The 57,889-nt window shown below is 40.9% G+C and overlaps 3 protein-coding genes across 3 annotated transcripts in view; 1 reads left to right on the top strand and 2 right to left on the bottom strand.

The window, feature by feature from the left end:
* The first annotated feature begins 1,610 nt into the window (after positions 1-1,610).
* Positions 1,611-31,113, top strand: elmo3 (engulfment and cell motility 3). Its single transcript, XM_085780056.1, has 21 exons — positions 1,611-1,857; positions 8,000-8,108; positions 14,360-14,400; positions 14,510-14,582; positions 16,325-16,375; positions 16,513-16,682; positions 17,507-17,606; positions 17,707-17,858; positions 18,103-18,181; positions 19,063-19,113; positions 19,205-19,327; positions 19,977-20,099; positions 20,204-20,308; positions 20,416-20,524; positions 20,660-20,796; positions 26,306-26,469; positions 27,531-27,643; positions 28,059-28,163; positions 29,233-29,312; positions 29,597-29,677; positions 30,758-31,113. The coding sequence occupies exons 2-21, from the start codon at positions 8,031-8,033 to the stop codon at positions 30,968-30,970; spliced, it is 2,148 nt and encodes a 715-aa protein (XP_085636182.1). The 5' UTR covers positions 1,611-1,857; positions 8,000-8,030; the 3' UTR covers positions 30,971-31,113.
* A 2,992-nt stretch (positions 31,114-34,105) lies between these two features.
* Positions 34,106-46,771, bottom strand: fbxl9 (F-box and leucine rich repeat protein 9). The gene is made up of 11 exons (XM_085780064.1): positions 46,525-46,771; positions 46,307-46,408; positions 45,321-45,455; positions 43,448-43,627; positions 41,789-42,094; positions 40,217-40,433; positions 39,601-39,758; positions 38,588-38,803; positions 37,118-37,330; positions 35,400-35,617; positions 34,106-34,474 (listed from the first exon to the last, which is right to left on the bottom strand). The coding sequence occupies exons 1-11, from the start codon at positions 46,576-46,578 to the stop codon at positions 34,306-34,308; spliced, it is 1,968 nt and encodes a 655-aa protein (XP_085636190.1). The 5' UTR covers positions 46,579-46,771; the 3' UTR covers positions 34,106-34,305.
* A 4,257-nt stretch (positions 46,772-51,028) lies between these two features.
* The window catches only part of LOC146986293 (uncharacterized), a 35,661-nt gene continuing 28,800 nt past the window's right edge, over positions 51,029-57,889 (bottom strand). The window contains exons 28-40 of the mRNA XM_085780055.1: positions 57,297-57,505; positions 57,144-57,194; positions 56,947-57,033; positions 56,297-56,361; positions 56,070-56,192; positions 55,664-55,805; positions 55,031-55,190; positions 54,017-54,114; positions 53,821-53,904; positions 53,578-53,696; positions 52,583-52,729; positions 52,277-52,475; positions 51,029-51,414 (exon numbers count right to left, since the gene is read on the bottom strand). Of these exons, the coding sequence (XP_085636181.1) occupies positions 51,118-51,414; positions 52,277-52,475; positions 52,583-52,729; positions 53,578-53,696; positions 53,821-53,904; positions 54,017-54,114; positions 55,031-55,190; positions 55,664-55,805; positions 56,070-56,192; positions 56,297-56,361; positions 56,947-57,033; positions 57,144-57,194; positions 57,297-57,505 (1,781 nt within the window). The 3' untranslated portion in view covers positions 51,029-51,117. The remainder of the gene's footprint in view (positions 51,415-52,276; positions 52,476-52,582; positions 52,730-53,577; positions 53,697-53,820; positions 53,905-54,016; positions 54,115-55,030; positions 55,191-55,663; positions 55,806-56,069; positions 56,193-56,296; positions 56,362-56,946; positions 57,034-57,143; positions 57,195-57,296; positions 57,506-57,889) is intronic.

Raw genomic sequence — 57,889 nt, 5'->3', positions numbered from 1 at the left:
GTGGACATATTAGTCGCTACTACTCTTGCGCGTCTTGATCGGTAAGCCAGTCGTTGTGTTTGGACAGTGTTTGTTTGTGAGCAGCCAGGGAAGTTGGACAGTCCTGGGTTGAATGGATCATGTCTGTGGCGTGCGCTGGTGTGTGAGACTCAATCCTGCAGACTGTTTTTTTTTTTTTTTTTTTAACAAGGCTCACTATTGTTAGGCGGTAGTTGCATCAAATGATTAAAAAAAAATAAACACTTTGGTATTCTTTGGTATTGTCTGCTTCCCATGGTTTTATATTATATTAAAGTCACAAAATCCCTGTGATATGTTAAGAAATAACTTCCATATGTGTTGTTTTTTCATTTTACTAATCAAATTCATTGGCTGCTTCCATGCATTTTTAAAGAAATGGTGCAAATGCATCAATAAAATGTCTCATATTTTGTTTCTCCCATGGACAGAACAGGGGAAAAGAGTGAATAGTAATGTTTGCATGCAGGTCCCCTGCTCCCCCTGAGGTTACAGCAGGTTAGATACTATGATTTTCATAATAGGAGTGTGAAAGTGGTGAAAATTACAGTAAACAGTGTGTAGTGAGAGTAGAAGAGAGAGTAGAGGGGACAGCAGGGGGCGGCTGTAACCATCTGTACCCGACCCGGAACTTTGATTTAATTCATCTCCAACTTCTTGGAAATTTGGAAGAAAAGCTCGCGCAGTTCAGCACGAGCAGCACGAGAATTTCAGGAACTTGTGTCGTTTTTCTTTCAAAGTAAAAGCCCCGTAAACACTCTCAAGGGTCCAAGTGATGGAAGAAGAGGACAGTACAGTAATGAATTCAAAGGGTTGAAGGAAATGTGGATGGTCGGTTATAAATTAAACAAAGAGACAAAACTCTCCATACCCATACTTTTTTTTGTCTACATAAAACCTGCACGCAGTAGACTATATAAGAGTGTAAATGATTATGTATAGAAATGTAAACACACAACGTAGAATGCATATTTATGGTATTTCGAATTTATATCATTGCACTATTTACCTTACCTTTGTATGAACCCTTCACCATTTGTTTAATTGTTTTCTATCCTGGAGAAATAAAAAAGGCAGCCAATCAACTGATTGATGAACCAATTTTAAGCAATTAAATAAACAATACACATAAGTGCTTCACAGAGGAGGGGTTAGTATAAGCTGATAAGGATAAATACAATATTTTCTTAATAAGAGGAGATGCAATAAAAAATGTTAAACCAGAAGCAACAGGTAGAATATAAAAATTGATGGAAAATGACAGAATTATAAAAGAAGGAATACAATAAAAAAAAAAATAGTGCAAAAGTAGAGAATAAATAAAACCAAGAATGAATAATGCAGAAAAAAAAAATCATAGAACAAAAGGGAAAAATATATTTTAAAGAAATTAAAAATAGAAGAAAACGCATCAGCCACAACTTGTTTTATTGTGAAAGTAACAACCGGAAGCTGTTGGTTTTACGGTGGCTACAGTCTATGTGGCTGCCTTGACTCGAACCCTCGACTGCACCGCTCCAACCAACCCGGAACTTTTAAATCAACTAAATCACTCCTGAAAACTTTGTTGCAAAGGAGTTTGCTCCTGCTTTCCCGACGGGTTCAGCAGATGTTTTTTTTTTTATTTTACTTGCCTCAACTAACTTCCGGGAACTGAACCCGTTGTTTTACTTCTTTCTTCTGACTGTGTGTGGTTGAAAAAACAACAAGAGAAAAAGCAAAAGCTAAAAGACGAGACGACAGCTGCCTGCAAATGTTTCTCGCTCTGACTGTGGCAGCGGCGGCGGCGGCGGCGGCTCCTACAGGACAGTAGCTCTCGACTTGTCTTTTCACAACCAGGTAGGACACTGACTCACACACACACACACAGTCAGAGGAAGAAAGAGAAGGAGAAGGGGAAAAAACTAACAAAAAACACCTCTGTTTCTGTTTCTGACTCTAACGTCTGTTTCATAAACCTGTTGCCACCAACCGACATATCATTTTTTAAAACTTAACGGCTAACGGTCAACGTTCTATTTTGCTACATTTGAAAAGTTTGAATGTATTTACTAACGTTCGCTTCAAAGCACATGGCTTTGTACCGCAGCTGCACCAGTGTCCAGCTGCTGCTGCTCGCATAACAGAGGAGTGACACTGTAATAAATAGGTCACTGTGTGTTTATTTATAGTATATTTTTTTATATACATATATATCTGTATATATGCATGTATTTTAACCTTTTCTTTTCTTAAATATGACATAAGATTGTGTTAAATCACAGTGCAAAAAAAAAAAAAAAAAAGGAGGAGGGGGGGATGAAGAGGAGTAAGGAGGAGGAGGAGGAGGAGGGGGTTACCCTGTCAGGTTAGGAATTTGAGGCAGCTGAGAGCCCCCCCCCCCCTTCACACCCACACACACACACACACACACACACACACTCCTACGTCCACACAAGGGAGGTTGTGGTTGGGGAGTCTGTCAGTCCAGGGGGTCTGAGACTGAGACACATTCACACACACACAAGTCTAACAAAAGGTCTGGCTGTGCTTGTAGTTTTAAGCTTAAATAATGAAGCAAAGTGGTCAGAGGAAGAGAAACACAGTCTGACACATTACCCACTCTGAGCGTGGTGGACATTTTCGTTTTAGATGAAAGTTAAAGGTTTCAAAATGACCTCATCAGTGTGGTCTGACAGGCCTGTGACGGGAAACAGTCACAGACCAAGTTTAATTTAAGGTTTTCTGTATTGTAGCTGTCACAACTTCCTGTATCGAATCATAATTCCTCTTTAAACCATAAATCATTAACTAGATTATTGCCAATTAATCAACTACTCACCCATTGATTGACTGCTTGTTTTTGGACTCTACAATAACCTTTTATTGACCTGTGTTAGTTTATAATTGCAGCGAGGGTTTATGATCCTTACAGGAATGACAGCTTTTTAACAGCAACATCTGAACTTCTGTTTTAAGGCAGAAGCAGGCACGTACAGACCAGACTGTGTGGTTTCAGCTTCCACAGACAGGTACACACTCTTGACTGACACACAAACACACACACAGACACACACACTCTTCAGTGGTTAATCTCCATAGAGACTGAGATGGAAACCTCCCCTCTCTCTTCTGCTGAGTTAAGAAAAGGAAACGTCAAACTGCTTTCACATTTTTACCAATCAGCAGCTTTTCTGTTGAGACTCATGAGCTGAACTAACAGGGATAATTTGACAGCAGTACAGTATATTAGAAGAATGGGAATCCGAAAGTTGCATAACCAGACATTCAATTTGATTAAATGTCAAATATATTTTGATGAATGATGATTTAATGAGGCAGATTACATAACTCACCCAAGCTTGTTTTTTGTTTTGGAAACGAGTCGAGGCTCAGAGCACAAAGCCGAAGTTTGTTGTTGGTTTTGGTTGTAATGACGGGAGAAGAGTAGACTGAGCTCTATCCTGCATTACATGAGGCCTGGAGCGTGTACGGACAGGTCGTGATGAATGTGGGCTAATAGTGCTTTGTTGTCATCGTGGGTAAACCCAGGAGTCCCTGGTGGAAGTCCTCTGGATGATTTATGAGCTCCAGGACTTCTTCATATGGAGTTTGGTATTGGCAACAGCGGATAATATGTAAATTTTGGTTTTATGATATAAGAGGACAAATAATCTACTTCTATTTAAACATTTAGTTTAAGTTTTGGCCTCCTACTGTTCATGAAAATGATTTTCTAAAGTCAGACTCGTCTTCCTGCTTGGTTGCATTCATGATAGTTTCTCATCATCGCATGTATATAAAGGTCATCAGAGAATAAATAAATGGCCATGTCACGAAAGGCTGATTGTGAAACCACATCACTCTACATGTATTGCATTGTCTTTAATGTGCAGCCAACCATGCAGTCACTTCTGTGAGTGGTACCTTTAGTTACACTCTAACAATGCTGATATTATTATTCACCACCTTTAGTTTGGCTGTTTGCATCCATCTGTTAGCTCATCTGTGTGTGCAGGGATCCCGAACCCAATGAACCGGCTGTCGCGTTCAGACCGAAAAAAAGAAAAGGTTCTGAACCTGAAAAGTTGGTTCTTCCCAGCGAACCGTGGCATCATCAGTGAGCGTGTCTTATTCTAGCCCGTGAAGGGTCGAGCAAGAAGGGGGAGGAGGAGGAGAAGACAGCGATTACAACCTGGAAATTTTTTTTTGCATTGGTCTGATGAAGAAACAAAATATTTGGTGGAGATTTGAGCAAATACAGAATTTCAAGAAACGCTAGAAAGCAGAACAAGAAAGAACAAGTTGTATGAATTTCCCTTTAGGCCAGGGCAGCACAGTGGCACCTAGAGCGCAAACAGAACATTTAGGGGCATAAATCGACTTGCAAAACAAATATTCACATTTCCTCTTTCATTCATCATGACCCTTACACACCGTGGCCCACCACCTGTAATGACAAGAGTCCAGATTCTTTGAGTATTAAAATAAAAGAACAAATAAACAGCCAGTTTACTAGTTGCACATGTGCAATTAGATGAAACATCTACTTGCACTGTCCCAAATTTGAGGGGCAAAATGCCTGGAGCCCTGCTTTAGGGCTTGATAAAGTAAAATAACTCTTATCTTTGAACTCTGGGAAGAGATGGTCAAGGCTGGGTTCACTCCAACACCAGACCAGATAATAAATAATCTTAAAAAACTGAAGAAGGATTACAGAGAGAGCAAAAAAGCAAACATTTTGGGTAACACAGACTAACGTCCTCCCACTTTGGTTCCACTTAAACTGGTGTGAACGCTGCTGGTTCACCAGAAAGCACCAAGGTTTGAGACTCCAGAACCAGAACCGAGTCCGTCTGAAAGCACCGATAATAGAGACAAGCGACAAACATCCTTAGACGCTCACACGCTTTCTCACCTCTCACAGAGAGGCCTCACACCGGGGGGTTTGAACCTAAACCCCCTCTGGCTGTGACACGATGACAGTGCTACTGCTAACCACCACCACTGCCACCGCGCCACAGCGTGACAACTTCAACTGGCTAATTGGCCCTTAAGCACACACACACAGCAGCACAGCCGAGCATGATGGGAACATCGTTAGGGTGAAAATGCACGTCACTGATTCACAAAGCTTTGAAGTATTTGTATCATGTATGATGCTGTAGTAGTAGTAGTAGTAGTAGTACCGGTAGTAGTTTTTTATATTAATTCGTCCATTCAACAGAACATAATACTGTACATACATACAATTTAGATTTACTATGTCAAGTTGTGCTGAAAAGGCGTCGGCTCAAGCCGAACCCAGCTTATTTTGCCTTCCCTATTTAAAAGAAAGAAAGTTACATAACAGAGCAAGATAACGAGAAAAAAAACTGAACTGAGGGGCGGTGCGTGGCGCAGTGGGTAGAGCGGCCGCCCCATGTAGAGGCTACAGTCCTCGCCGCAGGCGTCCCCGGTTCGAATCCCGCGTTGGGCAGACCTTTCCTGTGTGTCATTCCCCCTCTCTCTGCCTCCCCATTTCCTGTCTATCTCTACTGTCATCACTATCAAATAAAGGCAAAAAGCCGAAAAATATACTTAAAAAAAAAAAAAAAAACTGAACTGAGAGTAAGAAATAAGATTATCTAAACAAGAGTCTTACAATTTATCAAGCTTATATACCTTATACCATATACATACATACACGTGTGTTAATATCCATAATATACACACACATACATAGCAATGGACTGGACTATCCATCGCAGTACCAAGCTAATTACACAGGTCAATACATTCATTACTCATTAATAGTCAATGCATTTAGTTTGGACTTGTCATAACTTATATAAATTATTACATCATTATCTTCAGTTTTTACTAATACTTGACTTACTTTATTATAATGTTTCATAATCATTGAATACCTTAGTTTTAAACATCTTTTTAATGCTGTGCCTCAGTGTAGGAGGCTGATTGAGAGGTTTTTCAGGATTTCATTTATTCTCCAACTCACCAGCCTCTTAGACAACAGTTTAGACCAACCAAACAACTGAGCGGAAACAAACTGCAGCATCTAGATATTATAATAGTAAGAAGAAGAAGCCACAATTTGACCACAGAACCCACCCTCCCCTCCCCTCCCCCTCCTCCTTTTTTCAATCTCTGTCAATAATTCGACGCTCAACTAATATCTTTCATTTTCAGTTCATCAGTCTACGGCTCAGACAGACACTCGACTTAAAACCCACCACCACCCGCAGCCAGCCCAAGTCTGCTGCTCGTGAATTTGCTGAGTCATAATCTGCCCCCGAGAAACAAACCTACATTCCCCTCAAATCCCTTTAAGATTAATGTGGCTGCAAACCACCCGCTGTTTGTTGTTTGTTTGGAGGGAAGTTGACCTTTGGCACCGGCGCCAATTTAGCAGAATGTATTCAGCACCTCAGGGCCTTTTTTTTTTTTTTCTTGTTTTGTTTTTTTTTGTCTTTTTATCTTCACCGTCTCGTCTCGTCCATGTAGTTTATCCAAAGTAACAGTTGTTTGTTGTGTTTACATGTTTTTGTTTTGTTGTTGTGCGTCTGCTTTAATTCCTTTGCTACAAAATAAAGTGTCTGTGACCTCAGGAAGGCGGCGGCCTCGGGGCTAAAATTGAGGTGAGAAGAGTGTGTGAAGGCGTGTGGGTTGTTTTGACAGGAGTACCGCTTTGAAACCTGCCATAAACTGTGTGTGAGCCCAGTGAAACTATGCGAGCGAAGATCAGGCCGAGAGGATGGGGTGGAGGGGGGGTGGGTGGGGAGGGGGGGTTATTAATCACGCTGAACACAAGCAGGCACAAGCTCAACTGCTTCTTTTTTCTTTTCTCTTTTTTTCCCTCTCTCTTTCTCTCGCTCTCTCTTTCATCGCAAGCTCGTGAGTGTACAGAAGAATTCAGATCCAACTGTATTGTTTCCATGTGCTGAGACTGAGCGAGGATGAGGAAGGGATGGGAGGAGGAGGAGGAGGGGGGGGGGGCGGGGGGTGAGGGTGGTGGTGGTGGTGAGGAGGGGGTTGGACGCACAACAACAGCTTCTTCTGTATCCTCTGGGAATGCTGTGTGAAGGCTGCAGACGAAGTGTGTATGTGGAGCCGAGAGACAGAGACAGAGAGAGAGAGAGGGGGGAGTGTGAACAATCCACAGAGTGCGTGTGCAGACAGTTCACTCTTCAGCTTTACTCAATAATGCACCATAAAACGCACACAGTGAAAGAGGAACACAATGTCCTACAACTTCATATTGAAAATGATAGTTGCTCCGGCTGCGTTCATGAGAAACTGTTCCTGGGTTGGGTCGGGGTTTTTTTTTTTTGGTTTTTTTAAAACTTTTATCATGTTATGAAATTGCTTATTGATGAGTATTCAGTTTGGCACAGCAGCAGCACAGTTCATGTTTTCCCAAGGACTGATCCACACAGGCATTTGTTTTATTCTGTCATGTTTAGAGTTCAGATTGACATCCCAGCCTTTTATTTTGGTAAACCCATCAAATACGGAGTTCAAGTTAGATTTCCTCACATATCTCTGTGGAAACAGCACAAAAAACCTGTTTCATTTGAGCAGTTAAATGGTTTTATTCTACTTTCCTGAAGGCAACATGAAATATTTTCCTATTTTCTTTTCTCTTTTTGTCCTTTTATAACTTTTATCATGTTATGAAATCACTTAATGATTAATAGTACATGTTTCCCAAGGACAGATCCACACAGGCATTTGTTTTATTCCTATATGTCATGTTTAGAGTTCAGATTTACATCCCAGCCTGAGAAATTCAGTCTTGTATTTTGGTAAACCCATCAAATCTGTATTTCACTTATCTCTGTGGAAACAGCACAGAAAACTTGTTTAATTTGGGTAGAGAACTGGTTTTATTCCACTTTCCTGAAGGCAACATGACATATTTTCCTATTATTCATGTTCCAGGTATTGTAGGTATTTATGATTCACTCTTCACTGACTGTTTCATCTCTTTTATCATCCACAGTTAGAGAGTGGTGGAGTCCAGAGGTGCCAAGATGCCACAGCAGAAGGACATCGTGAAGATCGCCATCCAGATGCCTGGGGCCTACCCCCAGCTCATACAACTGGACCAGGTAACACACACACACACACACACACACACACACACACAGATATCACTGTTTCACATCCCAAAAAAACCCACTTAAACATGGATGAGTACGGTTCGTTAAAGTGGTTGGTAATAATTTATTTCAGCTTTATTTGGAGGAGCGCCGAGACACTAAAGTTTACAGGGTTTGGTTGAGACCTGACTTAATTATAGAGAGAAACCCGACAGTTCGGCACTGAGAGCTGCACTTGGCAACAAGGAAGCGAGGAAAAACAAACTCCCCCTAACAGGAAGAAACCTCCAGCAAGAACCAGGCTCAGGGTGGGAGGGGCCGTCTGCCTCCACCGATTGGGTTTGAGAAAAGTGAAAGAGGAGGTGGGGGAGGAGAGAGAGAGAGACCATGAGCAGCTCCTGCAGAGTCTTAGTTGTGAGAGTGGAAAAAATAGTGAAACTGAAAATTGGTATAACCCCACTAGTAGATGCATATTGATAAGTAGTAGAAATAATATATTTTCTTAACAATATAACAATATATTGATTGAATTTGTATATAAATTGATTGAAAAGTGTATTAGCAGCACTTAAAGCCGTGATATACTTGTTGCTAACAACGCGAGCGCATCATGGCTGGTTGATGCGTCGGCCGCGGTCTATTGCGCATCGCGACGCGAGGTGCCGTGAGGTGTGCGCGAGTTGTAATATTGACATGACTGCTAGAGGCACTAGTCTAGTGAATGAACACGTTGACGAGATTGGACCAGAACAGACGGACTCACTCACTGTGGACACCGCCAGTATTGTGCGTTTGGCTGTGTAGTGCTGCAACAAGAATATGCACAGACCGGCACAGACACAACACGTTGTATACGCAGCAATCAATCCACTTGTTTAGTCAATTATAGCAATAACAGATGATAAATGAACATTATTAAACCAAAGCAGTAAAATAAAGTCAACAAAATAAATAAAATTAAAGACAGAATTAACATTTTAACCCATATAACATTTCCTTTTCAGTCAGTGATGCATGCTTCGTTGACCAGAGATGAGTTCAGATATAATCCTATTAATAACAATACTACTACTTTGACTAACCATGGCTACTTCTGCTATAGTTAGATAGAGTTATAAGCATAAAACTGTAAAAAGAGTAAAGCAATAGAACAGTAGCCTCCAAAACCAAACAATAATATGCATTGATAAAATAAACCTACAATTATTGGAAAGCCTTTCTACAAAAGTGAGTTTGAAGAAGTTATTAACTACTATTAATAATAATAATGACACTTGCAGATCTAGCTGCAGAAGTACGAGCAGAAGTACAAACTAATAATAATAAAAACTAGTATATTAATGTGTCAGTCATAAATACAGACAGAGTGTGTGTTCTCAGACTGCAGCCGGCTGCTGAACGCTATGACACTGAACCACCATGGGAATGTCTTGCCCTCAGCTCAGCCTTTTTTCAGGCAGCGCTTCCTCTTCCTGAGCCTCGTTCTCTTCAGACCACAGAGACGAGACGATCTTCTCCACACCAAAAGAGATCGGTCAAATATCCGTGCTTCTGTTCCCTGTGAGTTTAACCGATGTTTTTGGCTCAGGTGTTCTGCGGTGTGAGAAATCGATCTGCAGCAGTGTCACAGGGCCGATTCACACATAAACAAACACACACACACACACACAGACACAGGGTTTCAACCGTTTACAGCAGGATATAAAGCGTTTTTATGTACATACCACATCCCTTAGTTAGTGTCACGTTGCTTCTAGACTAATGCTGCATGATGTGGGTATAAATAGATCTGAGAATCAGACAGTGTTATCTTATCTCCTCTGTGTCTTAGTTTATCTTTGATCGGTGATCAGATATGCAGCTGCTCAAACTGTAAAGTGACCCTTCATTTGATTGCCAGCCTTTGATACAACTTACACTCATTGATTAAGGTGCACAATGATTATTTTGTAGGAGGAGCTTGATTAAATTTAAGGAAAAAAAAGGAAATCCTTGTCCTGAGAACCAGTGAAACTGTAATAAGCACTCCTCTTCAATCTACACAGACCAACTGACTGTTGAAAGTGACAGATTATATTTAGTCTAAAAAACCTAAACAACAAGAAGATAATATTTATGGCCAAAAAAACAAAAACGTTTTCTGCGTGGCTGTGGTGTGTGTCACTATCGCCACTTCCTTTCTGGCCTTGTTTGATACAGCTGCTGCAGCACCACATATTTACAATAGCTGAACAGTGCCAAGTCTGGGAACATGATAGAAGAACTGTTACACTAACAGGTCACTTGTTTGCATCCTGACGGCCTCACTATATAAATACAGTCATTTAAATATTTTGCTTACTGTGTTACATAATTCAAAAAACGATTAAATCTCAACAAGTTATTATTAAATATTCCATAAAGTGACTTGACTCTTCCCTCTTGCTATCAGAGTTATCCAGTTTGCAAGAGCATTTAGCTTAACGAGGCTCCACATGTCAGGGTACGAAATTAAGAAAATGTTTTGGGGGCAATTTTGGCCCCCACAGTCCAAAAAGTGGGGGCATTTTCAAAATACTTGGGGGCCATTTCATATATAACAAACTATAAGCTATATAAACGCCTATCATAGTCTATAAACGATATAAATAATGGGTTATATAAAGTTATGGTTGGTCAATATTAGATATTAGATATTACCAGTAATATGAGAATATCACTGGTAGGTAGGGCTGGGCGATGTGGGGGGGCTGTTGTGAACTCAACAGTCGTTCTGGGGTGAGCAGCCAGGGCCGTTGTATAGGGGAGAAAGGTGATGATAATTCTAGTTTTTATTTTTTATTTTATTTTAACCTTTATTTAACCAGGCAAGCAAATTAAGAACAAAATTCTTATTTTCAAGTGCAGCCTGAGTGGCCCATGCAGCGCCCAGTAGGGCCCACAAAAAACCCCAGTAGTCTAATCTTTGTATAACTGAATTATTCTGCATAAGACCCTGACTAATACTCATAGTAATGCTGCATTAGCATCAAAACAAAGTAGGCTAAATAAAAAAATGATAATACATACGTAGTCTAAGCAAAAAAGTGGAAACGTGAGGGGGCAGGGGCCCACTTTAGTATTCTTTCAGGGGGCCCAGAATTCCTAGTAACGGCCCTGTGAGCAGCAGAGCGGCCGCACCGTGACCACGGTCCACTCCAACTGCCTGGTGTCCCCATTGCGCACCATGCGTCTTTTCAGTCACTCGTCCGAGTTCTCCTTACTTTTTCTTTTGAGACAACATTCATTCTCTCTCTTTCTTTTATTTTTTATTTTACCGGCGGTGTCAGCTGATGTGCCCGTCTGCAGCAACCCAAACAAATACACGTGTTGACTGGCTCTATTCCAGCCACATGATTGGTTCGGCACGGCGCAACTCTCAATATCATTGGCTATTTGTATTGTTTGCCAAAACATGGATGAATGAAACCTATCGACCATGTCTCATATTTCTATTGAGGAAAAGTTATTTCACAATTTCTACCGTTTTATCACCCAGCCCTAAGTGGGCTATTGTCCCCCTCCTACCTGGGAAACAGGAGGGAGACACAGCTCTAACTACACAACACCGACAAGGACTGAGAGCCGCATGTTGCAGTGACGTTATAAGATTATTATTTTTTTTAAACCCTGCAAATAATAAGCCGACGAAAAGGTGCAACTTGCCACTTAACTTTTTGTCGATGTAGGCTATTATTTATTGGGGCTTTCGGGGGGATTCACTGTGGGCCACCGCCAGTCTGATCAGGTCCATCGCAGCACAGCAGCTGCAGCACTGCCCCGCTGTCACATGACTCTCACGTATCAGCGCAATCTCGTTTACATCAGGAGAATAATGAGGCGCGACGGTAAATTAATGAAAATAAATTTATGATAATGTATAGATATAAATATATTTGTTTTGAAAATTTGGGGGCAATTTTGGCCCCAGGATCATGATTTTTGGGGGCATTCTTGGTAAAATTTGGGGCCAAATGGCCCATGGTCCCCGCTAATTTCCGACGCTGCCACATGTTACCGTCCTGGCTGCCTAATTAGTTGGGTAAGATAGTGAAATGACAATGTGTGAAAGTAAAATTATATATTTTTGCTAGTAGAACAACAAAAATAAATACATATGATGCATGACAATACAAACAGAAGGAGACATGATGCCAGACAACAACCCACACAAGACGACAACAACAATATGAGGAAAAAGAGAACAGAACACAAAATTAAGACGTATTAATTAAGAACAAGAGGAAGAAGAAGAAGAATAGCAAGAGAGAGGATGAGGGTGGGGTTAGGAGAAGAAAATGAATAAATCAAATAAGTAAATAAATAAATGAATAGAGAGAAAGAAAAACCCTCATAAAATTAAAATGATATATAATACAACAAATAAAAATAAGATAAATTATTCACAATCATGAGTTTTTTTTTCAGTTATATCTCATATTATTGACTCAGCTATGTGTGTGTGTGTTTTTTTTTATGTATTTATTTCTACTCAACACTGGGGTTTCCCAAACCCATCCTTTGGTTTTGTGTTGTCAGCTTTAACCAAACTTGATGGTGGGGGAGTTTTCCATGTGTTTCCCAGACACTTTGGGGAAGTTGTACTTCTTTACGCAAGATGCAAAGGGTGTGTGTTCATTCACAGGGACATACTGCTCATTTTGAAGCTCAACTACCTCTAGAAATATATTTTCCTGACTTGTGTGTTGTAAACAACTGAACATCTGGACGTGAAACCGATGCCTCCGGCCCCGTCGTTCTCTTCCTTTAAGATATTTTTATTGTAGATTACCAACTAATCCTCCTGCCCCCAGTGGAATACCCCTCAGAAACTCCTCGCTGGCCGCGCTGTCTTCATTAAACACATCTGATCAGTCGACCTTCTCGGCCGCCACTAATAACAGACCGTTTACTGGGTCTACCACACAACCCGAAGACATTTTGATTGGTTGACCGCCGGGCTGGCCACTAATGGCAGGATAGCAGAGAGTCAGACATGGAAGTAGTCTGGCTTTTATTTACGTACAAAGAGTGGATCTGGATCTGGGCGCTGAGGAGGGGAACATTGTTCGGAAAGTGTTTGGGAGATCTTGGATTTCCTCTCCCTCGGCAAACAAGGGGTTTTGCAGCCAGCGAGAATAGCTGTGGTGCCGTGATCCTATAACAGCGTGTTATTACTGAAGCATGTGTTCAGCTTCTCTGACAGAGCAAATACTCCGATGGTGGAGGCTGTGAAGTCCTGCTGTTACGACCCACATGCAGCAGCAGCAGCAGGTGTGTGTTTTTATGATGCGTAAATGCAGTGTTTGCCCTACAATTGCCAAAAAAATGAATATGCAAAAAATAAGCGACATATCCATTCATTCAGAAATCAATACCAGTAATCATGTCCGTTTGAGAACCTGTTCTGCAATGTGAGTCAACCTGCTTCGTTGCCTTGTAACAATACGAGTACCACTGCTGAAAGGTTTGTAGCAAGCGCCGGCAAGAAAAAGAAAAAATATCACAGACAGGCAACAGACAACTTCGCTCACAACTCAAAGCAACACGCTTGTTTTTTCGTGCACGTCTGACCTGCTTCTCCTTCCGGTGTTCGGTCTCTGGCTCTGTCTCTCTCTCCTACTGTTTCACATGGAGCTCTGCCCGCTTGAAAGGTGAAAAAGCCTGTATGTGGAAAGACGTCGCCTCCGAGATGTAGAGTGTGTGATATAGAAGAGAAACACACATTTCAGGGCCGCTGACTTGTATCATCAGAACAGACATGGCCTGGGATTTTTTCAGCCTCCTTTCATATTTAAGAGAGTGTGTGTGTAATATAGAGGGTATGCACGTGACGTCACGGTACTCGGAAGTCGCTGTGGAACGTCCACTGCCGAGGGCAACGTGACGTAAACGCATACCCTCTATAAGAGTGATATTGTCAGCTGTCATGCCCACTGTAGGCTGAAAATCACAGGACCTGTCTGTTTAGAAGACAGCAGTGTAAAGCTTGAGCATGTGGGAGCCTCATTTTATATTGAACAGAAAAGGTGGGGGTATCTGCCATTACACTATCCTATCCTAACCCCCCCAATATACAGTATTAAATTGCAGACTGCTTGCTGCGCCACCTGACCGAATCCGACTGCGCCAATATCCCGTCTCTTCAGGGTTTTTTTCGGTCGAGCCTGAAAAGAATTCAAGTGGAAACACTGAAATGTATTCACCTTCACATCATGTTTGTTATTGTTTGTCATTCACAGAAAAAGCCTCTGTTTGCTGTAATAAAGGAAGTGTGTGATGGGTAAGTTGTTCTGCTCTCTTTCTTTCTCTGGTTACGTTGACATCATTCAACTGTATGTGTGTGTGTTTGTGTTGCTTACATCTATGTGTCTTTGTGTGTGTTTGTGTAGCTGGAATCTCCCCGGTCCTGAGAACTACGCCCTGCAGTACGCTGACGGAGTCCAGACGTACATCACCGAATCCGTGAGTCGCTTCTGTTCACATGCATCGGTACAAATATCTTTGTGTGTGTGTGTGTGTGCACCAGGGAATCGGTGTGGTGGACGTCTGAGCACATCTTGAAGACATTGAGCAACAAACCTGAGTCAGATGTTTCTAAGTTTAAGACGAGGAGGATGATGTAAATCTCTGTTGCGAGATGTCAAATCACAGCAGTGACTCTGTACTCTGTCAGCTCCGTCTGCTTTGTGTTTGTATTTCCCTCGCAACCAGAAATACGTCCGTGAAGTCGTTTCAGGACTCGCAGCATCGTAAAAAAAGAGTGAGTGTGAGGCTGGAAAATCAGGAGACACAGGGAGAGAGAAAAAGAGAAAAGCAGTCAGAGCTGCACTCATCCTCTTGGTGTCAGGTGTCGTCTTTTGAAAGGGGTTGACGGTGGAAGCCCTCCCCCTCCTCTGAGGTGAAGGCAGGACTGTAGAAGTCATTACAATGCCACCGGAGGAATCCTCGAGAGAGGGATAGAGAGAGAGAGAGAGAGACGCTTTGATTGTGTTGAGTGTTGCTTTTAGCTCTATTAAAGGTGCAGCAGCCTTTGAAGCTGTGAGAGAGGGCAGATGTTTCTACTTCCCCGATGATCGTGTGAGGCAGCCTAATAAGAGAGAGTGAGTGAGTGAGATCATTTCCCAGCGTTCAGCAGTAATTTGATTCAGAAACATCCATGTGAAACTCCAAAGTCCAAGTCCTGTCCAGGTTCAAGGAGCAGAGATAGTGGAACATCCTGGCAGCAGGTTTGAGGACGAGTCTTTACAGTCGTTCCTCACAGCTGGCTTTCTCATTAAGACAGAAAAAAACCAAAACAGAAACCCTTCCTCGTTGTGAGTCTGCACCAACAGCCTGATGTATTTCCTCAAAGTTGGAAATATTTATACAGTAATACCCATAAATAGGAGTGAGAACCACTAGAGGCCCTGTGATACAACATTATCACGGTATTTAAGGAACAATGCGATATTAACGTGATTTCTTGCTTTCATATCTTGGTTACTTTGAAACTGCAAATTAGATAAAGCTCTGATAAAGTGTGTTCATCTCACTTCAGTCAGTTTTATTTTTGAGAAATGGGATTGCCACATAGATAGATAGAACAACACAGTCATAAAAAGCACTGAAAACTTCCTTTTATTTGCTGCATTATATTTCATATACTATTTGTGATCTAAGGCCTCTCTCCTACACCCAGTACATATCTTTAGTTGTTTTGTTTTTTTCAGTGCTTTGTTTTATACACATATTCCATACTGATTGCACAAATGACCAGTAAAACCCTGGTTTCAGGTCAGTGCTGCAGATGTAGATGTTGTGATCAGACAGGTGATGATTCATTATCGTACAGGAGGTTGAAGCTTCACTTCTCTTTGTCACTTGTTGTGTGTTGTGTAATAATACGTGCATACATGAGGCTCAGTATAGAAACTTATCTGTTTATTTCTTGGTAAATCGATCAGGGAGTTTTTGTTCATCACCTAAATTTGTCACCGCAGTTTCATAACAAACTGTATCTTAGTTTGTTCACACCTTTCTGTCGCTGTGGGTCGCAGCGCTGATTCAGCTTCCTCATGCACCGTCATCACAAACTTTGAACTTAATCGTCAGACCAGAGCATCAAGTGTCACTGTGTATGAGTGAGATTCACTTTTTAACAGCTTTTAAATGCTTTGTCCCCTCTCTCTCTCTCTCTGCGTTGTTTGTTTGTTTCTGTGGTGCAGAATCGCCAGGACATTAAGAACGGCTGCATCCTGAGACTGACCAAGGCACCTGTGAGTCTGCACTGCAGCACATTATTTACAGAATGAGCCACATGTCCAGGCTGTGGAGTCTGTGTCATTACAAGCAGCTGAGTCTTTTAAAGAAGAGCAATGGATGAAATATTTCATCGTCTCTTCGCTTCTTGCAGGGTCGATGTGCAGAGGACCTGTTCAAGGGCATCCAGAGCTCAGACGCAGGCGTGCGCTGCGATTCACTGAAGGAGCTGGCGAGCGTTTCCAAAGACAAGACCTTTGCTCAGGAGTTCATCAACAGAGATGGACACCTCTTATTGGTCAAGATAGTAGAAGACTCTAATGAGTTAGTACTGTGTGTGTGTGTGTGTGTGTGCACAAGGTGTGCGCTTGCATACCTTCCTTATAGGATGGAGGGGGTGCAGATGCTCAGATAGATATTACTGGTGCTGGAGGGTAAAGTGTTTTTTTTCTGCACATGTAGCAGCACATCCCACTGAGTTAGACATAGAAAAAAAAAAGGTGTGTATGATACAGGGCTGCAACTAACAATTATTTTCATTATCGATTAATCTGTCGATTATTTAAACGATTAATCGATTAGTTGTTTGGTCAATGAAATGTAAAAAAATGTTGAAAACTATCAATCAGTGTTTCCCAAACCACAAGATGACATCCTCAAATGTCTTGTTTTGTCTACAAACCAAAGGGATACTCAGTTTATTGTCAAAACGAACAAAGAAACCAGAAATATTCACATTTAAGAAGCTGAAATAAGAGAATTTTGACTTTTTTCTTAAAAACCCATACCCAAATCGATTATTTGACTATCAAAATAGTTGACGATTAATTTAATAATCAATTATTGTGTGATTAATCGATTAATTGTTGCAGCTCTAGTATGATATATAACACCACAAATATGAGACTACACTGAGGGGAAAGACTCAACGTCTCTTTCTATTTGTTCCTTATTATATCTTCCTCAGTTAAAACCTATTTGTTGATGTAATGTGGACCATTCCCAGGGTAATAGATTACACACTAATAAGCTTTACAGTAGCACAGTCAGCCCAATCCTTAGTATAAATGTTGATACTTTAAGCCAGGGCTTGAATTATTGGAATCAGTCCATCTGATTGTGTGTGTGTGTGTGTGTGTGTCATTCAGGAGCAACGTGATCATGACACACACGCTGACAGGCTTCATGGAGCTGATGGATCATGGGATAGTTTCATGGGAGAACCTGTCGTCTGTCTTCATCAAGAAGGTGTTGTATCTGACTTTATGTTTTCTTTATTTCATTTTCCTTTTTTTGTTTTTACTTGACCGTAGCTGTGTCTTTTTTTTCCTTCTTCTTCTTCTTTCAGATTTCCAGTTTTGTCAACGCCAAGCCGACCGATGCGTCGATACAGCAGGTGTCCTTGGACATCCTGGAGAACATGGTGCTGAGCAGCCACAGCCTCTTCCTGCAGGTCAAACAGGAAGTCACCATGGAGCGGCTCATCGCTCACCTCCAGGTGTAAGTAAAGTAGCAGACAGATGTGATGTGAACTCTCTGCGAAATACCATTTCAGACGTGACACGGCAGCGTTCGCACCTCTGTGAGCGGCGAGGTGGCAGACCGATGGGTAGCACCATTGTCTCTGTAACAGGAAGTAGTGAAATATGCTTTTTGTTATCCTTTCTTCCGCCCCTTGTCACACAGCTGTCGAATATTAAAATGCGAGCTTCTCTCACGTCCTTCTCGCTTAATTTTCTCTCAGGACAAACCAACAGATCCAGACCAAAGCCATGGCGCTGCTCATGGCGCTGCTGCAGACGGCAGGAGACTCTGACAGACAGGTGCTGCTGCTGCTCACTCTCTCACTTTGTTCCTCTTCTTCTTGTGGCTGTAACTGGCCAGACTCACACGCATGCATGCAGCCAAATAGGTCTTTCAGTCTGCCTCTGGTAGACGGTGTTGGCCTGCGGCTGTAAATATGAATCCACTATGTGTGTGTGCGTGTGTGTGTGTGTTTCAGTTTCAGTTTTCTTAACTCTTTACTATGAGACGTTTGTGTGCTGGTGGGAAGAAGCCATGACACCCTGAGCTGGGAATGACATGCATGTGACTGGGGGTAAAGGGTGTTTATTTGCACCAGTCGAGGGCGGGGGGTGGGGCATTATTGTAGACAGGAGTCAGAGTCCTGCAGGCATCACTTCTACGAGACAGCTGGAAATGATCCATCCGTCTCATTGTGTGTGGTCATATCAGCTTCTCTGCAGACAGTCGAGGCTTTCTCTCCCTGCGTTCAGTTCCTGCTCCTCTCTTATTGTACGGAAACAGTCGCTTCATTCAGCCCTTCATCTCTTTTCTCTCTGTCTCTCATTGTTACTCTCTCTGCCTCTCTCTTTCTCACACACACACACTCATATACACACACACTTCCTTTTTTTTTTTTTTTTTTTTACAGTAAATCAACAAACCCACCCTTCTTATCAGTGCGACCAACCCAACAGCTAATGCACCCTGAACAAAATGAGCCTGACTCAGAGACATGCATGTAGCAGCAAGTGATCGTTTCGTCACAGAGGTCAAAGTCCCACACACCCCGGCCCCGCTCGCTTGGCCCCCGCTGCTCCGTTACTGACACTATACTGCCACCACATGAGGAAAACCTGTCATTGCACCTTGGTAACACCTCGTTCCTCCTTCCTCCTCTCTCTTTTCTTTTTTTTTTCAGGAAATGTTTGCATTCCTAAATAAGAAGAATCTGCGTCAGTACATTTATAAGGTAAATTATCTTCTTCATTACACTAGTTTTCTGTATCTTGTTTGTGATATACCAAAATAAAACCTATTTGACGTGAACATATTTGTTGCAGAACATCATCCACAGTTCTGGTTCAGTCCAGGACGAGATGGCCCACTACCTCTATGTCCTACAGTCGGTAACTTTGAATCACCTGGAGCCTCGTATGAGGACGCCTCTGGACTGTTACAGCCAGGTGAGCCGCAACATGACGTGTTCAAGCACTGAGCATTTCCCCTCACCTCCTGTTCGACCTGTAAAGAACATTTCATACACAACAACACACAAAATGTTTTATAGCATAATAGGGTTTAAAAGATAATACAGGATACAGATTTATAAATTGATTTACATTTTTATTAGTGTTTACAGTCATACAAAATATAACCATTGTTGAAAAAATTCAACAATATCTCCTTCCCCCTCTTACTTCTCCAAATGAGCCCTGCCTCCTGCTATAGTACCATATTTGCAATCAGAGTTAATTTCTGATTGATCACATATACGTAGATGAAGATGAATGTATGTAGATGAAGTCAAGTGTGATTTAAAAAAAAAAAAAGGGCAAAGAATAGAGACAGGCTTCAAAAAATGAATGAATTAAAGTAATATAAAGGATAAAATGAATAGAACTGATAAATAAAATAAAAAAAAGTTAGAACTAAGAATAATAAATGGATAGATGAACAAGAATAAATAGTTTGGGGTCATCTTTACAAAACTGTCTACAATTCCTATATAAATATAAACTAATTTACACTCCTCCACTGTCTGAGAATGATTGAAGTGTGTAAAAACATTCTGAGAAGTTAACGTCCAATCCTTTATCTCCGTATCGACTCCAGGAGCAGAGAGACATCCTCCACGGTTTGCGTCAGGCGGCGTTTGAGACGGAGAGTGAGAACAGTCTGAGTCACGAGAGGCGACGCTCGCTCTGCGCCAAAGAGTTCAAGAAGCTGGGTTTCTCTGTGAGTGTCTGCCGCCATGCCAACCACAGCTTCACGTCTGTCGTCATATTAACCTCGGTCATATTGATCATATTTACGTCGGTTTCGACTCTGATCCTTTTCAGAACAACAGTAACCCCGGTCAGGACTTGGTGCGGACGCCTCCTGGTCTTTTAGCGCTGGACACCATGTTTTATTTTGCCACGCGCTATCCTGATGCCTACAGCAGGGTGAGTTTGATTCATCTCAGTATAAATCAGTCCTTTTTTGTCCTTTTTTATATTTTTTAGCATCATTATAGAGGATTGCTGAGTTTCTAATTGTCTCCCACCTCCAGTTTGTTCTGGAGAACAGCAGCAGGGAGGACAAACACGAGTGTCCGTTTGCCAGGAGCAGCATACAGCTCACACTCATCCTGTGTGAGATTCTTCGTATTGGAGAGCCACGTGAGTTCACCTCCAACCTGCTGCCGCCAAAACATTTTCTACAACTTCTAGACAGACCATCATCTTTCTTTCTTTTCTTTTTTTTTTTTCTTTGCATTTGTCCTCCATCTTCTCCATCACTTCTTGATCTGTTAGCCTCGGAGACGGGGTCCGACTACCACCCCATCTTCTTCAGTCAGGACCGGCTCATGGAGGAGCTTTTCTGCGTCTGCATTCAGCTGCTCAACAAGACCTGGAAGGAGATGAGAGCCACGCAGGAGGACTTTGACAAGGTACAGTAGTCTCATGTTCACTCCTGGGCTCCACAGAAAGAGCTGTAACTTGTACCACACAAGTCATGTTTCCATCAGCCTGTTTAGATGCACATCTAGAAGTATTGCAGCGGAAAATTATGATGGAAACGCCGTAATTCAAACTAAAATCCCCTGATTTGCACAAACTGAAACATGCTCGCTAAAGCCGGGTTTTGGTTGATTTGAAAGAGATGGAAACACTCATGTTCGAATTAGGTGTGATGTGGCGCACTTTCACCCCAACTGCTTCCGGTGTTTGCGGTTCACTCACAGGACAACAACATGGCAGACAACATAAGATTTGTGTAAACGGAGGACGGAATAGTAACTTTTTTAACACTAATTAAGGCAGTAAAGCGTTTACAGCGTTTTCACCAAAGTCCGTACTTTTAATGGAAACACACAGGGTTCAAATTTCTTTTAATGTGCGCCATTTCCCAGTGATTCGAATCGCTTTTGTATGGAAACATGGTTACAGAAACAAGAGTGTTACATTTTTCACATTTATTTGAAGATCAAATCCCTAATTTTTTTTATTAAAACCAATCTATAAATACAACTAATGAATAATGTAATGACTGGAATTAATTAAAACTGGTATAAACTTAAATTAAATATCAAGAATATAGCGTTTAAGAATCTAAAATGAACTAAAAAATATTCTTTTTAGCTTTGTTGTGAGTCCACGAGAGCATTGCCAGTCTGAGTCATCAGTCCTGGACTGGTAAGACTCACATAGATGTAATATACGACTTCTTTACAAGAAGAACCTTGTAAATACACAAATGTTTATGCAAATCATGGCTCTGTGGAGAGAGAGAGAGAGGACCATCCAACATTTCCATACAGGATGTTGTGATGAATAATCAGTAATGAACCCAAGAGCAGAAAAGAGCTGGAACATCTCATGTCTTCTCAAGGACTCACTGGAAGAATAGTGTGTGTAATAGCAGATTCAATCACCTTGTCCACAATTTACTAATTAAAAATTGCCCTTTCAAAGTGTCCTGTAAGGAAATGAGTCGATGGTGAAAAACAGTGTATTCATAGAAATCAGCTTGGTCCCTTTACAAGCCAGTTGTTTGTGTGTGATGGACTTCTGTGAGGATGTGAGTTTTCCCACACAGATGTTTAAGATTATCGTTTTGCTGACAGAGGTTTTTTTCACTCCCTGTGATCTCTGCTGCACCGACAAACAGCTGCTGAATCGCTGGCGTCACACGGCACTCTGTGGTTTAAAGACACGGTGCCACAGGGTGTTTCAGATCGAAGGCTACTGTGGCCAGGAGGACGAGTGTGTGTTTCATGATGCAAATCCTGCGAACAAAACAAAACAAGACAAAACAACTCCTTTGACATGGCAACACTGCGTGCCCCACATGTGGCAGACACAGACCCGACCACAGTTACACTCCAACACATGGTGGGAATAATGTTGTCGTGCATTGTGTATAACAGAGCCACAACAGTTCTGAGTCAAACTTGTCTTTTTATGCATCCTTGCAGGTGTTTCAGTATTTCCAAAGATGAATGAAGCCCACTATGTTTTATATTTAATGACCTAAAGCAAATCTTGTTGGAGGTAATGTTGAGTTGATCGATTAAAAACAACTCACATAATGCATTGAGTGGTCGGTAAAACATGCATCAAAAGGTGGCTTATTGTGCTGACCATTTGTACATCAAGATATGCATTTAAAAGATGAAGATAAAGAGCAAAAAAACAAAACAAAACTGGGCAGAATTAATATTATGTCTTATATTTGCAAAACAAAAAAGAAGACTAAGAACAGACAAGCTTGACTTCCCAGTTCTCCACTCTGTCATGATATTGTCCTATAATTGTCGATATATGTTAATGAATTTAAAAGCAAGAAAACTGGTGTAACCTGAGCCTGTTTTAACTCACTGACAGATCAGTTTAAATCCTTGAGTCTTTGAAAACGACATTTTATGGTGGATTTGTTTGACTCTCTGTGGGTTCATTCTTATGCAAACGATCCCCAACCTGCCTCCACAGACGGCTTTCAGAAACACACAGTGACCTTACAACCACAATGTTAAGCACTAATACTGTGATAAAAGGTTGGGCCGAGTCTTGAGCAGCGGGGTCTTCTTGTCTTGTCTGGGAGAAATATTGAGAATCCACCCACCCTGAAAGAAAAGGGGGGGAGTTGAGCTTTTGTTTTGTTGAGTCGCATTTAAACATCACACGCCGTCCATCCGTCCGACCATCCGTCCGTCATCAACAGAGCCGCTCCTCCTGTCAGTCATAAAACTCAGCGACCTTTTGACCTGTGTCCCGAGCGCCAGGGCAGCAGACCGGGCCCTTTTGTTTTTGCCCACCCGACCCCCAACCCCGCCTACCCAGGCTGCTTTGGGGCAAGGACAAAAGGGCATTAGGTGGACAAAGAGAAGCGTGGTGGGCGGCAGAAACAGAGGGAGAAGGAAACGGGGAAAACAAAGCGCCCGGGGCATCAGCAGTAATTACACAACAACAGAGGGGAACGTAAAACCTCTGGAAACAATATGAAAGGCAGAGAATGAGAGGAGGGCCGGACCGCAGGAGGGAGAGAGAGATGTGATGTCGCAAAATTTAGCTTTCGTAACTCGGAAAACAACTAATCAGACGACTTTGCGCCGAGTTGTGTGTGAGAAACTGCTCATTAGTTTAGTTTTAGTTTAGTTTATTTGTCATATACATTAAAAAGTACGGTGTACAGTCAATGCAATGAAATGTAGTCTGCCCTGGCTTTCTCTCTCTCAGCGCTTAAAAATAAAAACCAATAACAACAGTAACAGCATATGATAAAAAACAATGATAAAATAAAACAGTGGCAATATACAATAAAAAAGCACCAATAAATCAATCAATCAATCAATCAATAGTCCACAGCCTTCACAATCATTCACATCATTTAAAAGCTCCTTAAAAACACATCCTCCCTCCGTCCAGTCAGGTGAAGATACAGTATATACGTATTTAGCAGCAGACATGCACATGCTGCTGCAGGGAGACAGCTGCCAGTCAATTGCTCCTATTGGCCGGTTGAGCTAAATGGCAGAGGGGCTGGACAGGACACGGGGGGTGTGTGTGTGTGTCTGTGTGTCTGTGTGTGTGCATGTGTGTGTGGGAATATCAGGGTGTCTGTTTACAAAACACCCACAGGCCTGCACCTCTCCTGTCATGTAGGTGATCTCTGCCTCTCTCTCTCTCTTCCTCACTTTCACCGCTCGTCACATTTCTCTGATTGTTGAGACGATATTGGACGATATTTGAAATTATTTTTTGCAAATTAGTCGCCACTGAAGGATAAAAAATGGAGGTAAGATAATGTTTTTTTGTTTTCTTTAAAATGTTTATTCTTGGTTGTAAAGTAGTTTGTTGTACAGTAGTGACTGAGCGGTGGATAATATCAAATGTTTCAGGTTGTTGGAGAGTTTTTTTTATCAACAGAGGTGAAACAAATCAGTGGCTGTTTGGAAACTCGTGTGTGTTGTGAAATTTGCTGGACACTGAGGTTATTTTGGCTCGTGGGGCTGAAAGCAGGTGTTGACGATGTGAAACTCTAGAGTCGCTTGTTTTGTGCGGCAGCTTGTTCACACAATATATCACACAATGACTGTCTGGATTTCACTGTCTGCGTCTCCACATGGATAAGACTCTGTGGTTATCAAGAGTTTTAGTCACTTTTAAAAACTCCACTCCTCGATTATAACAAGCCTTTGTCTTCGGCTCTTATCGGATCGCAGCAGGACTTGAAATCTCCATGTTTGGTTTTGTAATGTGTGTGTAAGATCCTGTGTGTATTTGTTTTTGTATAAAAGCACTTAGAGGAATCTGGACAGACTTTATCGAACGGTTCAAATTACACATTAGTCAGTGATTGCTCACAGTTAAAATGGGTGTGAACAGGAATGATCTAGGTCAGCAGAGAGCGTGTGTGTGGACAAATAGTCCTGCAGATTGCTGGATCCTGTGGTGCTATAGATTTTTATATAGATTTCCCCCCCTACCTTTTTTTTTTGTTACCACACAGGCCGGCGTGTGCATACTGAGGGGAGCTATAGGCGAGGATTGCACAGTTTGACCAACTGCCCCTGAGCTGCTGATCCACAGCGGCCGGGGTCACCCCCCCTGTCTCTGTGCGTGAGCCTCAGTTTAACAAGTCATGCAGAAAACACACCACACACACAAATCACACGGGTGTAGCGAACGCTGACTCAGTGCTACTGCTGCAGGAACTTGTTTACTGATTAGTTTTCTAAATTAGATTAGTTTTTTAATCAGAAGTTAAGGATGAAGCAAAGAATTATTGAACCCAGTGTGGAAACTGTGTGGACGTGGCTGTTGTTGAATCTGAATCTGGTCATACAGTAGAAATAGGCGGGAAATATATGAATGGATCGGAGCCAGTGGGTGTGGCTTAAGACGGAGGGATGAATGAATGAATGAATGATTCAATGAAGGTCTGGAGGAGAGGAAGTGAGCTGCGTTTATTTTCCATAATCAGACTCTGTGTGTGTGTGTGTGTGTGTGTGTGTGTGTAACATGTTCGTACCCAATGAACAGCAGAAACCTGCTCTTGTTGGTTTTAAAGGTCAAAGCTGATGGTTGGGAATAAGAAAATAAACATATTGAAAGACCATATTGAAAATGTACAAACAGTACACGACCGCACTCCAAATTCAAGTACTTTATTATGACACAATTTTTTAACAGTAACTATAATAACAGTAAATGCCCCCTGAACAAACAAACAAACCAGTCCCAAACCACCAACGTCCATGCTGATCACTACTGGTTACAACATCCACCACTGTGCTCCTTCATGTACAGCTACTACAGCTACGCTAACTGCATCAATGAAGACAACACATTTAAAAAAAACACAAAAACTTGTATTTATTATTTAATTATTTTATCTACGGTATTTAATTCCTCTTTTAATTTCCCCCCATTTTTTTCCTTTAAAAAAAAGTATATTATTATTTTATTTATATATATATATTTTTTTTTTATTGTAACTAATACTGCTATATGGCCTGTCATTCATGTATTATATGAAGTCATATGTCAGGAAATGTTCTGTAAAGTAATAAAAATGTTTAAATAAAAAGTTCTAAAAACAAAAACAAAACAAACAATACACAAAAATAGGCGTAGTTGTGCTGTCTTGACATTATTTGTTCTTGTCTTGGTCACAACTTTGACCTCGCTGTGAAGTTCAGCTCAACTTCTGCAAACTTGATCATGTAGCTTCCCTCTTGGCCGTGGGAACAGGAAACAACCGCTGACCTTTTAGCCCCGATCTCACAGCCTTCGTCCCTGAACGATGAAGATGAAGATCATGGCTTGTTGTCAAGAGCTTTCAGTTTGAGTAGACACTCACTCGACCCCATACAGTGTGTTTAACTGTACGGCTGACTAGTGTGTGTGTGTGTGTGTGTGTGTAACCGTCTCTGCTGATGTGTGTCCCGTGTTCAGGTGATGCAGGTGGTGAGGGAGCAGATCACCAGGACGCTGTCCAGCAAGCCGACCTCGCTGGAGCTCTTCAAGAACAAAGTCAACGCTCTCAACTACAGCGAGATCCTCAAACTGCGGCAGACGGAGCGGCTGCACCAGGAGGAGACTCTAGCTCCGCCCGTACTGTGAGTTACTGGATGTCTGTGGACTTGATAACACTAAACTAGTCCATGTGCATCTATCTCCTCTTTGCCTCGTTTAAAGGCAGAAAAATCAATCTTGTTGATTGATAATCGCTAATCACATGACACAGGAAATCAGTTCCTCTTTAGTGTTGAAATACTTTTCAAACATGTCACAATTATAGATTTTTTGGTACGATTATTGTCAGAGAAATAATCACGGTATCAAGGATTATTATGCGTTAATTTCACAACACTATGAATGTGTTAAATCAAATATAGTCAAAACATGATTACATTACTAAGTATCTATTAATAAAGGACCAATTATTAATCCTCAATATTCAAGTCATTAATTGTCATCTATACCAAATGTTTAAGTTTATTTTAATCCTTCTTTTATTGCAAATGACAAACTAACATTTAAATTCCTACCAATGCAATGTTACGTGAAGTAAACTGACATTAACGTAATTTAATGAATGAAAAAGCGAGTTGTGCTGATCTGCCGATCTGGTTCTGACATAACGTTTTTTTGGAAAGTGACGGTGTTTAAGAATCTTTACAATTAATTAATTGTGGTGTTTAAAACTGCGATTAATTGTGAAAACAAGTCATCGTGATTCGTGACATCCCTAATTGAAAGTGACGCAAAACAGTTTCCATAGCTCAACGGGATCAGCTGCTCTAATTTTGACTCCAGATAGTTTCCACCCCTATGGAAGGTCGGCGGCCATGTTGTTTGTTATGCAACAGTTTGTCTCCAAACACCAGAGAGTAACAGAGTGCTGCTGTTAATAAGGGCGTCCCATCGTGAAAATAATGACAAAAAACTGTGATTTATTTCATCTTTTTGTAGCTTATTTGCCATAGTTTGCAACACAAATGTAAATGTAATGTGGCAAAGCATTTTGTTAAGTGTGTGTGTGTGTGTGTGTGTGTGTGTGTGTGTGTGTGTGTGTGTGTGTGTGTGTGTGTGTGTGTGTGTGTGTGTGTGTGTGTGTGTGTGTGTGTGTGTGTGTGTGTGTGTGTGTGTGTGTGTGTGTGTGTGTGTGTGTTTCCAGTGAACTCAAAGAGCGGCTGAAGCCAGAGCTGCTGGAGTTGATCCGCCAGCAGAGACTCAACAGGCTGTGTCAGGGGACGATGTTCAGGAAGATCAGCAGCCGGCGCAGACAGGGTGAGGGGCAACAACAACACACAAACACACACACACACACACAAACACACAAACACACACACACACGTATTAAAAAATTCAAAGAAGCTGGTGGAGAATGTGAATTTACCCGTCTTCCGAAAGCTCGTCTGCATTTTTCAGTGGAGGACTCTTTACTGTAGGAAGAGTTAAAGACAAAAAACACTCATGTTGTAGATTCTTACACATAGAGAGAGCAGCCGACTATTGGAAACAAGAATGAAACAAGTAAAAAATAAATTTTAAAAATCCTTACTGTCTCTGTTTTTTTGGCCGGGCTGTAAAGTCAGAGAAAGAAAAAAGTTAGGAAGAATTTCATATGTGATGATGAGGAAAAGACAGTAAACTGCTGCGTCTTCTTTTCATCTTTATGACCTGACGTTTTCTTTTCTCCCAGATAAACTGTGGTACTGCCGCCTGTCGCCCAATCACAAGATGCTGCACTATGGCGACGTGGAGGAAGACATGGACAATCCACCAATAGAAACACTGCAAGAAAAGAGTGAGTTGAAGCTGGACTGAGGCTGAATAGTGTTGTACACACGTGTAAAAGATTTAAATTAGGGGTGTGTGTAATCTAACAATCTTAGTTTGGCACTAGGCTGCACAAATTATCACAATGTATACAAAAGTTGTCTTTTGTTGTTTTTTGATAACGGGGAAAAAAAACACATATTTTTTGTTTTTTCATGTGGACCCAACAAAAAATGATCAGTTTTGTATTTTTTTCAGTAAAAACTTCAATGTAATACAAACAGCATGTAAAACCAGAATTTCAATGACATAATAGGTGAACATGAAAGAAGTGGAGAAGACATTACTTTAAATGGAAAAAAAACAAAAACAAATTTTAGTATACTACTTTTCAGATAAATAGTGTTAAAGGGATAGTTCAACATTTTAGGAGTAGGAGTTGTTTTAGAGGTAAATTCATGCAAAAACACTGATGCGTGTTCCTGTCGAGAGCCGTTTTTCATCAAGCAGTCTCTGCATTTACCTCTAAAACAACTCATCTGTCTCGTAACGTTCTGTTATTATCTCATAGCGTGGTGAATGTGCAGGTCACACCTTGTCCACCAGAGCGTTTTGGAGTTGTTGGATTGTGTATTTGATGAGTTTGATGAGGGAAACCAAGAAATCCCATTAGCCTCCGTAGCGTAGCTCTGAGCAGCTCACGGCTCTGCTCCGCCATTCTAAAAATAGCTTGCACCGACAATTAAAGGTAACGAACCTACATGTACTGCTAAAACTATAGGGATTATGGCAATGGGCCAATTTGCTAAAATGTTGAACTATCCCTTTAATGAAGTATCTAAAGCTAATTGAGATGTTGGTTGTGAAACAATTTGTAAACAAAAAAAACTGTATTTTCAATCTACCAGTGGGAAAATCATGGGAAACAAGATGCAGATTGTAGGAGATTTCACCAACTCAGAATGTCTTTGACAGCTCTCACTGACCCTTTATTAATTTAAACGACATAAACTTATGTCAGATTAAAGTATTTAAATGATGTTCACTTGATTTCCTGTGTGTAACGTTCTGCTTTCATCTCCATCCACCTCCTTCAGTTCCAGTAGCGGATATCAAAGGCCTGCTCACGGGGAAAGACTGCCCCCACATGAAAGAGAACAAAGGCAAACAGAACAAGGTCAGTAGCTCTCCTCCTTCGCCTCCTCTCCTCCTTCGTCTCCTCTCCTCCTTCGCCTCCTCTCCTCCTTCGCCTCCTCTCCTCCTTCGTCTCCTCTCCTCCTTCGCCTCCTCTCCTCCTTCGCCTCCTCTCCTCCTTCGCCTCCTCTCCTCCTTCGTCTCCTCTCCTCCTTCGTCTCCTCTCCTCCTCGTATTATTGATCCGCTCTCGTCCCGTCGGTGGATGTCACGAACTCAGAAGCCTCACTGACTCACTGTGTTTGAATGTGTCTCTCCCTCGCTGCAGGAGGTGCTCGACCTGGCATTCAGCATCACGTACGACGTAGAAGAGTACAGCCTGAACTTCATCGCGCCCTCCAGAACTGACGTGAGTCTGGATCTGAACTTACCTACTGTACATTAACCGTGTTTCCATCCACACGTTTTTATTCGTATTACTGTAAGCAATATCAAATTAAAAATGCCTAATGGGAACGGTAAAATTTGATTAAATGTCATGAATCTCGATAAAAAAGTTAATAGGAATATGATCTCATTGGATTTTCTCTTGATCGATACAAAGTTTATGTGACAAATGCTGATGGAAACAGTTCTTTGCCGGATAATTGTGAGCCAATTTACCAACTTAACTTGGCCGGCGTGCGTATGGCTCAGTGGTTTCCAGGCAACGACTCCAGCAGCTCGTCACACTGGGCCTTGTGCGCAGCCTGACCTCGGATAACTGGTTAAAGAGAAAGGATGGATGTCCGTCTTTTTTTGCAATTTAACACAAAAATGAATGGAAACTGCTTAAAGGGATAGTTCAACATTTTGGCAAATTGGCCCATTGCCATAATCCCTATAGTCATATCAGTAGGTTCGTTACCTTTAATTGTCGGTGCAAGCTATTTTTAGAACGGCTGCTCAGAGCTACGCTACGGAGGCTAATGAGATTTATTGGTTTCCCTCATCAAACTCATCAAATACACAATCCAACAACTCCAAAACGCTCTGGTGGACAAGTTGTGACCTGCACATTCACCACGCTATGAGATAATAACACAACGTTACGAGACAAAGTTGTTTTAGAGGTAAATTCAGACACTGCTTGCCAGAAAACTGCCCCCGACGGGAACGTGCATCAGCGGTTTTGCATGAATTTACCTGGAAAACAACTCCTACTCCTAAAACTATAGGGATTATGGCAATGGGCCAATTTGCCAAAATGTTGAACTATCCCTTTAAATTGCAAGAAAACAATTCAATAACAGCAATATGATCGCAAAACAGCACATCGCGCACAGCTTTTTATTCGATTTAAAGCTCTTAGATGGAAACACACCTGAACCGGCGTTAAATGCATTAATGGTTTTATCATTTGATCGACAAGTGGATGGAAACAAATTTTACCTAATGTCCAGTTTGAATGTATCATCTCCTTCACCGTCTTCTCCTCCTCCTCCGTCAGTTCTGCCTGTGGACGGACGGACTCAGCGTCCTCCTCGGCCGCGAGATGAGCAGCGAGTCCATGCGCAGCGAGCTGGAGATCCTCCTCTCCATGGAGATCAAGCTCCGCCTCCTGGACCTGGAGAACGTCACCATCCCCGACGCCGCGCCGGTCGTCCCCAAACCTCCGAGCAACTACAACTTCTGCTACGACTTCAGCCAAACCGAGCAGTAGAGTGTGTGTGTGTGTGTGTGCATGTGTAAATATATGTGTGTGTCTGTATGAATGTGTGTGAATGTGTGGTGAGATTTGATCCGTGCTTCCGTGCACTTATTAACAGATTTATAACCCTGACGTTAGATTTTATTTTCTCCCGTGGCCTCGATCTCCACATCCAAGTGAAAACCGAGTCTCTTTTTAAAACTACAGTGGCGGTCGTGGGTTTGAATCGCTACCAAACGGCTCCGAGCCGGACTCATGCTGCAGATTATCACTCCCTGACGACTTCCTGTTCTCAAGTCAGTCGATGCTCCTCTTCCTCCTCTTCCTCCTCCTTCTTTTTCCTCGGCTGGATGGAAACATCAACAAACTCCAAACACAACAGAGACTTGGAAAAATGAGATTCCTGAAGTTTTAAAAAGAACAAAAAAATATATTGCCACTCAAGTTAATAATGGTACTTTAAAGGGATAGTTCAACATTTTGGCAAACTGGCCCATTGCCATAATCCCTATAGTCGTAGCAGTAGGTTCGTTACCTTTAATTGTTGGTGCAAGCTATTTTTAGAACGGCGGAGCAGAGCCGTGAGCTGCTCAGAGCTACGCTACGGAGGCTAATGGGATTTCTTGGTTTCCCTCATCAAACTCATCAAATACACAATCCAACAATTCCACAATGGCACCTGCACATTCACCACGCTATGAGATAATAGCAGAACGTTACGAGACAGAGTTGTTTTAGAGGGAAATTCATGCAAAACTGCTGATGCGCGTTACCCTCTGGGACAGTTTTTCAGGAAGCAGTCTCTGCATTTCCCTCTTAAACAACTCTGTCTCGTAACGTTCTGTTATTATCTCGTAGCGTGGTGAATGTGCAGGTCACAACTTGTCCATCAGAGCGTTTTGGAGTTGTTGGATTGTGTATTTGAAGAGTTTGATGAGGGAAACCAAGAAATCCCATTAGCCTCCGTAGCGTAGCTTAGCTTGCACTGACAAATAAAGGTAACGAACGTACTGCTAAGACTATAGCGATTATGGCAATGGACCAATTTGCCAAAATGTTGAACTATCCCTTTATTAAAAAAAAATGTTTTGTTTTGTAATCAGTTTTTTATATTTCTAAATATATCTAAAACTGTGTATGATACATGGAGTATTCCCGTGTGCAAGGCTGCTTATTACTGATGGACGCTGTAGACGCTTTGATCTGGTCGTGCTCATTTCTCTACATTCTTGTATTTCATTTCATTTTTTTTATTTTTGTTTGTTTAATTAATGGGCATTAACTAGATCACAGCGCTTTCTCAAGATGTGGTACATTTTCCTTCTTTATTTTCAACATGTGACATATTAAGACTGTGCTACAGTATGTTTTCAATGGTACTGGCCTGTGATGATTACTGTAGAGCAGAGACGCTCTGACTTGTTGTTTTATCTGCATTAGGTACCGAGCTGACTTCTTTTTTTATTGTGGTGGTAAAAAAAAAAAAAAAAAGGCAACTGTTCATTTTTCCACAATCAGCAGTTTGAAAATTTAAAAAACTTGCGACGTGAAGTTTTACACTCGACCAACAACAATCATCCCTGTGAGATCGATTAAGTTTGTTTTTTTACCTGAACTGCATTGAACCATGATTTAACTCTAAAACTTAATGTTTTATATATATATGGTAATTATTTTAATTGATAAAAGTGGCACAGAAACTGACACAGATCAACAGAATATTAGTGTGTTTGAGTGTTTCCTGCCTTTTCCTCTTCTTCTTTTTTTTTCTTTTGGCAGGTAAGGGCGGGTTTTTACATTTCAGCACGGTCACGACTTTCCTCTGCAGTGCATTCCTGACACGCCACCCTCTGCCATGATGCTGAATCATGAGCTTCGGGTGATTTCACATGAATAAAACGTTTGATTCATACTGAGGAAAAGAAAAAAAAAACAAATGTGTGTCTCTTTTTTTTAGCACAGTTTCCAAACTTTGGTTTATTTTATTTATTTATAAAATCAACATGTTTTACACCCGATTCTTTTGTCTTTACAGTCTATAAGTCTCCCTCTGTGACAAATTACACTTTCCACAAAGTACATTAGAATATAAAGGGATATTATTTCTTTAATTAGACTACAGTGCATGAGCAAGACCAAAAAAGAGAAGAGATGGTCCCTTAGATGAATTCAAGTCAGTTCAATGCTACTATCTGTTTGGTTTTAAAAATCAATTATCAAGAAAAACAAAAAATCCAGCAGTTTGAGCATTAAAATAAAGTTTTACGTCATTTTTAACACAAAACTAAGCAACAAAAAGTCTTGTAAAAACAATATAGAATCTGTCAATTTAAGCCACAAGAGTTCAAAAATCTTAAAATTATTATTTACATTTTCATATATATATATTATTATATATATAAAGAATCAACTTTCACCTCAACGACACCACTGCTAACGGGACGACAATTATTCTGTGTTCTGCAGTTTAACTAAGGTTAAAGCACCTTGTCACTACAAGGCAATTAATATAACGAACATAATCTCTCAAGTACGAGAAAACAATTCATATTCTCATTATTGATTAGACCGAGTGAGAATATTTCTTACTGTGGTTCAGTTTTTGGGGATTTCTCTTCTTGGCGTTGTTGAAATGCAGATGACACATTGTGGTGATGCACCACATAAACTGAACATAAATATAATTATTAATGATATTGATGAAATTAGTTGTTAATGTGGGTGTGTTTCAGTCGTGTTTGAGGTTTAAAACAAACAAACAAAGAAGATAAATCGCAGGATACTGAGTGTTAAACTGCAAAAACTCAAATATCTTACCAAGAATATTTGTCTTATTCCTAGTCAAAATGTCATTTCTAGTCAAAACAAATCTCATGATACTTAAAATAGGACTCAACACATAAAAATTAGCTTGATTTTAGACTTTTTCTACTTCTTTCAAGCATATTTTCACTTGAAATAAGTAGAACAATCTGATAGTGGAGCAAGTTTTTCTTCCTTAAAAAAAAACTTGCTTTCACTGGCAGATTTTTCTACTTATTTCAAGTGAAAATTAGTTTGAAACAAGTGGAAATTATCTATAAACAAGTTAATTTTTATGTGATGAGTCTTATTTTGAGTGGAAAGAGATTAGTTTTGACTAGAAATTAGACAATTTTCACAAGAAAGAAGACAAATATTCTTGAGTTTTTACAGCGTTACAGTAGTTCAGACTGTAAACCGACAACTTTTCCCTCAGTTTTTGTGCAAAATTGTTGAGAAGTGCAAAAAGCTCAACAGGTCTTTGGTCAGCAGGTTGTTTTTCTGAATAAACGGTGCAGCGGTCGTTCGTTCGTTCGTTCGTTCACTCAGAGCGTCAGAGTGAGATCGGCTCCGCCTATGAATTTGTAGTTGACGTTTTCCAAGAAGGGCAGCTGAGTCTGGAGGAGGTCCATCGTCGTCTCGGAGATGTTTTTACACCTCGAGATGTCGAGTGTCCGCAGGCGCTTACAGTGCTGCACCAGGACGAACAGCGATCTGAAAAAGGTTTAAAAGGGTTTTAAAAGGGTCAGAAGCTCAGGAGGACGCCGCCATAGGTCCATACCGGAAGTTGGTCTTCTTTCGTGTATATTATTCGCCATTCGCAGCTCCATACCGGAATATATGTTTTTATTATTTTGCAGTTACATATTTACCGTAACTGCATAATTTACTAGTTAACCAAGTTTTTTCACATTTTTTACAGTATGTAAAACTGAGACGTTAGCAAGAGAAGCCTAAAATATCTCTGTTCTTGTTTGCCTTTTTATTATCATTTTATTGTATTTTTAATCTGTTTGCTTTATAATGGCTCTTATTTTATTCCTTTTTCATTCTTATTTGCAAATGTATTTATTCCTTTTTATTCTTTTTATATTATTATTATTTTATCTTCATTTTTAATTCTCATTACGTTTTCTTACCATTATGGGCTCTATGTCTTTTAGTTTTACTTTATTAGTTTAATAATAATAATAATTTTATGTATAAATCACTGTGCAGCACCGTGGTAAACTTTTATGCTTGGAAAATGTGCTATTATATAAATAAAGCGGATTGGATTGGATTAAAATAATCACATGATCAAATGATTACGTCGATGTTTCATTAATTTATAATAATATTAATTGTAAATATTGTATATTAGATAACATGTCACACTTTTTAGACAGATGATAGTTAAAACAAAATTAAAATTAAAACTTTTCTCTTTCAGTTCCATCTCTTTGTATCTATCGTATCCTCGTATCGTAGCCTCTGTAGTCTTTTCGATCTACCGTTTAAACGCAGCGCCGAATAATTAACAACATACACGAAGAAGCATAGATATAGAAACGCTTCTATATCTATGCGAAGAAAACCAACTTCCAGGTCTAACGCTGCAGATGTTGCAGATGTGTGTGGGGGTTTTCGTGCTGCTCACCTGTCGGTGATGTTGTTGCAGCAGGAGAGGTAGAGGTGCTGGAGTCGGCGGAGGTACGGCGCGGCCTGAGCCAGCCCGCGGTCGCTGACCCCGGGGCAGTGGCTGAGCGACAGGCTGGTGAGGCTGCGGCAGTGCCAGGCCACGGACGCCAGGCTGGCGTCGGTGATCTCCGGCAGCATCGACAGAGACAGGCGGTGGAGGTCTGGGTGGCGGATCACCTGGAGGGACCAGACACACACACACTCATTCATTTTATTTTGGGGCCCTCTATTATATTACCGCCATTAAAGAGGAACTATGCAAGTCCAGTTGCTTTTCCGCTGTTTTTCTAATCCTCCTCCCAGCGATGTGTATTTGTTTACAACGAAGCCAGCAAGATGGCAATCGATAAAGCGGTACATAATGTTATACATCATATACGATGTTACAACGTGTATATTTGTGAAGTCTTCTGTGTAATGTACCTTGTAATCTCAATACAGGACTGTTTAGGCTGTACAAATGTGCTAAATGACGTTGTTTCGGGTAAACTCGGGACTATATCCCTTCGGGACGAGCAGTAAGTAGGAATATTACAAGGTTTTTGTGTAGTTTTATGGACGTTTTTTGTGTCGGGCGCTATTGACTCTCATGTAAAGTTTTCGATGGACTACGAACCGGCCTCCCAGGTCTCCAGATGCACTGTGAGGAATAAAAATGAGGGTGAGTCAATAATGACTGAATTTCATTTTTTGGTGAACTATTCCTTTAAACAAACTGCAACAACAAGGTGAAGTGCAACAACAACAAATAAAGATGTTTGTAATTACACAGTATTTCTCGACAGAAGTTACACTATAGCTTTAAAAGTTAATCGCTCTTTGGGGCCCCCTAGTGGTCACGAGGCCCTACAGTAAGTAGCCTAGGTGCTTAGTTCACTTATGAGGCTCCCTATGACTTTTTATTTGCAGGCAACATTTAAAGCAGAAGTAAGTGATATATTTGTGTTAATATAAGTCTTAAATAGTTATATCTTCCGACAGCAATCACTTACATAGAGTGTTTGGTCTGAAACACGGGTCTGTCAGTCACTCTGCTCTGCTCTGAGCCGAGGAGAAAACATTTATCGTATCCTACAGTTTTTATCCAATGAGGAGAGAGAACGGCATGCAGGGCTGTGTGTGCAGCCAAGGAACGCCGTGAATGTGGCGACGTAGGGACGAGGACTGTTATGGTGCGTTCAAGGAAACTCGTATTTTTCCGACCGTGAAGTCGTACCAGTTCGATCTGGTACGACTTCACGGGTCAGAAGTTACGAGTGGCCGTTATAGTGACTTTCACCGGTAAAACAGGTCGGAAAAACACGAGTGGGTTGCCTGAAACGCTACAAAGTCGTAAGTCGTGACTTGAAGCTGTAATTTACGATTTCAAAAGCCTGCCTGGAACGCAGCTTTAGCGAAAACGACCGGACCACTTACTTCTGCTTTAAAGCAGAAGTAAGCGATCCGGTCGTTTTTCTGACTTCTTGTCAGCCGATGGAGTTAGCAGCCCCCGCCCTCGTCATGGATCTATTGGTCCTCGTCCCTACGTCACCACATTCAGGCGCATCCCTTGGCTGCACACACAGCCCTTCATGCCGTTCTCTCTCCTCATTGGATAAAGGTTGTAGGATACAAGGAAATTTCTTTCAGTGTTTTTTTAAACATCCTGCATGCATTCATCTTCTCAGCCTTTCCCACCTGTGTGATGCTGCTGTCGGTGAGCTTGCAGCAGGCGGAGAGGTCCAGCTCCTGCAGCCGGCTCAGAGCGCGGAGCGACGCCCCCGCCTGCTGCTTGAACTGCTCCAGGTCCGTCTGCGTCACCAGCTTCGGCCGCTCCTCGAACGGCAGACGAGGAGGTTTGAAGAAGCCCATGTTGCCGAAGGTCCGGGTGAACCTGGGCCCCTTGTCTCCCTGCGGAGGAACATGTTAGATCATCACAACCATAGATATATATAAGAAGACTAGATGACTCACCCACCGCTGCTGCCCAAAGACACGGCGTAGCCAGTACGGTGGCCATCGTGGGACGGGCAACTCTCTCCCTCAGAGCATTAACCCTGTGGTGTATATTCTGCTACAACGACCACAACTTGCTCAGTTTTTGTCCGATTTCAAAACGGTTTCATTCTTTATGAACGTCTATGCAGTTATGATGCAGCATACTTAGAATCACGGATAATTTTAATCATGTATTTTCTTTTGTAAAAGTAACATTATAGTGACATTATGCAAATAGTTAAAGCAGAAGTAAGTGGTCCGGTCGTTTTCGCTAATGCTGCATTCCAGGCCGGCTTTTGAAATCGTAAATTACAGCTTCAAGTCACAACTTACGACTTTGTAGCGTTTCAGGCAACCCACTCGTGTTTTTCCGACCTGTTTTACCGGTGAAAGTCACTATAACGGCCACTCGTAACTTCCGACCTGTGAACTCGTACCAGATCGAACTGGTACGACTTCACAGGACGGAAAAACACGAGTTACGAGTTGCCTTGAACGCACCATAACAGTCCTCGTCCCTACGTCGCCACATTCACGGCGTCCCTTGGCTGCACACACAGCCCTGCATGCCGTTCTCTCTCCTCATTGGATAAAAACTGTAGGATACGATAAATGTTTTCTCCTCGGCTCAGAGCAGAGCAGAGTGACTGACAGACCCGTGTTTCAGACCAAACACTCTATGTAAGTGATTGCTGTCGGAAGATATAACTATTTAAGACTTATATTAACACAAATATATCACTTACTTCTGCTTTAAAGTAATAGCTACATACTGATTTATTTTACACAGAGTTATGAATCGTTTTTTTAGTGGAGATGACTGGATGGTTATGTTATGTTATGTAAGTTGTGTTTTGAAAGTACTTAATTGTTGCCCATTTTTTTTGGCTTTTAGGTTGCCTTTAACATCTGGCCAGGGACAACAGACGAAAACTAGCCTTGTTGGCTAAGTCTGGCCCACTTACACTTTTTCTTTTACCTCTGTTGATTAGTGGTGCACTGTCCCTATGAAATAAACTAATAAAATGAAAAATGAAAAAATGGATCACCTATCTACTGCACTGTAACTGAGTCAGAGCAAGTTGCCCGTTCCAATATGGCCGACTGTGAGCTACGCCAGCTACGACAGCAGCGACTCAGAAACACCCTCCACTCGTCCGAGGGTCTCACCGTCTCGTCGTCGGGGTCGCCCGTGGACTTCTCCACCATCCCCAGAAGCCCCCAGTCCGTGACCTGTTTGCACCAGCCGAGCCGCAGCACCGCCAGCCGCTGCAGGTAGGTGGCGATGGCGCACACCGACAGGTCGGTCACGTTGACGCACGACGTCAAGTCCAACTCGCACAGCGTGTCGCCAAGATGCTGCGTCAGAGAGAAAACCGCAAGATCCTGAGAAGAGAGAGAGGGAGGGAAAAGCTGTTTTTTTCTTTTTCTCTCTTCGTACAAATGCAGATTCTACGACAGAGTATTAGGAACACTTTGAGAAAAAATCTTTTTCACATACTGCGAGAATAAAGTCATAGATTTATGAGAAGAAAGTTATAATTTTACGAGAAAAGTCATAATTTTATGAGAAAAGTCATAATTTTACCAGAAAAAAGCTCAACATTTTATAAGAAAAAAAGTCAACATTTTACAAGAAAAGACTCACAATTTTACGAGAATATAGTCATAATTTTATAAGAAAAAAAGTCATTTTATAAGAAATAAGTCAAAATGTTTACAAAAAAGTCATATTATTATGAGAAAAGTCATAATTTTACGAGAATACAGTCATAATTTTATAAGAAAAAAGTCATTTTACAAGAAAAAGTCAAAAATTTTATGAGGAAAAAAAGTCATAATGTTACGAGTATAAAGTGGTTCTATGAAAAAAAGCAGCCATTTCCTCCAACTCCGCCTGGTTCTTTAGATGCATTTTCTTGCATATTCTTTTCAAAGTCCTGATATTGATGACAAAGTGGTGCTGATGTGCCAAAAGATTCTCTTTGTTTGTGAAACTTATACTGAGGTTAGTACAACTTCGCAAAATGCTCCACAGCCTCATTTTAACAACTTTCCTCCTCTAAAACAGCAGGTTGAAATATTATGACCTTAAAATTATGACTGAAAAAAAAGAAATTCTCAACGTGGCCCTAAAACTCTGTCGTTAAGTTTCACATGAAAACACGAACGCGGCGACCGACCCTGATGTAGGTGCAGCTCTTGAGGCTGAGCGTCTCCAGCCGCGCTCCGGCGCCGTTGGACGCCGTCAGGCCTTTCACCATCTCCGGTCCGCTGATGTGCAGACACTCGGACAGATCCAGGCTCCGCAGGGACGACACAGACAGCAGGTCGGCGAGGCCTGAGGATGACGAGGGTTAGCGTTTTACTTTTGCTTTAAAATCTCCACACAGCTAAAAGATTCTACTTAAAAGTTTAAAAATATTCATACAACTATAATTCAAGTTCACTACTATACTGGGTCCAGCAGGTCTTCACAGTTAGTGTCAAGTTTTATGAATTAGTATATAAAGTATATACAATACAATACAATACAATACATATTTATTTATATAGCACATTTAAAAATACAACCCAGGTTGTCCAAAGTGCTGTACAATAGAACACACAAGCAAAACTAGTGGCAATAAAACTAAATGGGTTACAGGTAATGTAGCTACAATAAAACATGGAATAAAACAATAAAACAAAAGTGAAGACATATAAACCCTAACTAACTAAAATGCCAAGGAAAAGAGATGAGTTTTTAAAAGAGATTTAAAGTGCTCGAGTGAATGATAAATAATAAACCAGCGGCACCTTTCTCGGTGATCCTCCAGTCACGGGACAGGGAGACGTGCGTCAGCGACTTGAGGCCTCGCGCCACGGCCTCCACCGACCGGCTGGTCAGCTCCGTGCAGGCGCTGATGTCCAGCCTCCGAAGCGCCGGCTGGTGCTTCACCAGAGCCTCCACCGAGTAGTCGGTCAGCTCCTTGCAGCCATGCAGAGACAGTTCGTCCAGGACCAAACCCTCAACCTGGGACAGAGATAATATCAAGACATTTAAAGGGATAGTAGCATTTTTTTAAAGTGTGGTTGTATGATCTACAAATAGCCCCCAAGTACTTTAATTGCAGTAGAAGACTCTCTGCACTCCTCCCGTTAGCAACGCCAGCCCATAGCCCTGCCCAGAGATTTACAACATACATTGCTGTGAATGGACCCAAAGAAACGGCCTATTTTCGCGGCCTAAAAGAGGTTTTACCAGAAAAAAAATACACAGTTCCATTGTTCGCTATAATGTTATTTTTTCCAGCCCTTCAAAGTGCAGGAAAAACACAGTTTTTATTTGGAGCTAACCAACTGCTGATCGGCGGGCGCTAACCCTGGGCGGAGGGATACGTGAGTTGGTTAGGTCCAAATAAAAACTGTGTTTTTCCTGCACTTTGAAGGGCTGGAAAAAATTATATTATAGCGAACAATGGAACTGTGTATTTTTTTTCACGTAAAACCTCTTTTAGGCCGCGAAAAAAGGCCGTTTCTTTGGGTCCATTCACAACACTGTATGTTGTAAATCTCTGGGCAGGGCTATGGGCTGGCGTTGCTAACGGGAGGAGTGCAGAGAGTCTTCTACTGCAATTAAAGTAGTTAGGGGCTATTTGTAGATCATACAACCCCACTTTAAAAAAATGCTACTATCCCTTTAAAAAGGGAGAGCTACAAGGACAAGATGAAGTCATGAAAGGATTCACTATCAAATTCATTATACAGTGCCTTGTAAAAGTATTCATACCCGTTGAACTTTTCCACTTTTTGTCACGTTACGACCACAAACTTAAATGTATTTTATTGGGATTTTATGTGATAGACCAGTGGAAGGAAAATGATACATGGTGTTCAAGATTTTTTACAAATAAAAATCTGGCGTGCGTATGTATTCAGCCCCCTGAGTTAATACTTTGTTAAACCACCTTTCTCTGCAGTTACAGCAGCAAGTCTTGTGGGGTATGTCTCTCTCGCCAGCTTTGCTACAGGGTTAGTCATAGTTTTACGTGAAAAAGTCATAATTTTATGAGAATAAAGTTATAATTTTACATGAAAAAGTCTTTTTTTTTTTTTTACAAGAATAAAGTATTAATTTTACAAGAATAAAGTCATAGTTTTACGTGAAAAAAACGATAATTTTACGAGGAAAAATTGTACGAGAAATTTTACTTCACAATTGTGCGCTACTTTGTGTTGGTCTATCACATAAAATCCCAATAAAATACATTAAAGTTTGTAATGTGACAAAATGTGGAAAGTTCAAGGGATATGAAAACTTCTTTTACAAGGCATTTTATACGGTAAAAACACTATATTGCAGAGACTTAAAACGTAAAAGATCCCGACCTGTGCGATGGTTCTCAGCGACTCGGGGGTGATGGAGGTTCTGCTGAGGTCCAGAGCGACGAGCGTGGACTTCTGCTCCGTCAGCAGCCGCCTCAGGTTCCTCAGAGACAGCAGCGCCGACGAGTCCTCCACCGCCCCCACCGGGCAGCCGCGGTACGGGTCGAACTCGAACGCGATGTGGCAGCCGGCCAGCGAGAGGCGGCGCAGGCGCGGGGTGCAGCCGGTCAGCCGGTTGAAGGTCAGGTCAGAGAGGTAGCGCAGGTCGGACAGGTCCAGCTCCTCCAGACCGGACAGAGCCGACCGCACCTGCAACAAGACGACGGTGGAGAAAATCATAGAGCTGTGCAAACATCACGAGGGGAAATAGTATCGGATTCAACTCTCACCGCCACTTTCAACACACTGTTTTTATCAGACCTGCTCTTTCTTGAGAGATAAGGTAAACGGCATGATAAATACATTTTTGTTTAATCAATAAAATAAATAACACTATCTTATCTATCTAATTCTAAACTATATCTAAATCTTATCTTACTCGTCTGTGCTATGAAATAATCATGTGACATTACGACACATTAGGCAAATACTGGGAACTACTTGTGCTTTTGAAATCACGTGTCTGAATGTAGTTCCGGCTGCATTCCCCTCGAATACAACTCTGTCTGGTAACGTTCTGTTATTATCTCATAGCGTGGTGAATGTGCAGGTCACAACTTGTCCACCAGAGCATTTTGGAGTTGTTGGATTGTGTATTTAATGAGTTTGATGAGGGAAACCAAGAAATCCCATGAGCCTCCGTAGCGTAGCTCTGAGCAGCTCACGGCTCTGCTCCGCCGTTCTAAAAACAGCTTGCACCGACAATTAAAGGTTATGAACCTACTGCTATGACTGTAGGGATTATGGTGATAGGAGAACTATCCCTTTAACATTTCATATTTCATGAAATGCAGTATATCTGAAGATAAACATTAAAGGGATAGTTCAACATTTTGGCAAATTGGCCCATTGCCATAATCCCTATAGTTTTAGGAGTAGGTTCGTTACCTTTATTTGTCGGTGCAAGCTATTTTTAGAACAGCGGAGCAGAGCCATGGGATTTCTTGGTTTCCCTCATCAAACTCATCAAATACACAATCCAACAACTCCACAACGCTCTGGTGGACAAGTTGTGACCTGCACATTCACCACGCTATGAGATAATAACAGAACGTTACGAGACAGAGTTGTTTTAGAGGCAAATTCATGTAAAACTGCTGATGCGTGTTCCCGTCGGGGCAGTTTTTCAGCAAGCAGTCTCTGAATTTACCTCTAAAACAACTCTGTCTGGTATCGTTCTGTTGTTATCTCATAGCGTGGTGAATGTGCAGGTCACAACTTGTCCACCAGAGCGTTTTGGAGTTGTTGGATTGTGTATTTGATGAGTTTGATGAGGGAAACCAAGAAATCCCATGAGCCTCCGTAGCGTAGCTCTGAGCAGCTCAAGGCTCTGCTCCGCCGTTCTAAAAATAGCTTGCACCGACAATTAAAGGTAACGAACCTACTGCTATGACTATAGGGATTATGGCAATGGGCCAATTTGCCAAAATATTGAACTATCCCTTTAAGATGAAATAAATCTACTGGCTCGTTAGCAGGACGCTCGGCTCCACGACAACACACCTGCTGCCTGTGCTCGTCCCTGGAGAGAAACGCTCCGGACATGAAGAGGCTGTCGAGGCCCCGGAGGTCCAGCCTGCGGAGCGAGGTGAGGCGGGGGAGGAGGGAGAGCAGCGACGCCTCGGTGATGCTGCTGCCCGGCAACGCCAAGCTCTGCAGTTTGGAGCCCAGACACAGCCCCACCTGGAGGAGAGAGGGAGCAGAGGGAGGAGAGGGAGGAGAGGGGAGACTGGATCATTCACTGCCTCCAACCTCTGAGGCGTAAGGCAAGGCATCTTTATTTATATAGCACATTTCATACCAAGGCAACTCAATGTGCTTTACATAAAGACAAAAACAAGAGAAGCATAAAACAGAATAAAAACAAACACAAGAAACAGAGTTAAAAGCAAGAGCAAATAAAAGAAAATAGATAAAGTTTAAAGTTCTTAAAAACAAACAAACAAACAATGGCGGCGGTTGTTGTAGCGACGCCGAAACTTCCTCATATGCTCCAACTACCGCAGAGCAAACAAACACCGACTGGTCACAGGTCAGACTTTGTCCTGTATTTCCAGGCAACACGATCGTTTTTTTTTTATGTCTTTCATATCTATTACAGCTGCTCTGAACTTTGGACAACGGCTACTTGTTGTAACATGACTCAGCTACGTCGTACGTCCTGGTCATTGTTACAGAAAACAAAACAATACACTTTGTTGGTTCTTTCAGGACGAGAGAGAGAGATAATTTGCTTCTCGCCTGGAGGCTGTTTGTTTCTTTGATGTATAAAATCCACTGAACAGGTTTTTTTTCTCTCTGTCATAAACCCCGGAGGTGGGGAAATTCCCTAAAACCCACAGACGAAGCATGTGATCGTTTGAAGTGAAAACAGAGAAATAAAATAAAATCTGAATAAGTCGGTCTTCACACTACAACAAGAATAAGTAAACTATTACCTACAGTACACACTGATATAATCACATACTGTACTTCATCCACTTCTGCTTTTCTATTTGTCTTGTTTAATCTTGATGAACCATAAACTTATAGCGACTTATTTTTAGTCTGTGTAAAATAAATATTAGTTTAATTTTCCTTGATCAGTAAAAACATTTGTTTACAAGAGTATCTTCCCTCTCTCCTCACAGTTGTTAATTCAACACTAATCATTTTAGCTCCATTTTACCTCCAGATGTGAAAAGTCCTGAGCATCTCAAAACGTGTCGGACAGTGAAATTACTATATATATTACTATAATACTATATGTTGTCACTGTGTGTCTGTGTAATGCTGCTGCTGCACTGTAATTTCCCAGCTTGGGATCAATAAAGTACATCTATCTATCTATCTATCTATCTATCTATCTATCTATCTATCTATCTATCTATCTATCTACCTACCTACCTACCTACCTACCTACCTACCTATCTATCTATCTATCTATCTATCTATCTATCTATCTATCTATCTATCTATCTATCTATCTATCTATCTATCTATCTATCTACCTACCTACCTACCTACCTTTCTATCTATCTATCTATCTATCTATCTATCTATCTATCTAAATTAAAATCAAGGCTAAGTGTTATTTATTTATTATTTACGTCCATCTGTGCAATACTTTCTCTACCAACAATGTGTATATAATTTAATTATTTTCCTGTAAATAACTGAATATATTCCTGAAACACTACGGTACATAACTATATGCTTGATTTATATCATTTTTATATCTCTATATTTGCATATTCTTCTACTTTTTTACCGTGTATGTTACAAATGCTACTGTAACGACAACCAAATTTCACAATGTGTGGGATTAAATAACAGTCGTATGTCTTATATATATATATATACTGTATATAAATAAATATATGACGGCATACTGCACCTCCAGAAGCAGCGATCGGGATATACTGAAGCCATCGAGCTGGCTGATCACCAGGCTGCAGCGTGACTTGCTGCTCAGACCCCTGACCAGCTCCAGGGAGGAGGCTGAGGCTGGGAAGCAGAAGGTGACGTTCTTCTACAACAACAATAATAACAACAATCATAATAATAATAATAATAATAATAATAATAATAAAAAAAACACACAGACACAACATGGAGAGGTGACATGATGTTAAACACATGACATGATGACATGATTGTACTGTACAAATACAAGAAATCTTTCCTGCCACATGCCACCACACCGTATAACAACAGCTACAAAAACCTCTGGTCACAACTTACAGTCACTACGCACTTTATTTTCTACACAGTTACACACATCGTACATTTAAAAAAAAAAACTTTGCACTAAAATCAACACTGCCAATTAGTTGTATATACCTTTGTACATTACATTTTATTTTATTTGCTATTGCTACTTTATTATGTATAGTTTGTTCTTTATATTCTCATACTATATGTTGTTATCGTCACTGTGTGTAATGCTGCTGCTGCACTGTAATTTCCAAGCTTGGGATCAATAAAGTATATCTATTTATCTATCTATCTATCTATCTATCTATCTATCTATCTATCTATCTATCTATCTATCTATCTAAAGCACAGACACCGACAGAACAGAAAGATTCAGGAAATCTTTAATTCCTGCTGCCATCAGAATACACAACGCCATTTGTTTGGCTATACACTTGATATTTATATCATTTTAGGTTATTTATTGCTCTGTGTGTGTGTGGTTGTGTGTTATCTATTCTGTCACATGTTCTTGTAAGCTGCTGAACGACTTCCCTCCAGGGGCACGAATAAAGTATTTTTCTATCCTATTCTAGTCTAGATAGCCTAATAATAATATCCACATGTATCCTGCCTGTAATGATGTGTCTCAACAAGAAGCATAATATACTGTACATATATATTCACCTGAAAGCGAAGGTCCTGGCTGGCATGGTACCAGCTGCGACAGACCATGGAGGCTTCCTTTCTGTCTGAGGCGTGGAGGAAGCTCAGGATGTGAACTATGATCTGCAACAGCACAGAGACACAAAACATAAAAACTCTGTATTAAAAAACAACAACAACACAGCTGCTTGGTGTATCCATTCATATCATATTTTTTATACAAAATAAGCTGCCCTCACCTCCACAGGCAGCCCAGGTGTGTCCCTCTCGTCCTCCCCATCACTGTCTCCCATCTCAGCGTCTCCTTGGTTAATGTGGAAACCTCCACACCATCACACAACCACTAACTAGCTGCACCAAGTGAATAAACAAAAAGAAAGAAAGAAAGAAAAGAGCAGCTGTAATTGACTAATAACAACGTTGTAGCCTTTAAAGCTAATGGCTACTGAGTGGAGAGAATCCGCTCTCTCTCTCTCGTGTCATGCTTTTATCCGTTCACCAGGGAGGCAATCGATAATAATAATAATAATTTAAAATAAAAAATAAAAAAAAGTTATCGATATGTAATCAATAGGAGCTAACGGAGAGAGCTACTTCTCTACAGTATGTTGGTGCTGTCATCCCACTAAGCTACTTTACGTTGCTGCTCCACCACCACAGGTTGTGTCTGACTGACTCCAGCGGCGTCAGCTGACCGGACAGGGACGCGCTCTGACGTCAGCGCGCAGAGCAGAGCATTGTGGGAAATGCGGTTTTTTGTATGATTGTTATTTGTGACAGGTAAAATATTTACTTTATTTTTATGTAGGCTTACTGTATACAAGTGCTAAATGCCCAAGATTATGTTTGTTTTTGTACTGTACAAGTGCTACGTGTAAATGCACAAGATTTCTGGTTTTTGTAGTTCTTTTTTTTTTACTATGTACAAGTGCTAAATGCACAGGTTTTTTGTTTTGCAAGAGGAGAAGATGAGAGACGACAGGGTGAAGGAAGAAAGGATGAGGGAGGGAGGGAGGGAGGGATGAACTGGGAAGAAAAAAGAAGAAGGAAGGAAAAGGGGATGGAATGGATGTGGAGAGGGAAGGAGGAGGGTGAAAGAAAGGGAAGGAGAAAAGTGCTACAGTGTAAATGCACAGGTTTTTTGTTTTGCAACATGCATTTAGCCTACAGTGAACAATAAACATTTATTCCTACAGCTTCATGTGCTGAGCTTTGTGTTTTCTATTTGTCTATGTAGTGTTTAGTGACTGCTCAGTAGTGTTTTTAATTTTGATTGACTCGGAGCACGATTTGACAACAAAGTTCAGTTTTGGGCACAGATTGAACTGTTTTGAGGTGAAAGTTTGGTTTTGCAAGAAGAGTCTGAGGTTTTGTGAATGTAGCTTGAAAATTGGGGTTTGTGTTCACAGTTTAGAGAAAAGGAGAGCAGCTTTCGAGAAATGTGTCTTAGCAATCGAGAAAAACTGTAACTGAAAGAAATAGATATGAAATATATACCGGTAAGTAAGAATAAAACCCTCACCTGCATGTGGTTGTTGCTGACTCTGACCTACATAAATGAAAAATACGGTAAACAAAATGTAGGTCGTGGTTTAAACTGTCTGAGGTTTCAGGAGGTTGAGGTGGTAGGTGGGTGTTGGAGGGCATGCGTAAAAAAAAAAAATACAATAAAATATTAATTTCAGTTGAAAATTTCACAAACAAAGATTTCAAAATGTTGATTTAAAGAATGAATAAATATTTCTTATCATTTTCATTTTTTCAAATGTTATAATCTTTAAATCTTTTGTAAAAGAAAACAAAAAAAACAGGGCTAGAGCGCAAACAATTCTGTGGAAAATGTACTGTATGTAGGTCATGGTGTAGAAACTATGAGGTGTTGGGTGGGTGTTGGGTGGGTGGGTGGGTGGTGGTTACTGGAGAGAATTGGTTAAAAAAAAAAAATCAAAACTATGTGTGTGAAACATAGACCGTAAAAAGAAGGGTGTGAAACAATCGAAGAAAAAGTCTTGGGCACAACTGAACGAGGGGGAAAACGACTATGAAGGAGAACTGTGGTTGACCGGTTGAACCACATCCTGTCTGAATCTAGAGCGACTGGGCAGCAGCAGCAAACGCACAAACACAAAACTGTTGTTTCCACTTCGTCCTGATTGTGGTCGGGTTGATTTGACGTTGTTAACCAATGCTATGTTGTTGTTTTTAAGACTTTTTCTGGGGTTTTTTTCTGATAGATGCAAGAGGTCGGTGAAATCAGGACTCTGGATGAACTTGCTGCAAACAGATTTATTTAAACAAAATTCACAAAAGACAGGACTACAGCGATGACAAAGTCCAGTTAGAGGACATATACACATATTTATATACATAATATATACAGTATATAGAGAATTCATTATTCACAATCGTCCCTTTCTGTCTCACTACACACACACAGACACACACACACACACTCACACACGTAGATATTCCTCTCTACAGCTCGTCTGGCAGTGTGGTTAGCTGGTTTATGGGCGTCTTCTGAGGCTGAATCCATAATCAAACATCTATACACTTTTAGTCGTAAAAGACATTCACAGCACGAATAAAAACATTGAGAATTTCTAAAAATGCGTGTACGTCATATTGTCATACTGTCATACTGCATGAGATTTTTTTTTTTTTTTTACATAAGCAGGAAAATGTTTTGATTCATCTACATTTAAAAAACAAATATTTACATTATTGTACAAAAACCTTAAAGAAAAAGTGAGAATAAAAACTTAAACTGTCGCTGTAAAATGTGTAAAGCAAATGGTTTTACATGATCTGATATATTGATCCATCTTAGATGAACTATTCATACATTATTAGCATGTGAAATCCAGCGTTGAGGCAATAAGAGGATACAGATGATTTCTTAGATTGCTACTGTACATGTATGTTGAAAAAAAAGAGCGATTGAAGAGTCTATATAAAATAAACATACACTGCTATCATGTGTTATGATGGTGAAGTTCAGGTTGTTTCACATACAACTTTAAATACAGTTTTTTTTTTAAGTAGATCTTGTGCATCAACTACTCACACCAACACAACACAAAGTTAAATGACACAAAAAAAGACAATAAGGCATGTGGTACTTTGAAGTTTACAAACAGAATAATTTGTAAACATGTAGCTGACAACAACAGCAAAAACATTTTCTCATTTTTTTTTGTAAGAAAACTGATCTGAGGCCTGTACGACGAAGCAGGTTTAACATATCCAGGATAACTTTTCATTAATTAAACCCGAAAGCATAGAGTTAAACCTGAAGTTACCTCGATAACTTTAAATCCTGCTACGTAGCACACGCCTCTGAGTTAACTGTGACGGCTCAACTACGCCATCGTACTCGAACTCCACTCGTCATCTGATGAAAAAACATGTGCTTGATTTCTGAAGAGGTAACCCGCGGTGACGGATGGCTTACTCCTGTTTTAGGTTGATTAAAGACGAGATGAACACAGCGGGTGGAGGTTTGAAGGAGAAAGTAAAGTAACAGATTGAGAAACCAGGGAGAAGCTTCTGAAATCAGTGAAGAAATATACAGTATATAAGCTTTTTAAAGGGATAGTTCAACATTTTGGCAAATTGGCCCATTGCCATAATCGCTATAGTCATAGCAGTAGGTTCGTTACCTTTAATTGTCGGTGCAAGCTATTTTTAGAACGGCGGAGCAGAACCGCGAGCTGCTCAGAGCTACACTACAGAGGCTAATGGGATTTCTTGGTTTCTCTCATCAAACTCATCAAATACACAATCCAACAACTCCAAAACGCTCTGGTGGACAAGTTGACTTGTGACCTGCAAATTCACCATGCTATCACCCTGACAAGCCAGACTATATCATTAACATGTCTAGTCTGGCAACGACCGGTAGACCTCGGCTCAATCCAGGGGGCGGGATGAAGGCTGTCTTTCAAACTGCCCGCAATAGGGTAGCGCTACGACCAATCAGAGCAAAGAGCAGGATGACGTTAGCCTGACAAGCCAGTTAAAATGTCGTCATCACGTTAAGCCCGCCCAACGACTCTCTAAACAGATAGAGCGCTGTGATTGGTGAACACAATAGGTGTTCGAGACTCAAAAAGTTCCTATGTCTCGTTTCTAGACCCACCTGCGGAGCAAATATATTTGCTGCCGCTAGGGTGCGTCTAGATTTCTAGGCTACCACGCTATTAGACAATAACAGAATGTTACGAGACTGAGTTGTTTTAGGAGTAAATTCAGAGACTGCTTGCTGGAAAACTGCCCCCGACAGGAACGCGCATCAGCGGTTTTGCATGAATTTACCTCTAAAACAACTCTGTCTGGTAACGTTCTGTTATTATCTCATAGCGCGGTGAATGTGCAGGTCACAACTTGTCCACCAGAGCGTTTTGGAGTTGTTGGATTGTGTATTTGATGAGTTTGATGAGGGAAACCAAGAAATCCCATGAGTCTCCGTAGCGTAGCTCTGAGCAGCTCACGGCTCTGCTCCGCCGCTCTAAAAGTAGCTTGCGCCGACAATTAAAGGTAACGACCCTACTGCTATGACTATACTGTAGGGATTGTGGCAATTTGCCAAAAATGTTGAACTATCCCTTTAAGTTTACAGGTGTATTACAACTGCATGAGCTGCTGTTAATATGTTGGTTGTAATGTGCACAATGGGTAAGTGCATCATGGGTAATAACTGAGGACAGCACCACCTTGATATTTTGCAGTGACGCTTCTTTTGTCTTTACTCGTTCTTTCTCTTCATCTTCCACTTTTCCTTCCCTCTCTAACTTCTTCGCTCTTTCTCACGTTAATCTAGAAAAACGACGCTACTTCTTTTCCTTCCTCTTCCCGCCCTCGTTCTCTTTGCCCTCGCCACGATCTTCTTCCTTTCTTTGGTCGGCGGCGGGCTTCTCGTTGTCTGCGTCTGCGTCGCTGTGAGTCTGTGATCCGTCGGCGTGATGCGTCGTCGTCGTCGTCGTCGTCGCCACCGCAGCGGAGTTGTCGTCACGTCGGCAACGGGACGCAGAGCGAAACGCGTTGGAGCCCGGGGAGACGGGTGAAGGCGTGTCCGGTCCGGAGCTGGAGGAGGGAGACGGGGGAGGGAGGGAGGAGGAGACGGAGGGCTGGAAGAGGAGAGAGGAGAAGATTACTGATTATAGATGTGAAATCCAGGTTAAAAACATTTAGGTGACACTTATACAATATATAACACTTATACAATAATAAGTACACACTATTAAGCATTAGTTAAGTATTATTAAATACTGAATTCTTCATTCATAACACATGAATACTCATTTGTATGTAGTTTATAAATAAAGTTAGTGGTTATCGATGATGAGTAAAACATTTTTATCTGTGTTTATAAACTACATACTACTGAGTATTCATGTGTTATAAATGATGAATTCAGTATTTAATGCTTAACTAATGCTTAATAGTGTGTACTTATTATTAAATTAAATTACCAACATTTCTCATTTCAGCTCTTTTAAAGAACTTTAAGTTTTAATCTTGGATTTACACTGTAAATCCTATTAATTGTTTCAATATAAATCAATATTTCATGCTACAAACTCGTATTTTTTTATGCTCCATTTTAGTCTAGTTTTTATATATATTCTTTTTTTCCCCCATTTTACTTTCTTTATTCTTTTAATTGTATGTTTAAATGTTTCCAATTTTTACTATATTGGGTTTTATTTTTTTTGTGACAGACTTTTTATTGAACAATTTGAACAACAAGCAGAAAGAGGACAGGAGATGAGTGGATCTACAGAGATAAAGTAAGCACTATTTTGGGTTTTATTTACATTTTTTTTTAATTATATGTCATATGTTGTTTCCAGTTCTTACTGTTAAATGTTTTGTTTTTATGTAAAGCACATCGATCTGCGCTAAAAAAATAAAGCTGCCTTGCTTTGCCTTTTGTTTACGGTCACATGTGTGAATGTTTATTCATTTTTAGGTTTTGTGTTTATTCACCTGTAACGAGATGCTGGACTTGTTGGTCTTCTCTTTGACTTTGGCCAGAGCTCCTCTGAGTCCAGACGACTTCTCCGTCATCTCCAGCGCCGCTCTCAGCAGTCTGGGGGTCTCCTGCCTCACCGGGGCGGCCGGCGCCTGAGGCGGCTCCTTCGCATCTTCTTTGGGCTCCGGCTTCTTCCCCTTGTTGAGCATCTTCCTGCGGTCGAGACGGTGGCTTCAATCAGACTTTGAGAACACAGACATACTGTAATAATAATAAAATACAAACACGCAGCTGTTGCAGTGGTGTCGTTCATGTCCGACCTGGCCTTCTTGCGGAGCAGCTTCTTGGACTCGGGGTAGTGGACCAGGATCTCGTTCAGGTCTTTCTTGTCCAGGATGAAGAGGTTGGCAAAACCATGAGCGATCACGTTGGCCGTGCGTCTGTTGCCTCCACCTACAGCCAGCAGACTGTGAATCAGAGAGAGGGAGGCAGTGAGATAAATGTTTAAAATGGTTTAAAATGACTTTTCCTGAATTTAAATTTCAGGGCAACAGCGAATAAGGAAGAAAACTTTATATTTAAATAGTCCTACAGCTGCACTTTGATAAAAAACATAATATTTCCAGTGCATTTCCAGCTCACTAAAGTTACAATGCTATACATAACAAAATAAAAACAAAACAAATCAAAATGACAGAGTAAAAAAACACCTACAAAACCTACAAACTATGAAGAAACAAAAACAGGATTAATTTTAACACTTCTGATGTGAGCAATGTTTTTTAACATCTAGATCTTGAGACACCGTTTAATTTTGTGAGATACACACTCAGGGCCTGTCATCACGGGACTGATCTTTAAACATGTCGCATGTCAAACACTTAAACTTAAAACACTATGTTTCCATATGAAACACATGTATATACATATATACATTTTATATTTTTATTATTTTTATTATTCATTATTCATACTCTATTACAAATACTGCTTTCCTTTTACTGCTATTGCTATTTGCCATTTATTACTGTATCTGTGCTGTACATTTCTTTGCTGTTCTCTGCTGCTGCAACCCTGTGAATTTATTTCCCCACTGTGGGACGAATAAAGGATTATCTCATCTTATCTTAAAACATTAGTCTTATATCACATCAGTGGCAGAACAACAACAAAGTTGGAGCCTCAGGTAGTTTCACCTGGTCTGAGGTTAGCCGGAAGTTGTTACCTATAAACAGCACATCAGGACTTCTGTTTGTAAAATTGGAGAAGTTTTAGATCCGTTTTTGTCAAATTTCGTAATTTCGTTGTGTGTTACCTGATCTCTCCAAAGACCGATCCCGCCCTGAGAGTGACGAACACCGTCTTCCCGTCGGGGCCTCCAACCACCTGCACCTCCCCGGCCTTTATGATGTACATCTCCCGGCCCACTTCGCCCTGAGCGACAAGGAGATGAGAGATTAGAAAAGTCAGAATCAGATGTTGAGAGAGAGAGAGAAAGTGAGACGAGTCTACAAACACAAGACAGGCAGGTTTTTCTTTCTTTAAATGCAGCATGTACCTTTTTGCAGACATAATCCCCCGGCAGGTAGACGACGGAGCGAAGGCTTTTCAGCATATCAAAGATCATCTGTCTGTCACAACCCTGTCAGGACGGAGAACACAGAACCATCTCTGGGTAAACTGGTGCTACAGCACATCTGGATCATCTGGATCATCTGGGTCCACCTTTTCAAGTTGTGTTTACTAATTCCTACCTGGAAGAGAGGGACTTTGCTCACGATGGAGTAGTTGACGTCTACGGCGATGTCCAGACGCATTTTATCCGGCAGCTGAGTCAGCAGCTCCTGCTCATCTGGATGGAAAACAGAATGAAAGCTCAGATGTTTATAAGTAAGTGTTAGTCGACCAAAGAATTCATTAGTCGACCTAAATTTCATTGGTTGATTGGTTGCAGAATAAAAACAAACAAACATTTGGAGCCGTGTCTTGTCAAAATTAAGTCAATATATGACTGAACTGTGTATGAAAGGCTAGAGGGCTTTTCATTTGAAGGGCCAGATACAAAAAGTCCTGATACTTAACTATTATTCAAGTTCATAAGCTGTGTGACGTGTGAGACTATGGAGGAACTCGTTAATTAATGGGAAACACTGTGTCACTATCTGCGACGCAGTGTTAATTTCGGCAGACGAGACTAAATACTGTATATTCGCCAACAATGGTTTTTTTCATGACGAAAATGAGACGAAATCTACTTAAACTTAATAAAAAGTCTCTTTTTTTTCGTCACAGCAGTGCCTTCACTGGATGCAAGTCATATTTACCTGCTTAAAAAAAATTTAATTTGGTGGGATCTTTGGCAACAATCTTATTTCAGAGAATGACATAAATCTTGTGAGATGAGTGAGAAAAAAACTAAAATGAATCTATTGGTTTGACTAGATTAATTTTGATTAACATTACTATCAATCTGCTTTCAAAGACTAAAAAAAGACTATAGACTAAAACTAGACTAAAATACCAAGACTTTTCGTCGACTAAAATGTGACTAAACAAAAAAAAGTTGACTAAATAGGACTAAAACTAGTAAGGGCATTTGACACAAGACTAAAGCTAAAACTAAATTGAAAAATAGCCAACAAAATTAACACAGCTGCGACAATTAGTCGACTAAATGACGACTACTGATCGATCAAGAAAATCTGTGCTTGGGGGCAGCCCTAATCATATTGTATGTAGTGTAGATCACAGTATGTTCTCCTCCTTACCCAGCATGCCTTGAGACTGCCAGGTGTAGTTGTACCAGGTTTTGACCCGGTTCTGGACGTCTTTGGGGATGCGATACGAGGACATGTATTTAATGGTGTTGTCCATACATGTGCGGTAGTAGGTCTGACCGGCTGTGGCTGCACCGACCACGTCACGCATCTGAGAGTCAGAGTCAACACCAATCAAAACATAAAGTCAGGGTTTGTGACACTGATTGATATTGTTGTCCTTATTATTACAATAATAACACATTACAACTTTTACTGTTGTGTCCCATTACACTCCATTACCTCACTTGGTTGTTTTTTCCTTCTGCATAATTTATCCTTGATTATTTTTACCTTCACTTACTTGTATCCATGCCCACCTATACTGTGCAATATCTTCGACCAAACAACAAGTATATATATAGTTTTTCTCTATTTAAATATTATTTTGTACATAACAGTACATTATTTTGTTTTATATATATATGTCTGTACATAGTTAAGTCTTTATATTTTTATTCCTTACTTCTATGCTACTGTTGCAAGTGAATTTTCCACACGTGGGATCAATAAAAAGTCTTATGCCTTATGTTCAATATATTCGTGTAAAAGCCACAACAGTCTCCATTATATTCATTCGTCTACCTGTCCAATCATGATAGAGAAAGCAAAGACGCCAACAAAGTAGTTGATCAGCTGGAAGACGATCTCAAACAGCGTGCTGGGGTCCGGCAGACCACCGATGGTGATCAGGGACTTCACCGCAAAGTAGTAACAGCGAATGTAGCTGAGCAGAGAGAGACAAAGAGAAAGAGAGACAAGGGAGATAGAAGAAGAAAACAGCTTCAAATCAATGCTAAATAAATAAAATAAATATGAAATAAAAGCAGAAAGTTACAATAAAAATGGACCAAGGGAGGTCTGTTGGTGGGAAACTTCCATAAAGCAGCGAATGATCATTGGTAACGTCAATAATAATGGTTAATAGTTAATGAGGCGATTGTAACCTGTTGTGTGTGTGTGTGTGTGCGCGTGTGTTTATTATACCAACCTGTTGCCCTCTCCATTGTAAACCCATTTGGTTGATCCGAGTCCATTGAAGGCAGAGCCCCAGTAGTAGAGACAGGCGTTACAGTGGAGGCAGTAGAGCAGGTAGGTGGTGGTACGGATCACCCTGAGAGAGAGAGAGAGAGAGAGAGAGAGAGAGTGAGAGAGTGAATATCTCAACAGGAAGAGGAGAAGAAATGGTTCCTCAACACTTCACCTGTCGTAGCTCACCTGTAGATGTAGGCTTTGGCCAAAATGGCCTCCAGACGCTCGTTGAACTCAAAGAAGGAGTTGATCTGAGAGAGACAAGAAAAGAAAATATGTGTCAAGCGCATTTTAAACGAGAGGGAAGACGTAGATACCGGTTTTAGGACAAGCTGCACCAGCTTTTATTAGGCAAGGCAAGGCAAGGCATCTTTATTTATATATATAGCGCATTTCATACCAAGGCAACTCAATGCAACATTTTTAAAAAAACAAACAAAAAAAACAGCACAAAACAGCATAAAAACAAAAACACAGAGTTAAAAGTAGGAGCAAAGAAGAATAAAAAAGTAAAATAAAATAAAATAAAATAAATGAGAAAAGAGCTCAGCTAAAAGCACATGAAAAGAGAAATGTTTTTAACCTGGATTTAAAAGTGGGCTGATTTACAGCTGTTTTATGTGACTGATGCACGATTTCAAGTGTGGATTTTACATTTGGTGTTGTATGTTTTATTGTTTTGAGCCCAAACTGAAGGCGATTTCTGTCACTTGTGATGGATAATAAAGTTTCTTTGAATTGAATTGAATTAAATTAAACTGAACTTGAAAGTTTATTTTTCAAAATAAACAAAAGCTGGTTTTTGAAGTGTTGAATACTCAGTGATGGAGCGTCACCTTCAGCAGCCGGTGGAGACGGAGCAGAGGGTTGATGCCGGTTTTAAAGTAGAAGAGCTCCAGAGGAACGAGGCTGGCGACATCAAACTGAAACAACAACAACAACAACAACAACAACAGGTACACACCTCAATGATTCTCTAATCAATTAATTAATATATGAAGAACAGAGAAACAGAACATTTGTAGTTACTCACTTTGAAGCGTTTGGTTTTCATGTAATTCTTCCTCATCTCTTTCTGGTCACACTGCGATGAAAACAAAAATCATAAATCGATCAGTTAATTAAAAAACAAAACACTATCAACTCCTCTGCAACAGTAAAAACGTCCCGTGTCCCACTCGCTCACCACTATGTCGCCTCCGCGGACGAACTGCAGCCGCGGCTGGAAGACGGCGATGTCCAGGATGTAGATGAGGTCACACACGTAGTCGGTCAGCAGCCAGTAGTAGATGTTGCCGGGGGTCTGGTACGGGAACGCCCAGCGCACCGGGATGAACCACGCGTTCCAGTTCCACGCCAGAGTGACGAGAAACATCCACAGGACGTACATTAGATCTGCAGAGAGAGAGCGAGAGAGAAACAACAGGACGATTGATTGTCGTATTCACGGATGGTCACTAAACAGGACTACAGCTGGATGGGAATAAAAGAAAGAATAAAAAATAAAATAAATAAGCAGGAACTAATCTGGATCATTATTATTACTGTTATTATTACTATTATTATTATGAAGAAGTGTTATATTATTTAGAAGAACATAAGGTTCTGTGCTAATGGAGGAAGTAAGAGAAAAGACAAATGACAGATGATCAGACAGCAGAGCAGTAGATTCACATTTTCTCAAACTGAATATTAATTTGTTAATGATTTCTACTCACAGATAAACATAATTATTCAAATAATATTTCTTGACAGGGTTCCCACTCTTTTCAGTGATCA

This window comes from Trachurus japonicus, chromosome 6 (assembly GCF_045865225.1).
Source record: "Trachurus japonicus isolate A0001 chromosome 6, Traja_1.0".
Taxonomy (NCBI): Eukaryota; Metazoa; Chordata; class Actinopteri; order Carangiformes; family Carangidae; genus Trachurus; species Trachurus japonicus.
This window is presented reverse-complemented; position numbering and strand designations above follow the sequence as displayed.

Excerpts from the sequence above, each read along its gene's own strand:
- fbxl9 (XM_085780064.1), bottom strand. The coding sequence starts at position 46,578 with ATGGGAGACAGTGATGGGGAGGACGAGAGGGACACACCTGGGCTGCCT. Across the intron at positions 45,456-46,306 it reads GCCAGGACCTTCGCTTTCAG|AAGAACGTCACCTTCTGCTT; the intron begins GTGAATATATAT and ends TTGTTGTTGTAG. Across the intron at positions 39,759-40,216 it reads CTGGAGGATCACCGAGAAAG|GCCTCGCCGACCTGCTGTCT; the intron begins GTGCCGCTGGTT and ends CGTCATCCTCAG.
- elmo3 (XM_085780056.1), top strand. The coding sequence starts at position 8,031 with ATGCCACAGCAGAAGGACATCGTGAAGATCGCCATCCAGATGCCTGGG. Across the intron at positions 8,109-14,359 it reads AGCTCATACAACTGGACCAG|AAAAAGCCTCTGTTTGCTGT; the intron begins GTAACACACACA and ends TGTCATTCACAG. Across the intron at positions 19,328-19,976 it reads CTCTGGACTGTTACAGCCAG|GAGCAGAGAGACATCCTCCA; the intron begins GTGAGCCGCAAC and ends TATCGACTCCAG.